The sequence below is a fragment of the Peromyscus leucopus genome, chromosome 4, assembly GCF_004664715.2.
Source record: "Peromyscus leucopus breed LL Stock chromosome 4, UCI_PerLeu_2.1, whole genome shotgun sequence".
NCBI classification, from domain to species: Eukaryota; Metazoa; Chordata; class Mammalia; order Rodentia; family Cricetidae; genus Peromyscus; species Peromyscus leucopus.
In genome coordinates this window covers 120433006-120490865 of record NC_051066.1, presented here as the reverse complement: position 1 = coordinate 120490865, position 57860 = coordinate 120433006, and the positions used below count along the sequence as shown (strand labels likewise).

Here is a 57860-nt window from a genome sequence, read left to right as displayed (position 1 = left end):
CACACAGAGATATATACTCATACAGATAAATAATAATTTTAACACATCTTTAACATGTCTGTATCTCTTTCATCAGATTGAGACTTCAACCGATGTTGTATGAGTATCAATACTGTGGACAAGCTGTGAGCCCTTAGGAAGGAATTCTGCCTTGGAGCTGTGCTTTCACAGTACTTATACCGACATTAGCATTTTCCAAGTCAGCCTTCAAATAGAACTCAACACCAGTAACTCTCCAGGGAGCAGCTACTGTGCTCTCTGGCATGGATCACTGTTGGAATACAGAGCCCTACAGTTTAAGTCAAGCCAATAAAAAAATTTTTTTAATAATTATAAAAATTTTATTTTTTATAATTTTTGTACAGTGTTCTATCTGCATGCATGCCTGCACACCAGAAGAGGGCACCAGATCTCATTATAGATGGTTGTGAGCCACCATGTGGTTGCTGGAAGAGCAGGCAGTGCTCTTAACCTCTGAGCCATCTCTCCAGCCCCAATAAATCTTATTAGATTTTCTTGGTTCACTTCCTCTAGTAAACCTAACACATTTTTCTATCTACATCTTACTGACTTTGTCAGGTAACTATGGTTGAGAGCTCACCTAGGACACCTTCTTTTATGCATTTACACAGAACTCAGTAGGCTACCTGGCTGGTGGCTAAGTTGTGGACTTAAAACCAAAGTGCAAGGATTAGACACAATAGTGGGGCACATGTGATCCTCAGCACCACAAAACATAGGCCAATAAATGAAAGCAAAGTGAAAACCATTTTCATGCCATGAAATTACCCCATAAAGACACATTTAAATAAAAACAAACAAAACATTTTATTACTTACTATTATTTTTTTCTTTAAAAAAAGCTTATTATTCAAGACTAGCCTGGTCTACAGAGTGAATTCCAGGACAGCCAGAGGTACACAAAGAAACCCTGTCTCAGAAAACAAAACAAAAAGCTCATTATTTATGTGTACATGTGTGTCTATGCATATGAGTACGGGTGTCCACAGAGTCCAGGAGAGGGCGCTAGATCCCCTGGAACTGCAGTTACAGGCAGTTGTGACCTGCCAGACATGGGCACTGGGAACCAAACTCTGGTCCTCTGAGAGACTAGGAAGCATTTAACTGCTGAGTCAGCTAAATACCTTTTTTTTTTTTTTTTTTTTTTTTTTTATGACTAATGAAAAGTAAATGTGATTACAGAACCTATAATTTTAAATTAGTAGTGTAACTTAAACTCTATGAGGTTTACTTTATAAAACAGAAAACCCTCTCCCAGGGAAATAATGGCATTTATTTAACTTTCCCAAATTCAAAGACAACCAATGATTACCTAACAAACACAGGGGAAAAAAGTGGATTATCAGTGTTGCTCTTAGTTGGAAAATCCACAACAGTATTTTTTTTTTTTTTCTAGTACATGGCCTGCTGACTGACATCAGAAACAAGGTACTAAAACCCTAACAATGGTGACCACTGCTGGGGCTTATTTGTATGGAAAAGGATCTGGCCAATGATGTGCTGAGTGTTCCAGCTTTCTAGGCAGCTAGGTTTACTCTGGGCCAAACAATCACATGTGAATGAACTCAAAGCTAAGAAGCCGCTTTCCCCTAATGATATATGAGTCCTACTGTATAAAGCACCTTGCAGGAACCTGTTACAGTGGTGATGGCTGATGTACTCTCCCTCTATACACACCTGGCAGTGCGTGACTCCTCCTCTCCCTGAGAACCCCAGGGACATGCCTGGCACATGAAGCTTCACTGCCTTCTGATCTCAATTCAAAGACTAGGCATTCTGCCAGGGACACAAAATGATTTGCAAGAGAGTCCAGGAGTCATCAAGGTGACTGCCAATCCTGTGTGCCCTCTTCTCAGGTAGGTAGCAGTAAGAGGTACGACAGCTGGTCCAGTGCTGACTTCTGGACTTTCTGGCTTCTCAGTAGCAATACATCCCAACAAATTACATCTTCAGTTTGTGTTAACATAACTCTCAGATTCACTGAATGTTCCCAAGTAATATCCTGGCCTCTAGTCTGGCTTTGGAATATTCTGATTCTTTTGTTTTTCTGCATATTCTTCTAGTCGAAGAAGCCACTTGGCCCAATACTTCGAACAGAGCTCTTCATCCATGAAGTGAAGGTGGGCAGGGGACCCGTCTTTATAGGCCACCACAATTAAGCCACACTGAACCTATAAAGAAACACAGCACAGCTTCAGTATTTCCTCTTGTTCCAGGGCAAACTATCCAGTGCTAAGCAGTAGTATCTCCACGTCAGTTTCTAATATGGGCTAGTTAAAGATTTCACCAGGAAACAGAGAACACAAAGATGGCAGATAAGACACTGAAGAACGGACTGTGCTCAGTAAGCAAGAATGGGGGTGGCGAACAGTCCAGGAAGGGAAGGAGTGCTCTACAGGTAAGTAGAGTAAACCCCCAAACACACACACAAAGCTTACCAAGCAGGAGCTCAAGGTTCTGACCTGAAAACTATAGTGGGAATCATGGTTTACAGCACCCATATACGCCACAACTTGCAGTGGATTGTCGTACGTATTTCGAATAAAAGGTTTTGGTTTTTCTGATGTCTTCCAATCGATCACACACAGCTTGCCTCTAAGGAGAATCCAGAGGAAGTCTTTGTAAGTAACAATTCAAATTGAAAACGGCGCCTTGCTGCCAAGTCTGACAACCCAAGTTCAATGCCTGGGAGAGCATGGTAGGAGAGCAAACTCCCAAGGTTGTTCTCAGATCTCCACATGCACACCATGGTGTGGGAGTGCACACGTGTATACATACACATACATACACATACACACACACACACACACACACACACACACACACACACGACAAATTAAATAAACAAATAAATAAAATGTAATTTAAAAATCCCCGCCGGGCGGTGGTGGCGCAGCTGGGTGGCGGTGGCGCATGCCTTTAATCTCAGCACTCGGGAGGCAGAGCCAGGCGGATCTCTGTGAGTTCGAGGCCAGCCTGGGCTACCAAGTGAGCTCCAGGAAAGGCCCAAAGCTACGCAGAGAAACCCTGTCTCGAAAAACAAAACAAAAATCCCCTGAAGCCAGGGGGTAATGGTGCACACCTTTAATCCTAGCACTCAGGAGGTAGAAGCAGGTGGATCTCTGTGAGTTCGAGGCCATCTTAGTCTAAATAGTGAGTTCCAGGACAAACAGAGAACCATAATGAGAACCTTGCCTCAAAAAACTATGTAATCAGAGGTTCAAATGCCACACACACAGATTCTAAACTCTTTCCCCCACATCCTGTTATTGCTCACACGCTTTATTTGGAATGGGGTATCTGTAGAAGATAGCCACCCTTGGAATCTGGAATGACTGGGGGAAATCAGTAACAGCAGCAACTTAGAAACTGTAGCCGGTTCAGAATCCTTATCATATGAGCCACTGCCTGGAAGCCAGGAAGAGTACATGTTCAGGGCCAACAGATCACTGTCCAATCTTTGGGAAAACAGGAAAAAAAGGTGGGGAGGGGTAGGAAACCAAAAGAAAACAACTCTGATTAAAAGGGAAACCAGAAAAGAGCATGCAGGAACCAATCGGGTCTTGCAGCTGGCATCTTTCTTGAGAAGGGAGAGGGGACAGGCTGGAAGATAGGCCATGCTGGGGCTATTGAAAACACGCCTTTCCCTCACCACTTTGATTTTCACACGGCACAGAGCATGCGGCTTTCCCTGCTGTATCCCTCCCAGCTCCTGCCCTATCCTCACTTCTTTTTTACTTTAAAAAGGTGGAGGCCACAATTCCTCAGGCACATCTTCCGGTGGACATCACTACACTGCCCACTGATGGATACACTCTTGTACTTACTGGTACTCAGCCACACAGTCCAGCAGCCCTACATACTTCAAGGCCTCGTGCTTGACAGCACTCTCCAGAGCTTGCACACCACTGATTTCGTTCAAAATAGGCTGGACACTTTTGATATAGCCACACTGGAGGTGCTCTTCTCTCCCTTTTAAATTCTCCTGGGGTGAAAGTATGCTTTCCAAGGCTTCATGGAACTGTTTGCCTTGTAAAAAGATATCTAAAAAGAAAGTCAAGGAAAAATAAAAACTGAACCAACCAAAACCAAACCAAAGCAAGATTAAAATATATACATATAATAAATATATATATTAAACACAAGTTATCTTTAAATGGCAACCCCTTAGACACAAAATTCATCGTCTTTGGTTTTTGTAGGCAGGGTCTTGTTTGTACTATAGGCTAGCCTTCAACGTGCGATCCTTACTTAAGCATCATGCACTGGTATATATAATTATGCGCTGCAAAATTCAGTCTCCTGTGAAACCCAAGAACACACTCTCCCTCCTCCCTCCCCTTCTCAAGACAGGTCTCACTATATAGCTCTGGCTGTCCTGGAACTCACTCTGTAGACCAGGCTAGCCTTGAACTCACAGAGAAAGTGCTGGGATTAAAGGAATGTGCCACTATGCCTGGCTTATCTTTACCCTTAAAAATTTTTTTTTGAAAGAGTTTAAAAGAAAAACCACAGGGCAGGCAAGCTGTAAACTTCTTTCTTCCCTTTTTTAATGTGTAAGAATGTTTTGCCTTAATATCTGTGTACCACATATGTGCCTGTTGCCCATGGAGGCCAGAAAAGGGCATTGGAACTCCTGGGATAGGAGTTACAGGTGGCTGTGAGCCATCACATGGGTGTTGAGAATCCAACCTGGGTCCCCTGGAAGAGCAAATCCTCTAAAACACTAAGCATCTCTCCAGTACCCAAGCTGTAAATCTTGGCAGCTGCCCAGAGGAGGGAGGAAGAGGAAGAGAGACAGCCATTCCTTTCTCAGATAGCCAGGGAGGTTTGGCAAGCAGCCATGTGGAAAGAGTGAAAAAGCCAAAAGTACCAGAAGAAAAGCATACACTCTGGTCAGTGTCCAACACCCACATCCACACCCACACCCACACCCACACCCACAAAAGGGGAAAATCTAAAATTCTGAGTCAGAATTCATGAAGGTGGCAGATCTCACAGAGCCTCATAGTAGCTCAGTGGAGACTGCATGGAGACCATGGGCTTCTGGGAAGAAAAAAATACATTATTTCATTAAGGGGATAATTATTCCTTCCATTTCTTAGCATAGTATTGGGTGACTATACCTTCCCAAGGAGTGGTCCCTTAGTCAAGCTGACTGACCAGTCCAGCTGAATAAATTCTTCTGTTTTGTGTAGGTTGTAATACTAGGTTTCCACCCAGGCCGGAGGGAGATTTCATACTCGAGCAGAAGGAAATAGCTTTCACTTAGTAGACCTTTATGGAGCCCTGATTAAGGCTACAGTTACAATGTTTGCCTAGCAGGCACAGCTAAGCCATCTCCCTAGCCTTCTTTACATTCTTTTAAGTTAAAAAAAAAGGAAACACAAACATTTAATAAACACAAGGAATGCTATGTTGTCACTTGATTGTTGGTAAAGGAGAAGGAAAAAGAGGGTGCACCGTCAGGCTGGGTAGTGGCTTGGTGCTTTCAGGCATTACTGAATTTGCATACAACTCAGCAAGAGAATGAAATGTGCTCCTCCACTAGCCTAGGCTGTCCTGTCTACCCAAAGCAAGAGGACCCTGGCACAAGACTCTTCCTAGCAGAGCAAGGAGCTAAGTTAGTTCAGGGAGTATTATTTAGATACACACAGAGGCACAAGCTTGCAGACAGACCCACAGAAAGAGGAAACAATCTCATTCAAACGCGGTCATAGTAAACCATACTATGTTTGTCAAGTTTACAGACTTTGAAAGGCTAGTTCTACAAAAGCAAAAATTAAAATTGCTTCTGGGAATTTACCGGAAAGTTAAATGGAATTCAGTTTAGGAGGTAAACTATTCTAACTCCACATATCCTTGGCCCTGGTGAAATTATCTGCATGTGAAAGGCCTACAAGAAATTTAACCCTGATGGAATTAAAATTTAAAAAGATGCAGTGTTAGCCTACACACTACTTAATGAATCAGAAGACAACCTTGTTAAAACAGGAGCGGGTAGTTAAGTGGCAGAGCACAAAGCCATGAGTTTAACCATCAGCACTATCAAACAATACAAAATTACTTCATCCATTGCCATGCAAATAGGTCATTCCCAGCTACAGACCTATCCTGGCTAGATTTTTCACATATATGTAACCATGAACATCTAGATCTGATGAGCCCATGAATTTTAGGCTCAGAAAACATTAACAAGACTCAACTTATAAAATTTAACAACATTAAAAAAAAAATAGGCTAGCCGGGCATGGTGTGTGCCTGTGATCCCCGCAGTTGGAAGGAGGGAGGAGGATCCCAAGATTAAGGTCAACTTCCTTTCTCCAACCACTGCATGAACCCACATGAGTACCCCCTTACTTGAAGTGAATTTGCTCAGTGCTTAAAGTCCGTATTAAGTTAACAGAGAAACAGAGCAGAGCCTTAGTCTACCGCTGACTAGGAAATTGCCCGACTGGAGAGTGAGTTCAGCCAGTTCCAAATAGAAGCCTTCTCCCTCATCAAGCAGGTCACCAGTGTGTTCCTTTACTCTGTCAAGGCCTATCTATTCGACCCAGCAGTTTGTCTTTCATTTTTTAAAAACATTAACTAATTAATTTAGTGGTGTGTGTGTGTGTGTGTGTGTGTGTGTGTGTGTGTGTGTGTATGTGTGTGTGTGCGCACTCCTGTGTGGAGCTCGGAGGATAACCTCCTGCTGGAAATGGTTCTCTACAGTGAGAATTCTGGGGATGCAGCTCTGGTCCTCGGGCTTGGCAGCAAGTGCCTTCTCACCTGTGGAGCCATCTTGCTAATGCTGCCTTTACATTTCTTACTAATAGTTTTAGGAGTCCTGACAACTAAGCCATTCTTAGTGTAAGGAAAACAAAAACAATTTATCATGAGGAAAATATCAACTCTAAATTCTAGTGGCACAAATAAAAAACTTGGAATGTTGTTACAAGGTTTCCATTTTGCTTGTTTAGAAAGCAGAGAAGAGTTTAGTGGTTATCATTAACCATTAAGAAGGTACTCCTGGCATATAATCCTTGCCCCTCACAGCTGAAGAATGTTATAAAGGAAAGCCTTAGTCACTTTAAACAATATTTATTTCATGTGCACTGTGTTTGGCCACTTCCTTTTTCCTGAGGCTCACCACCAAGGTCCAGCTATCAAAGTATGGGAGGTCTAGCAATCAAAAGCCCCCTTTGGCTTCCCTAATTAACGTGCCCAATTAAAATTAAACGCAGGGTTTCCCCCTGTACCTTTATAAACTGCCATTTTCTTATGTGCCACGTCTGTCTGCTCTCTATCCAGAGGCAGTCCTTTGTCCTTCCTGGACAAACATTCCTGCCCCTTCCCTTCCTCCTGTGTTTGTCTCTTATTCTCTGTCCTCTGTCCCTCTGGGGCAAATGAATCTCCTCTGTGCTGAGAACTTGGCCTTAGGAGTCCTGAGCTGATACTCTTCCTTTCAGACATGAAATGCTATTTAATGCTATTTGAAAGTAGTTCTTCAGTTAAGTTGTTTTTTAAGCCTCATATTTTTTGGACAGGAATGCTCTATATTCTAGAAACCAGTGACCACACATAACCAGAAATAAAAGAATTACTTGAAGTATATTCTGCAAATCCATCTTCTCCCAGCTCCAGAACCATCCGTTGTTTCCACCTTTCCAAAAAGAAACTCTGTTCTGGTGTCATGGTCTGCTGAAGGATTCGTGTCACGCTGGGTGTCGCGTTTCTTTGCAAAGGGATCTTCAAAGGACCTGAAGAAACACTTGTGTGTGGTTTCACATTTCTCTCTTCATTGAAGATAGGAAACCAGTTCTGTGGAACTCTTGCCTGCTGCTCTTGCCCTGGAGCCTTACGCTTACTGACAGGACCATAGAGTACATCGTCTTCCTCCAACAATGACTCCGGGGTCTGGACCGGGGCTCTGGACAAGACGGACCGTACTAAACGAGAGTACTTGTCCTGGTCTACTGCTTCATAAGAGTTCTTTTTCTTCTGGCCACACAAATAAGAGGAAGTGGAGAGACTCACAAGAGGGCTTGGTTTTACGGAAACTGCGTTTAAACTTCTAAGTAACCTGCACGTGGTCAGAAATGGCTTCATGTTTAGACTTTCCCCCGTCACTTTCTCTAGTCTGTAATGTTTAAAAGCATGCTGTATTCTTATCTAAAAAAGAAAAAGAAAGTGGTGTTAGATTTGAGATGTTTTATATATTCAAACCATCAAAGTGAAGAATCACACAAGAACAAACATCAAAAGTGCTAAAACACACTAAACTTCTGGCATTTGGAGAAAAATCGTTTCCAAGAAAGATTCACCAAAATTACAAGAACCAGCATTCGCTAAATGTCACTGTGCTGGCCGTTGGGGACAAGACACCCTAAACCTTTAATCTGAAGTAATGTGACAAGGCCTGGTGGCACTGGCCAGGAAACTTAGTACCTGTGAGGTGGAGAAAAGATGATTGTGAGTTTCAGGTTAGCTTAGCTTTGTCTCAAAAAACAAAAACAAAACACCCCCCACACACACACCCCAAAACCAAACTCACAAATCTTACTCTACACTTAAACACCGGCACCTATATACAAAACTTTTTTTTGTTGTTGTTGTTGTTTTGTTTTTCGAGACAGGGTTTCTCTGTGTAGTCCTGGAACTCACTCTGTAGCCCAGGCTGGCCTCGAACTCACAGAGATCCGCCTGCCCCTGCCTCCACGCGAGCTGGGAGTAAAGGCGTGCGCCACGGCCGCCCGCGCCAAACTCTTTATTAACCCCTCTGCATGGGCATTTCTCGTTTATTCCTCACACCCTTTAAAGTGGGGGCTACTATGACCCCGTGGTACCAGACTTGGGACGGGAACCCCTGCAGGTCACGTGGCGCAGGTAGGTCGTAATGGCGGGGGGTGGGGGTGGGAGGCGGGGAACTGTGGCCCCCCAGTGCTCAGCGAAGCGACCGTTTACATGGACGCTCGGCCTCCTGCAGGCTCCCGTCTGTACCTGAGACACCACCGCGTTCGAGAGCCCGGGGCGCGACCAACCTCCCGGGACCCGTACTTTTATGCGTCCCGCGCTTTTCCCGAGAGAGAGGCGTCCCCAGCATGCCCCGCGCCGCTCGCGCCGCACCCGGAGAGGCGCTCCCCCTCCCCGAAGCGGAGGCATGGGCGCCTCCAAGCCTCGCGCCTCCGCTCTCGCGGGATCTTGCGCACGTCACCGCCCGCCGCCATCTTGGACTCTGGCCGGGCCATAAATCCCCCTGCGGTGGCTCGCGCCCTTTCTCGAGGCGCGCCTTCCCCGGGAGAGGGCTCGGATCTCGCGTCCCCGTCCCGGCCTTGCGGTGCTGGTGTCCGCGTGGCGCGGAGCGAGGGTAGGCCCCGCGTTGCTTCTTTGCCCGGCTCCAAGATGGACGGCAGCGGGGACGGGGGAGGCCTGCTCTGGGGGAAGCACGTGGCGTGCCGCTGGCCTGCGCCCGGGGCTGCTGGGATGGTGGCGGAGTCCAGCGGCCTCCAGCCGCCGTCCGGCAGGGAGGCCGGCGGAGGCGGGGCCGCGGCCGCCCCTGAAAGGCGCCCCGGCGGCGGCCCAGCCTCTTCTTTCCTCGCACAGCCAGACAGCCCTTGCTCGAGGCCCGCGTCGCCATGGCCGCGGTTCCCGAGTTGCTGGAGCAGCAGGATGAGGACCGCAGCAAGGTGAGATCCTCCCTGCTTCGCTACCGAAAGTCGGAGGTCCCTCCGGCCTCCCGGGGCCGGCTGTTCCTTCTCCCGGGTTCGGGCGGTCCTCGCAAGCGAAATCTGCAAGATTTCAAGCACTTGCGAGACCCGGAGCTCCCCTCCACCCATTCCCTACGGCCCCATTATAAGTGCTTCCCTGTGGGGTCTCAGTGCACCCTCATTCTCTGACCAAGGAGAACCAGACGGACAGGACCCTGATTCTTCTGCTCTTGGTGTTGAGCCGACAGACCCTCTGCCAGTCATTCGAGTGCGGCTGGTGCCCGAAGACCTTAGGAGCGTGTTTAAAGGCACCTAAAACTTAACTCCTTGGTCATTGGAAAGTGAATCGGAGGTTCGCTGGCGATTCCTACCCCCTTTTAAGAAAACGGGGCCTTTTCCTTTAAGCAAGTGGGAAAATTCCATCAAGAATCTGTAGCATCTTTCTTGCAACTTAAAAAAGCTATTTGTGTCCTTGTGGGAGTTGTAATTTTTAGTAAATCCTGTGTGTTGATGTAAGCCCCGGGCTGCAAATAGCCTGAGGTCTGATGCCATAAACGGAGATTACTATATAGACAGTTAAAGATCCCACTTTTATTGGTTCTTTAAATTTGAATTTTTCATTGCGCAAATAGGTTATGGGTCAAGATTTTGTGTGCAGAATCGTCAGTATAGTTTTCCCAACAAATGAGCTTAAAAGGAATCCTAGAAAAATATTAGGAGCTCTTATGTATCTTTGAATGGACAAACTTTCATCTAGTAAGTAAATACCAGTCTGGAGCACCAGTTGGATTGATCCAACAACGGTATTGTTGGAACAAGGGTACTGTATTGAGATAGAGCTTGGTAGGTGATGTTTTATTTCTTTTACATTAGAAGAATTAATACTTTTCTTTCTCCTATCATTTATAATAGGTGCTGGGTGGGATTTTGATGGCTGTTTTTTCTCGTTTTCTGATACCTGTTTCCTTGTAGCTTGGAGCAGAATCCGCTATGTAAAATGATGTATATTAATTGCTAATAGATTTTAAAAGTGCGTTCACCATCACCCTGATCCAGCAAAACTGGAGATTAAGGGTTTAGTGAGTGCAAGCCAAGCACATACTTACAGTGGAGGAAATTACACAGCTTTTGCTTCCTTCTCGTTTGAGCTAGAGAAATACTGAGATAAATTACTGCTTTTAGCACGTGGTTTCATTTTTGTTGCCTGATCTGTACTAGGCAGTGGCAGATCTGGTCTAGATGGCAGGAGTTATCTGAAGGAAATTTGGCAAGTGTCAAGATGGAACTGGAGTCCAAGTTGGGCAAATTTTGTCAACTAATATATTTTACAATTTTATTTAAGTACTCTAATTACTTAGCTTTTTTGTTTTTGGAGACAGGGTTTCTCTGTAGCTTTGGAGCCTGTCCTGGAACTCGCTCTGTGGACCAGGGTGTCCTCGAACTCAGAAGTCCACCTGCCTCTGTCACCTGAGAGCTGGGATTAAAGGTGTGCACCACCACCACCTGGCACACCTTTCTTATCAGGCTTCCAGTTACAGAAAAGTCATTAAGTATTTGACATCATAGTAGACTCATTGTGTGTATTGGTGGGGTCCATCTAAATTAGGGTAAATCAAGTGCAGCAGCATTGTGTGGGGGGTGTTGTGATTGTCCCTGGGTATTCAATTTTGACTAGATGGCCTGTAATTCCATTTTGCTAAGGCAGAAGGCTCCCTCAAGGCCAGCCTGGACTAGATAGTGACCCATTGCCTCCGAAGAAGAAAACTCTGAAAGGGTGTGGGATCCCATGCCTTTAATTCCAGCATTTGGGAGGCAGAGGCAGGAGGATCTCTGGAGACCAGCCTGGTAGATAGTGGGGCTGTATGGAGATCCTGTCCCAAAAAAAGAAAACTCTGAAATGAGATTGAAAGTTGAGCCTATTTTAGCACTTTCTATTCTGCTGCCATTTTTAACTAGGGATTCTCCTTGTTAGAGAGAGGGCTGGGAATGTAGCAGTGGTAGCTTGTTCCTCTAACATGAGCAATGCCCTGAAGTCAATCCTTAGTGCCTATAACAATTTTGACTGGAACTTTCATTAACGTACTTAATGAAGGACATTTGCTCAGATGTACGTAGTGACAAATTTGTAAGTTTAACTGCTGCTGCTGTTTCTCTATAGATACTTCAATTAACTGTGATTGTTAGTTATAGACAGTCTTGAACTTTGATCAGTACCGTAGCAAGTCTAAATTTATCAATTTTGTGCAGTGAAGTTTCACACTGTAGTCATATGACTCAGGAAGTGTGGCTTCTCAAAGCTGCCCACGCCTTAGTTCTGGATCAGCAACTTGCACATGGTGTCTTAGTGTCCCATTTGTGTATACTTCAGCCGGTTATGGTGTTCAGGTTTTGGCTGCAGAAAGAAGTCTGCCAGCTTTTAGAGAATTTTTCTGGGTTTGACTTACTGTGATCTAGTGCTTATAAGTTGGGCTTTCTATGAAACCTAAGCACTAGTGAAATTGTGTTTTGGGAGCCTGTCTTTTCCATTGTAGATGGCTAGAGATGACAGTAGTCACCTGTCTGTTAGCATTGTCAGATGTCCTTTGGCACTGAGCAGATTTACCCTTAGTTGAGAAGCAATCCTGAGGTTAAACTGGCTTTCTAAAATGATGTGATGAGAAGAGTGAAGTTTGCCAGTTTATTGCAAGGGTTTAAATGTATGGTTGATAGGTTGTGAAGGTTTAATACTACATTAAACTTGGATTGTTAAGCATTGGAGACCTTTTCCAGATACTATGAGGAACTTTAACAAGTTCTCAAGTTCTTTGCATTTAATTTAGCATGTCAACAGTACAGCTGTGTTTACTCTATTTGTGAGTGATGTGTATGCTAGGTTTGTATTTGGGGAACCTGAGGTTCTTTTTCTACAGCCCTCACAAAACATTGTGGGCCAGAATTCCACTTCACCTAGAAATGGATTGCTGATTGGTCTTACTGTTGCTGAATGTGACTAACCATATCTGCAACCCTAGCATACTACTCGGGAAGCTTAAGCTAGAGGATCCAGGATATTGGTCTGCATAGACTGCCTAGTAGAATAGTAGCAAGCACACACACTTTAAAATTATGCTGTTTGGACATTATGTTGAGCAGTTAAGTGAGAAGGTTTTGTAGGTAGAAACCTGAATGTCCTCAATTATCAAGAGTTCAAAAATGTAGTGTGGTTACAATCCTGTAATATCTCAATTTTGTTATTTTTTGAGAGAGGGTTTCTCTGTTCCCTGGCTGTCCTGGAACTGTAGACCAAGCTGGCCTCAAACTTGAGTTTGTTTCTGTTTCTGGAGTGCTGGGATAGCTTTTTTTTTTTTTTTTTTTTTTTTTTTTTTTTTTTTGAGGAAACAGTTTCATTCTTTGTAATCTGAAGGGAACTACAGGGCAGACATCTTGTGGTAAGCTTACTTAAGTAATACCTAAATTGGGAAAATTTTCTGTATGCTCTAACTTTCCAAAAGTGACTTCATTGCCAACACGTACCCTCCTCCCCCTTTTTATTTTTTATGTTTGTGGACACAAGTCAGAGGACACTTGTGGGAGTTTGTTCTCCCCCTGTGTGGGTCCTGGGCATCTAGCTTGGATAATCAGGCTTGGCCACAAGTGCCTTCGTGCTGGCCCTGGCACCTATTTCCAGTAAGCCATTGAAGATTCTTCTTCTAAAAGAGGAAAATGGAATCTTTTGTGATTATTTGAAAATAGTCCAAATAGCTAAGATCTCTTGACGGGAATTACCTAAGGCAGCAATTTGGCATATTCTGACTAGTACTGGGCTTGCAGCCTTGTGAAATGATGATTCTGTTTATCCATTCGCTGAGTACGCTGCACTGACCTTCTTCCCAGCCTTAGTTCCTGTTCTGGGGACTTAGGGCTGAGTAGCCTCCAAATGCCCTGCTGTCTGCAGTGTTCTACTGTGGATTGCTTGTGTGTTGGTAGACTACACTGGTAAGAGTGGCTAGTGTCAGCAGGGATGGGTCTCTCTGGGTTCCATCTCACTAAGATGAGTGGTGCAAATCTGATCACTTCCTGCAGCCCTTCTAGTTCATATTTATAAGTTATTACATTAATTGCGTGAGTATGCATCTCCCACTTGTGGAGGTGAGAGGATAGTGGCCTGGCTGGCTGAACCATTTAAAGGGAGAGTTGGTATAGTGCTTGTGGATACTTCAGTTGCTTTTTGTGCGCTAGTACCACAGTATTGATAGAATACATACAGATGAATTACATAAAGTTAGTTAGCTTCAGGGTAGGAGTAAACAGTAGGACTGATAACTTGATTCACTTAATATCAACATTTGAATTTAGGACTGTTCTTCCTATGGTATGTATATTTTTCTGCATTAGAAATGGGAAATAGAAAAATAATTTAAATATAAACAAGTAGTTTTTTGTGATAAATTTCTTTTTAATGATAAAATAAAATGGAAATAATAGGAAATGACACTATATATGGCTCTCCCCACCCTCACCCCAGGATTACTTTGTGTAGCCCCAGATGTCCTGGAACTTGCTCAGACCAGGCTGGCCTCTTAACACATCCACATGCACTACTTGGCTCTGTATGACTTAACACTGTACAAAAATGGGGCTAGATTAACAAAGCATTTTGAGTGAGTGACACTGGTCTAAAGGAGAACTTGAAAGTGTTGTGACAACCTAAGCAGTTACCGTTTGTGACTTTACTTGAAACAGTTTTAAAGCTGCTTTACCAATAAGCAATACTTAGCAATACTTTAATCTATAATCCCGGCAGAGGCAGGCAGATCTTGAGTTCAAGGCCAGCCTGGTCTACATATCGAGTACCAGGCCTTCAGCAATAATTAACAGTGATTCTTTACCTCTGTGAAGTGGGTAAATATAGGAAAGTACAAAGTTTATGTGAGGGTGGGCATTGTTTTAGATTTGATTTACAAATAGCTTAAAGGGTCTCAGCAAGAGGTAACTGATTAAAAATCTGGGTTGCCCAAGGTTGGGTTTGGTTCTGAAGTATGCTTACCACATGGTTATCTTCTCTTCTGATGTAAAGGAATTTTCCCTTCTATCCCCAAGGCATTTGGCCCAAATTAGGCCCATGCTTGGCCAATACTGTGAATAACCAGTACCTTCATGCTTCAAGATTCAGGGAAAGGGACTATCTCAGCCTTGAATGGGACTTTGCTTTTAGAGTCTAGCAGTTAAGCTGGGACCCAGTACACATGTCAACAGCTCATGCCTGTGACACTAGCTCCAGGGGATCTCATACGGCCTCAGCAACAAGGGAACAGACACACACACACTAAAATTAATTTTTCTTTAGAAGATTCACGGGGTCTAGGCTGACAGTACCCCTAAGAGTCAGTAACAGTCTAAGAGACTCCCCAAAATATAGGCTATTGGTATTGCCTTTGGTTCTTCCAGGGGTGGAAAGTCCATACTATTGCTGAAGACACCATACACTTCAGACAGAGGCCCTGTGAGCTGGAAAATTGACCTGATAGGAAAGACTTCTTTGAGGACTAGCTTTCCTGGTACCAGGAGGTGCTGTGCAAGTTTCAAGGAGGGAAGCAATCAACATTCCTACCTAACTGGTGTCTATGAACTACAAACAATTATGACCAGCATGGCACTATAATCCTAAGAGTGCAGTATGTTGGTGCGTTTCTCACCAACAGCTCTAGTTAAACTTAGGATCCCCTCTAGGGATCCTAATATTGGAGACCAAGCCAGTTAGTTACCCAAGGCTAATGAAGTCATGAGTTTGGAGGAGAACCTAGCACAGACAGTTAACTAAACCAGCGTAATTCCTAACTACATTCTAAACATTTCTCCTTGTAACTACAGGTATGTGTAGCTCTCATCCCTCATTAAGTAAGGAACTAATCTTTATAATAGACCATTATAGAACAATCACAACCAATCAAAATGTAGTTATGGAGGCCAGTCCCAACTGCTGTATCTGTAAGGCTCAGGGATCATTGCAGAAGAGGAGGGGACAGGAAGATTCTAAGAGCCTAAGCAATAGGAAGTTTACTGTGGGATTGTGTCTCCTAGGAAAACACACATGTAACATAGACTGAGTGAGGTGTACCTGTGTATTTAGGAGCGTGTATGTGTTTGTAAGTAACCATTGAAAGAGGAGACCATGGATTTGAAGAATGAGGAGTATATGGGAATGTTTGAAGGAAGGAAGTGGAGGGGTGTGGTATAATTAACTGCATTATAGTTTTCAAAGATTGATGGGATGAAGTAGGTGACAAGAAGGTTGCCACCCTTCTACCCTTAGGCATGGTTTATTTAGCAAATGCTGTCTGGTTTTGGGTGTTGGTTTTGCTAGCTAAGCATAAACAGGAATGCTAATTTTTTAAATCTGCTTGGTGGTTCTGAGGATACAAGTGCTGACTTAGTTCTGAGCATTGCACAACTTTTTACTGCTGCGTGTGGATGTAAGTGGTAGGAGCTATATACCCCTTTTTGATGTCAGTGTAAGAAGATAGAACCAGATGATAGTTACTCCGTGGTGGACTCCATTGTCACTTTGCCTATAGTACTTAAGAGAAACCCTATTTACTTGATCACTTCCCCCCCGGGTCCTTCTACCATAATGCCAAAGGTAGTCCAATGAGTTTTTTAGGCTTCTGAGTTTGCTAGACTCATGAGCAAAGGTTAAGGATTTGTCAACATTTATAGTGGTTCTCAGCCTTTGGGGGTTGCATACCAGATTTTTACATTACAATTCATAACAGAAGCAAAATTACAGTTATGAAGTAGCAACAATAATTTTTTATGCTTTGGGTCATGCAGCATAAGAAACTAAGTTGACAACCACTGAAAAGCATGTTAACTCTTTAGTAACCGGGGTTTCTGACTTTTTTTTTTTTTTTTTTAAGAATAAGGAAATGAGCCTGGTGTGGTGGCGGCTCATGCCTTTAATCCCAGCATTTGGGGAGCAGAGGCAGGCAGATCTCTGAGTTCAAGGCCAGGCCAACCAGGGCCCCACATGAAACCATGTCTCAAAAAAAGGGAGAGAATAAGGAAATTATTCAGAAGTATGGACATTGTTGCTGAGTTCCAGAAAATGCATTCTATAGAGAAGTGTCCCAGAGATTGGCTGCCCTTGTATACCTACTAGTGCTGCCATTTCTAAGGCCTAAGATCCTACCTGACCATAACAGTCATGAAAGATGGAATGACAGTTTGCCTTTGAAGTTTATATGTTGATGATTTTTGGAGGCTGTGTCTACTTAATAGTAACTTACAGAAGGAAGGTTGCTTATCAGAAATGTCAGAACTAAGCAAAATTGTGATTAAAAAGTCCCTTGGCCTTCGGGCTTTCAAATGTGTCTAACCTCTTTACATACTCTGATTATAGAATAAAACTCATGTTCCGTAGGTACGCTTATTCTATATTATGTCATAAGTATGCATGTTGCTTAGCTAAAGACTGTCTACAGGGATCTCAAATGGGCATGTAAGAAACTGAACAGAGTAGTTGAGAAAACAAAAGTGTTTATGCTAAGATGTCAGGACTGTTTGGGTATGATGATATGGTAGCATTTGTATAAAGTTTTTGTTGTTGTTTCCAAGACAAGGTTTCTCTGCAGCCCTGGCTGTCCTGGAACTCAATCTGTAGAGCAGACTGGCCTTGAACTCAACAGAGATGTACCTGCCTCTGACTCCTTAGTGCTGAGATTAAAGGCATGGGCCACCACTGCTGGGTAGTTAAATGCATTTCTAAACACCTGGTTTTTGAAAATGCTTTCTAAAACTATATTTCATACAGTATATTTTGAACATATTCATATATACCAGATCCTTCTATAACCACCCTCCCATCTCTTCCTGTACCCAACTTTGAGATTTTTTTTCCTCTTCCTGCATCAAGTCCAGTTTGTGTTGCCCAGCTGATCTTGAGAGTGGGGCCTGCCAAACTCGCTTCTGCTGTGCAAAGAAGAAAAACAGCTGGATCTAGTGAATCTATTTCTTGAAAGAGTTTGCTTTGTTTCATTAGGTTTTGTGTTATGTTTATTGTTTTGTGTTATGGTGGTACTGGAGGGAGGTTCAGTTCCCAGATTGAAGTAGAGGTCTAGTTACCTTTCTACTCAGGATCCTCACACCTGAGAGTGCCATCTCCGACTATGCCAGTCTGAGCTAGTGTGGACCGTTTTACTGGGTAATGGAGGGTGGGGACAGAGTCTCATCATGTAGACCAGGCTGGCTTTGAACTCACAGAGATCTGTGTAGACCATTTAGATCTTCGGATAGTCTGGCCTGTGGGCAGCCTACCATAGATCACATCATTAAAAAGAATGCTTGCTGGCTCCCTCTACCGGTAGGAAGTCTAATAATTAAAATGTATTTCAGCTGAGATCTGTGTCTGTGGACCTGAATGTTGACCCTTCGCTTCAGATCGACATACCTGATGCACTCAGTGAGAGAGATAAGGTCAAATTTACAGTACACACCAAGGTAAGTGACAGAATAACCTTAGCAGTAACTGCTAGTACTGGGTTGAGTTTTCAGAAGAGTGCAAAGAGAGTTGATTGAAATGGTTGCTTTTAGGGGCAGTGTGGCAAACTCCTGAGAACATGAGCTTCTGTCTTGCCTGTTGAGGGCTCTGTGTTGTACTGTTGCTTCCTTTCTGCTAGGGTGGAGCCCTTAATAAGCAAATGTGTAGGCACAGATGCTTCCACAGCTTTGACTCTCCCTTTTGGTTTTCATTTGCCTATGAGGTAAATCATTGGAAAAGGAAGCCAAGGACAATTTCCAGAGCCATAGTAAACTGTAGTGAAGACATTTAACATTAATATGCTTGCTGTTTTGTTTTTATGACTGGGGGAGGGTTCATTGTGGAAATTATTAACTTCTTAGAACTTTTACTAATCTTTGCTGTTTCATACACAGCGAGCTTCAAAAGGGCTTGTGAAAAGAATTTCTTAGAGAGATAATGAGACTTGAGCTACCTAGGTTTGTGATACTGATCGTGATACTCCCATAGTGCAGCCTAGGAAATCTAAAGCCTTTTTTTTTTTTTTTTTTAAATCAGATGGTGGGTTACCACTTAATTCCTCCCTCTCTTTACAGACCACACTGCCCACATTTCAGAGCCCAGAGTTTTCTGTTACAAGGCAACATGAAGACTTCGTGTGGCTGCACGACACTCTTACTGAAACAACAGATTATGCCGGACTTATTGTGAGTTCTGTGTCTTGCAGTGGTTTGTAAAAAGTCTCATTTCTTCTGCCTATTTTTCATGTTTTGTCTATTAACTGTTGTTGGCAACGTTTAAAAATGTGCTAGTACAGGAGTGGTGAGATGAGCACAGAGAGGTCTGTGCTGGTATATTGTAGAACAAAGTCTTATCTAACTTTATTTTTGGTTTTTCTCTAGTTATGTGTAAATGTGTCTGTGTGAGTACGAGTGTGGATGCCCACAGGTCAGAAAGTGTCTTTTCCCCTAGAGCTGGGAGATCACGGTGGGTGTAAGTACATGAGTGCTGTGAATTGAACATAACCACTGAGCCATCTCTCCAGCCCTCTGTCTCCCCTCCACAGCCACACCAAGTACCAGTAGGATTTATTTCCAAGAAACCTGAGCATTAGCATACAATAAAATTCCTTAGTGGTGCTTACAGTGATGGAGACAGTTGGCAGAGCTTATGGGTAGTTTTTAAATGAATTGAAATAGGTGTCCTGTCCAACTGGGCAGAATGAAGAATCTGCCCAGTAGTGATTTCTCTCTGATTCTTTGACAGTGGATTTCATAGCCTAAGAGGAACTGGAATTCTTAAGTCCTGTCTCTGCTCTGAGGTGCTTTATACCATAGCTGGCTGAAACTTTTTTACATTGAATTAGGTTGATATTTGATATTTGCTCAGAATGTTCTGTTAATTAAAACATAATAAACTTGGTTTTGTGATATGGAGTATTAAATAAACTAGGTAGGAACTCTACCCGTGAGTTAGATCTCCAGCACCAAAATGAGAATCTTTGAGAATGGAGGAATTCCTTTTGGTGTGAGGAAGCCTCGTTCTTAATGGTTAGTTGTTAGCATTAATTGTGCCTGTTGTAAGCTGACAGTGGAACAGCGTGTGTGTGTGTGTGTGTGTGTGTGCTGTGGTGCTTTGCCAGCTGTCTAAGACTGAAAAGATAGCAATCAATGCTCTACTGTGAGAGGAGTTTTGTTTCTGATTTTTAGACAGTTTTTCTATATATCCTGGCTATCCTAGAACTATCTATGCATAGCTTTGGGCCTTTCCTGGAGCTCACTTGGTAACCCAGGCTGACCTCGAAACTCACAGAGATCCGCCTGGCTCTGCCTCCCGAGTGCTGGGATTAAAGGTGTGCGCCACCACCACCCGGCTAATTCTTTTTCAAAGGATTAGAAAGAATAAAGTTTGTATGAAATGGGAGCTGATTTAGCTAGCTTGACTGGGGTGGCCATCTGTATTGGCAGAGCTGATGAGATGACAGTACCCCATATATGGCCACTGGGGTAAGATTACCTGCCTCTGCTACAGATCCCTCCTGCTCCTACAAAGCCCGATTTTGATGGCCCTCGAGAGAAGATGCAGAAACTGGGAGAAGGGGAAGGATCTATGACAAAAGAAGAATTTGCCAAGATGAAGCAAGAACTGGAAGCGTAAGTGAATTTTCTTGCTCTCTTGTAAGAAGTGCACGGGAACCAAATGGGAAGGACTGTTCAAAATAGATCTATGGTGTTGCCTATTGCCATTTTCTAAACTACATTTTATAGATTTTGACAGGTTATATGATGTACTTCTGGAACTTTGCTAGATGGTAGCAAATACTGTTTGTTGCAGAATCTTCTGAATGACCACATAGGTGCCTTGAAAGAGGAGGCCAGGTTCACAGATAAACACCTTAAAGTTTGCACACAAACCAGCTATTTGTGAGCCAGCAAATGTGCCTGAAACGTTAGAAGTACTGTGTGCTTTTTTTCCCCTTAAATCTCTGCGTGTGTGTGTGTGTGTGTGTGTGTGTGTGTGTGTGTCCTGTCTGTGTGTGTCTGTGTGTCTGTGTGTCTGTCTTGGATTTCTTTATCTTGACTCAGAAGCACTCCCTTCCACCATTAGCCTATTTCAACAACTCTTTATTATCAGGCCTGCACTAACAGTGGTACTCATGTCCCTGCAGAATGAAATGAAAGAGGTTTCAATCTTTAAAGACAGGACTAAGATCTTGTTCTTGCTGATTACAGCAGTAATTGCATGTAAGCTTGGAGTCTCAGACTGGATGCAACAAATTCAGCTACCACTGCAGCACTTTTTACCTTCTTTAGTTCATTCTACGAATTCCAGAATGGCAGCTGCCTTATTTAATTAGCTACTGAATTGAATCATAGTGTTAGGTCAAGTCTAGTTGCATTATTTTCCTTAGTGATCATGAGCAAAAGAGCGGAGGTAAGGAGTGAGCTGTATTGAGCAGGAACTGAGCAATGCCAACTGAATTCTTTGTGCACATGTTTTTTCAGTGAGTATCTCGCTGTCTTTAAGAAGACTGTGTCTTCCCATGAAGTCTTTCTTCAGCGGCTTTCTTCTCACCCTGTTCTCAGTAAAGACCGAAACTTTCATGTTTTCCTGGAATACGATCAGGATGTAAGGCAATTTTTCCATTTCCATAGTTGAAATACTTCTAAAATAGGAGCTTCTTGAGTTTGAATTTATCAATACAGAAAAAGTGTGGAGAAACAATGTTTTCTCTTCCTGCTTATCCATTATAGAGGTCACTTTTTAAAAACCCACTGAAAGAATGGCTTCTCCCTTAGACTAATTTTCCTCCTTTTAATATTGGAAGAATTGAAGTTGATTATACCTTTATTTTGTTATTTTTTAAAGCATGTTTCTTTACTTAATATTAAACAAGCCTAGGTTATGCAGCCTCTAATCCCAGCAGATTTCTGTGAGTTGGAGACCAGTGAGTCTATACATATAGTGAGTTCTAGGAGAGCTGAGACTGCATAGTGAGACACTGTCTCAAAGCGGGGAAAAATCTTTAAATTCTTGAAGCCTGTTAGCAATAGTATCAAATAGTAGTTCTACCAACAATTGAAAAGCCTCTAGGACTCGGGGCCTCCATGGTTCAGAAATGTTAGGTTAGCCTTTGAGAATATGATAACTTAATGTGTTAGATTTTGTTTGAGAAAGGATTAAAGTACCTTGGGTGTGTTTATGCTAGTAAAACGTGTTACTTGTGTGATTACTAAGATAGTAACAGAAACATGCCATATCATAAACTGTCCTTTTGGAATTTCCTTCCTTTAGCTAAGTGTTAGGCGGAAAAATACCAAAGAGATGTTTGGTGGCTTTTTTAAAAGTGTGGTGAAGAGCGCTGATGAAGTCCTTTTTTCTGGAGTGAAGGTAAGAAGCTTAGGCTGTTTAGAAACGTCTTGGTTTCATGGGAGTATATGAGTTTTCTTTGGAGAAGGGGAGTGTTTATTAATCAGGTGTTAAACGTTTCTTAGGAAATGGTTTCTTTACTTTTTCAGATTTTTCAAGACGAGGCTTCTTGTTACCCTGGCTATCCTAGACCAGCCTGGCCTCGAACCCAGGGACTTGTCTGCTAGCCTCTGCCTCCTGGGTGCTGGGTTAAAGATGGGCCACCATGTCTGGCAGCTTAACTTTAATTTATTTCCTCAGAATACCCTTTCTCCAACGTTAACTTTTCCATTCTTGAGTCTTCTGGGGAAGGACGTCAGTTTCTCAATTGTAAAAGAAAGTAAGCTGTGAACATGGTATGACAGGGATAAGAACCTAGTATGGGGGTAGACCAGCCTGTGTAACATGGCATGACCCTGTCTGAAAATAAGGATGGCTGCTCTGGTGCTGCAGCACTTCCTAGTGTGCATGGAAGCCACTATTCAAGGACCGCAGAGTGCGTTGGTGCCAGCCATAGGTGAGAGTGAAAACATGTAGCTTAGCTGGACACAAGGAACTAGTGTTTTCTCTTTCCCTTGAGACAGGGACTCAACTTTGCAGCCTGAATGGCCTGGCTCCACCTGCCCTTTTCCTTACAACTGCTGGGATAAAAAGTGTTTGCCACCAGACCTTGTGGAAACTAGATTTAAATTTTACAGATACCAGATTTTATGTACTTAGTACAAGAGGAAGATGTGTTTACTAACGTTGCTATATGTTGAAATGACTGTTTTTAGATTGTGTCAAGATTACAATTAACATTCTCTGCTTGGCTTTTTGTTTGTGGAACCAGCAGGGCTACTTTAGAAGATAATGACAAATTCCCATTCTTGTTCATGCATGCCTTAATTTCTTCACACCTAGTGCCTTCCTGTTCTTGGTAAATAATGATCTTGACAGTTATTATCTGGTACCTGGCTTTGCCTCTCCAGGGCTTGAGAAGGGAGCATAGGACACAGGTACTGAGAGAAGGGGAAGATTGGAAATGGAGTGTCTTAGACAACATGGTGTGGGTTTTAATGCATATGCATTGTGGGTCGGTTGCTGTTCCTGGCAAGGGCTGTCAGGCACCCCCAAATTGTCAGTCTGAAATCAGCCAAATAAAAAACAAAAACATGGATACAAACCTACACAAATACAAATGATATTCAAGGCTAGGTGGCAGTGTCCCACCCAAGAGCTGCAGCACAAGAATTGGGTTGTGGAGGATATCAGTATTTATTGGCCATTCACAAAGTTGCTTTTCAAAATGATTCTCTGCTAATGCAACCTGTTGGTGTTTGATTATTTTTACCAGTCTTGGGAATTGTAAATATGTAAGTCTTGTGATAATCTAGTGTGTACTGGTTAAAATTACGATTGTTAATAACCACTTTGGTTTGGCGGCAGGTTCTTACTGTGCAGTCCAAGCTAGACTCATTTCAGTGGTGGTTGGACCTCAGCTACCAATGTGCTGGATTGCCCATATTTTCTCTAATACAAAACATACTCCTCTTCTTAACAGTTTTGCTTAAGTTCCTTTTTCCTCCTTTTTAGGAGGTGGATGACTTCTTTGAACAAGAGAAGAACTTCCTTATTAACTATTACAACAGGATCAAGGATTCCTGTGCTAAAGCCGACAAGATGACCAGATGTCACAAAAGTAAATACCTTTACCTCTCTGTTTGGCCACTTACAGCTCTGCTGTCTATGGTCTTCTCAGATAACAAGGTCTGCACTTCTTTCTTCAGGTGTTGCTGATGACTACATCCACACTGCAGCCTGCTTGCATAGCCTCGCCTTAGAAGAACCCACAGTCATCAAAAAGTAAGCAGAGTGATTCCCTAGCTTATGCAAGGGCCTTACTTAGTTCAGTCCATAGACCTCATTAAATGTTACAGTGAGGTACAATGGAAAAGAGTCCAGGGCAGGTCTAGCATTCACAAAGCCCTGGTTGGTGCCACATGCTTGTACTTCCACCACTCAGTCAGGAGGATCAGTGACACTCAGTTATAGTAATCTTGAGGCAAGTCTGAGCTATGTGAAACCCTGTCTTTGACAAAACAAAACAGAACAACAACAACAAAAAACCCTCAAGTATTAATGCTGGTTTCAGTTCTGTCCCGGAACATAGTCTGATCAAATGTTGTTTCCAGCATCCAAGTCTTAAATGCCTTTCCCTTGTTCATTGGAACTTACACTATAGACCAGGCTGGCCCTCAAACTCCAAGTTCTGCCTGCATCTCTCCCAAATGCCCATACTAAGAATGTGCACCACCACCATTCTGCTAACCTTGTGTATGATTCTTGACTGGTAGTTTTAAGTATTGATAACTTTCTGTATGTCATACAGAACTGTGACCTTCTGTATACTTTCAGGTACCTACTGAAGGTTGCAGAGCTATTTGAAAAACTGAGGGTAAGAAGTTTTGTGTTGGTCTTGGTAATATTTAGTTAAGGTCCCTAGATTTGATTTCTGCCTGACTGGTGACCTTTACTTGTTTAAACCAGAAAGTGGAAGGTCGAGTCTCATCAGATGAAGATTTAAAACTGACAGAGCTCCTCCGATACTACATGCTCAACATAGAGGCTGCAAAGGTAAGGTGGCCCATTAATCTTGCCCAACCAGAAATTTAATGCTTAAGATGTCTATTTTGTGAGTGTGTGTGCATGCATGTATGTGAAGTCCTGAGAATAAACATGTGGAGTTTTTCCTGCGGTGAGATACTTTTTACCCTCTTTTAAACAGGGCCTCTTACTGGCCTAGAACTCAAACAATAGGTTTCATGGTATTAGACCCATGCTTTTATTTCAAGTTAGGTGGGTTCCTGGTTCTGATTTTCAGAAATGGATTTTGAGGGTCAGGGTGGTCATGGCTCAGTGGCATTCTCTTTGACTTACTTAGCAGTAAATAGACATGTTTGATATGCTGTGCTCCATTTTCTGATACAACCTCAGTTATTGATTTAACAAGAAGGAAGTTTTCATCAAAGATTTTCAAAAAATGTTGGGAATTGGGCACCCTCATTTTAGAGGTGGAGTTTGTCTCCACTCCCCTTTCCCTTCTGGTGCTGCTAAGGATCAAACTTAGAGTATGCTAGGCAACACTATACCACTAAGCTACATCCTCAGTCCCTTGTGAAGGTTTAAGATTATGCTGGATGAAGGGGGTAGAGTGGTGGTCTAGCAGTTTGATATCCTGCACCCATGTCAGGTGATTTAGAACCAACTGCCTGTACCTCTAACTCTAGGGATCTGGTGCCTTCAGACTCGTGTGTGCAGATACTTACACATAGCAACAAAAATAAAGCCTTAGTGTTGGATAGAGAAATGGGCTACAGCCTTACCTTTGCCATTTTAAAGTGTTGGTGCTTTTAGTCTACTTTTTAGACTTTGTGTGCATGTCTAGACACTCATTTTCAACACATGATGTTTTTCTTTTGTTCTCTGGAGATTACATCATGGCTATTAATTTGCTTCCCAGGATCTCTTATACAGACGCACAAAAGCCCTAATTGACTATGAGAATTCAAACAAAGCTTTGGACAAGGCTCGGTTAAAAAGCAAAGATGTCAAGTTGGCTGAGACTCACCAGCAGGAATGCTGCCAGAAGTTTGAACAACTTTCTGAATCTGCAAAAGAAGGTTGAACATTTCTTCTGTATTCAATTTTTATTTGGAAACAAATATTACAAATTATGCAGAAGTAACCCCCCATCCCCACAGGGCTGGTATGCAGTTCTGGTAGACAGCCTCATGTTTTGAGGCTATGGGCTTGTCCCCAGTAACACAAGAAAGATGAGTTTTAATACTAAAGAAAACTCGGCTGTTTCTGTTAGGTTGTGGAGGTGCAAGAGAGTTGGCTCAGTAGCTAATAGCACTTGCTGCTCTTATAGAGTATCAGGGTTCAATTCTCAGCACCCACATGGTGGCTGATAGCCATCTGCATCTCCATCAGGAACTGATTACCCGCTTCCAATCCCAATCTCAGTGCGCACCAGGCATGAATATGATGAACACACATACATGCAGACAAAACTCAGAAGATAACTAAGTAAATAATTATGAAAGGACATTGTAGATGGAATAGTTTTTCTGTCCTGCTGGCCAGCTCCCCAAATAATCACACAGAGACTTAATATTAACAATAAATGTTCGGCTGATACCTTAGGCTTGTTACTAACTAGCTTTTTAACATCTAATTAGCCCATGTTTCTTATCTACGATCTGCCATGTTGCGGTACCTATTTTTAGCACAGCATGTTCATCTTGCTTCTCTGCTTCCTGGTGACTCCCCGTGACTGCACCCTTCTTCCTGCACTCTTGGTCCACAATTCTCACCTAACCTTTTGCTGCCTAGCTATTGGCCAGTCAGTTTTTATTAACCAGTGATAGTAATACATATTTACAGTGTACAGAAAGATTGTTCCGCAGCAGAGCATTGAGATTATTGGGGAATGGGGAGTGTATTAGTTATTATAGGGATGTGTTAGAATTATCACCATGGAATAAGAAGCAACAACATGGTAGGGGTTGAGGAAAGTTCATACCTCAACACTAAGAGACAGTAATAGTGGGTTTATGAAAGTAGAAATCGGTCAGTGAGGCATAAGGTAGGGTCTATCCCCTTTGTTAGCACACTCCCAGATGAGATTGGTCTAAAGATGTGTGATAGCCTGGAGCTCACCAGCACTGTCTGAGAAAGAGGCTTGAATACAAGGTATGGTCTTTCTCTGGGAGGCTCTCATGTATGTATCTTGTCTTGATGGGCATGAAACAAAACCAGTGTTAAGTACTAGACTGTATCTACCTCCTTAGATGCATACTATGGATTTGATTCATCCTTATCCCTCAAGTTTTCATAAGGTTTACCTACCTTATGGTGATCCATGCCTAGAATCCTACCAAGGATGTACAGGAAGTGGAGGAAAGGATTATCCCAAATTTGGGCAATCCTGGGCTACCAGTTCTTTAACCAAGGCATGCTTAGTGATTAAGTGCTGACCCATGTGCAGACAATGTGCTGTGTGGTGTTTAGTGTATCTTGAATGGCTGTGTAAGGAAGTGCTGGAGGTCATTTGTGAAAGGGGCTATTTGGAAGCTATGAGTGGGGAACTTGAGTGTTCTTAGAGTTTGGTAATTTTAACTCTTTATTCCCACAGAACTGATAAACTTCAAACGGAAGAGAGTGGCAGCGTTTAGAAAGAACCTAATCGAAATGTCTGAACTGGAAATAAAGCATGCCAGAGTGAGTCCCTTTGTTAACCCAACATTTTAGGGACTTGCTCATTTGCCAGCTGATGCTCCCTCTGCTGTGGAGATGGGTTGACTTGAGGTTTAGAGTATTCTTTTTTGCCTTCCTCTCACAGACCTGACAAGCCACTTTGTCAGTTCCTGCCATGATTTTTATTAGTAAGCTTTTTCTGAACCATGTGTGGTAGCACAGACCTTAAAGTCTCTTGAGTAGTAAGAGGCTGATAACAGCAAGAGAATTTCAAGTTTGAGGACAACTTGGACTATGTAGTGAAATACTGCCATTCAATCACACATACCAAAAGGGGGGCATTTTGGTATCTTAAGTTTCATTTTCTGTTTGAGACTTTTGAACTATAGCTATGGTTTGGAACTTGCTTTGTTTATAGCCTGGCAGCTGGTGTGGAGCTCACAGATTCACCTACTAAAAAGTCATTGGCCTGTCATGTACTTGGTAACTCAGCAGAGAAACACAGAATGGCATGTTTTTAATTCTGGGGTCTTACTTGAATTATGGGTTAAAGAATTTTGACACCTGTATTTAAATTACAGTCGGGTTTGGGTTGGGCTCAGTGGCAGATCAGTGCCCTAGCAATAATGAAGGGCATAGATTTGGTCTCCACTAACAGCAATCCTTACTGGACTTTTCAGGGATACTGTGGTTAGTCTGGGGCAACCTGTCCTGGAGGAAAGGGTCAGCTGGATTGGCTACTTCAGATTCAGATTTCAAGAGGGTTTATTTCCTTAACTTACACATACTTTTTTCCCCCTAGAACAATGTCTCCCTCTTGCAGAGCTGCATTGACTTATTCAAGAACAACTGACCTGTCTCCACTCTGAAGAATGCCAATGTGAAAGCCAGCGTCACTTGCACTTAAACCATTACTGCAGAAGAATAGCTTTGACTAGTCTAAAAATCATGTGAATAAATATTTTGATTTCTAAAAATCTTAACATTTAACCATGTTGGTTTAAAATTTTCATTGCATGTTACTTGGACATAACTAATCTTTTTCTTATGCATTTAATACCTCAAAGTAGGTAGAATCTCACAGATTCTCCTATAGATTGTCAGGAATTACTAATAAATGGTATGGAGATGTGTGCCTTCTGAGAAGCAATAGCCTGGCTCGTGTCTGTCTCAACATTTCCTGTGCCCCTACAGACATGTCAGGTGCCAATTACAAGAAATGGTAACTGCTTGGGCAGGTTCAGGCAATGTTCTTTAACTAGGTAGATTTTGCTCCTCTTGTCAAGGTCACTTCAGATGCTTGTACAGTAACAAGCAAGATCTCATTTGTCTTTATGCACCCTTTACAGCTCCATTTTTGTGACTGGGATATAAATGCTTGAGGGAAAAGGAGAATCTAGGGTTCTGACACTCCCTGATGGTGGGACATGTGTGTTTGGACTTGGTGTTTTTATAAAAAGTATATAATAAAATAATCATGTTGCCATATGGAGTGTTTTTGCAAAACACAAGACTAGAGTGCGTCTCGAGCATGCTATTGGGTTTTCCACAGGTGGAAAGGCTTTATTGTCTGCTCAATCTGTAATCTTTACCTGTCTTCTCTGTGGACTGAGCCCAGGGCTTCAAGCAAGCTGTGCTGCCTTACCATGAGCAATGTTTGTTTTGTTTTTGAATGCAGGATTCCACTGCCTCAGCTCAGTCTCCAGAGTTCTGCCATTATGGTGTACCAGCAAGTCTGGCTTAGTCTCAGTTTTGAGTACTGTGCAGCTTGGCTCTTTGCTGTGACTGATACCTTCAGAGCTTTGCTAAGCAGTTCTCTATTGTGGGTGGTAGTGGGTACCTAGACCACAGCTACATGAGTAGTAGCTATGCGATCATATATTTTCCTCAGACAGGACGACTAAGATGCATGTATGATAGAGTCCTAGTTCTGCTTCCTGCCTGGTATGCAGCCACTGCCAAGCTATCTGGATGTTAGATGAACTAGAGTTGCTGTAAGTCAATTGAAGCCTTGTGTACTTATTCAGTGCCCTTTTGGTTGATCCTGGCAGGAACAGATAGAATGGAAACTTTAGACCTGAGACAAGTATACCACTAAGGCTGTCATTGGGTGGGTTCTCAAGTTGCTTGGGAACTAAGTGAAGTAACAGAAAAAAGACTTACCAGCATCCTGAAGCAAGCCAAGAGTACAGGTGGGCTTTGGGCACACCTTGAGAACTGCGCTCTCATGGACATACATGTGAGGGTTTTTTTTTTTTTTTTTTTTTTTTTTAGAGTAAGGTAGTCTTCTTATCCTTTCCACCCCTGAGTGCTGAGATTATAGACTGACTAGACCTCCTCCCAAAGTGGTGACAGGAAATGATTTTGGAGGTGGGCCACTTGGAATGTTACGGAAATTCCCAGAATGCTCAAATTGTACAAACAGCAGACAAGAAGATTGTCTGGTTACTGGGCTCAAACGCCATGGTCAGGAAGTTGAGAGAAAATGAAGCAGGGTGGTGGTGGTGCACACCTTTGATCCCAGCACTGGGGAGGCAGAGACAGGCAGATCTCTTGAGTTTGCGGCTAGCCTGGTCTAGAGTGAGTTCCAGGAAAAGCACCAAAGCTACACAGAGAAACCCTGTCTCAAGAAACCAAAGGGAAAAAGTACAGTGCATCAGGCAGCTTGCACACTACCTATATCCCAGTTCTAGATTAAACTGGCAACTGTATGCTTGTGATACACGAAGCTTCACACACCAATTTAAAAGGGTGAGTTTTGCCTTGCACTCAATTGAGCTTGAGTTCTATATTAGTCTTTCCTCTCTTGCTGTGCATTGGAGATTCATTTGAGTTTCCTGTCCCACTCTTCTCTAAAGGGTCATATTCACTGGAATATTTCCAGCAGAGGAAGAGTTAAACAAGGCTTCCATGTTCAGTTTTCTGCCTATAGGCGGTAGGCAAAGCCTAGTTCAGGGCTGGGTGGTCTTGGTCTCCAAAGCTTTTCAGCTCATGTAACTAAAATGTCAATCATAACAGGAAAGGAAATGCCCAATCACCTGACCCCTCCACTAGTACAGGGTATGCTGTCTAACCAGGCCAGTGAGCCTGAGGTTCCTAGTCAAGAGCCTTCCTGGCTAAGGCCCTTATGTTCTGGAACTCATCAAGCAGCTGTGAGGTAATAGGGATTCAGAGACAGGCCATGTGACCTGTCTGGGGGAAGCACAGCTGGAGATGATAGGTCCAGGGACATTCTCACCTGCCCAGTATACCTCAATGCATATGTATTGTGTAGTGGTTGGGTTGTCCAGTGTTGACTGCAGATTTGGTTAACCTTTGCCTTGGTGAACCACAAAAGTACATGTTTGATTGGGACAGTACAGAACAATGAAAAAGACCTGTTTGGCTGCAGTCAAATATTTCCAGATTTCTTTTCTATCCATATACACACCTTGGGCAGAAATGGTCCATGATAGTCCAGCATAGTTTCTAGATGTTAAAAACTATTCTGTCAGTATGGAATAGAGGGCATTTTGGGGAGAAGGGTGGGGATCAAACCCAGAGTATTGTATAAACTAGGTCTACCACTGAGCTGTGTCCCAACCCCTCTCCCCTTGGAGTAATCCCCAGAATGTCTCCAAAGGCCTAGCAAACTTTGAATATTATTGTGTGCACCTGGGCACTTGTCACAAGTCAAAGGACAACTCTTGGGATGTCAGATGTCCTTCCTTTCTGGGAAACTGAAGGGAAGTTGCCAGGCTTGTCCCAAAAGCACTCTTAGCAGCTCATCTACTCCCCTTACTCAACCCTCCTTTTGTTAGTTTGTTAGTTTTCTGGGCAGCGGTAGCACACACCTTTAAGAAGCAGGTGGATGTCTGAGTTTGAGACCAGCCTGATCTACAAAGGAAAAGTTTGTTAGTTTATCGGATAATTTTAGTTTCGGTGAAAAAGTCTCTATGTAGTCCTGATGTTGGGTTTCCAGTTCCTGCTCTCATGCAGTAATTCATCTGGTGAATAGAACAAAGCACCTTTTTGAGGGGTTTATAGTGGGGGGTGGGGTGGTTAGAGAGTTCGGGCTTCCACCTAACATGCTGTGAAGGTAATGTGAGTGCATGGCTGCTTGTTGGGACTGTTGACCTCAACTTGTCTCAGGTCTTTCCTATAATTTAGGTGGGATCAGAAATGGCCTAGGGCTGTGTGTTTGCTAGTTGGCCTGGGTCCTTCATGTTGGCAAAACCATAGGAGGGAACAATTTGCCCTCTTGATGGATAACCCCAAAATGAAGAGTCCAAAGCAGCAAATGCCAACTGCTTCCTGGTCAGGTAGCGTGTCAGTGACCCAGGCCCAAAGCTTCTCGGCATAGTTCTTTTAAGTCCTACTTCATGTCTGCCTTGCCCTGCTTATTAGCTCAGGGAGGTCATGCAAAGTGGTTTAGTGCTTTACTGGAGAGTGGGAACACCAAGCTAGAGCCGGCTTTTACAAGTCCAGCTGGATCCAGCTACAGCCACCACAGGTCTCTAGGCTTGGATTTGATGATATCAGGATCCTGGCTGGGAAGTGGGAGACTGTCTGAAAAGTATCCCATAGAGATGGGGAAGGGGCCAATGAGAGTGTGCACAGGCTGTGTAAAAAGACCACATAGTCAGGTGAAGCAGAGTTTGGCCTGTTCCTTGAATGCTGGAGAAGAATGCAAGTTTGCGCTGAATTCCAGAAGGCCTCTGTATCTGTCCAAAGTCTGCGTGGTGTCTGGCTCCTTGCACATAGTCTGAAAATGTCAGCGGCAGCAGGAGAATTGAAACTGCCAGCCACTTGTCTCAGAGTTACGGGTGAGGGCTGAGCACACTTTGCTACTTGGAAGGGTCCTTGTTGGGGTGAGCTCAAGGGGAAGTGGGATCATACCAACTTCTCCATCACCAACAACTGGGCTGGGTTCAGTCTAAGTAACCTTCCAGACCCACTGTTGCCTACTCTAGAATCTGAGTCTGCTCTGGGGACGTGAATGCAAGCCATGAAGGGATGCTGGGGGGCAACTCCCAAGTTCAGAGCAGAGAAAATCGTTTGGGGTTATTTCCTCTTAGAACCCAGTGAGGAGCCAACCACGTGTGGGTAAGGCCTGTCTCCTGCTGAGTCCTGGCTTTCAGGTCATCCTGAGTGAGTGATGAGGTCTCCATAGCAGAGCCTCTTGCTGTGAGAGGGAATGCTGGGTTTTAGGTAAAATGCAGAACACCCTGTCAGATTTGAATTTCAGGTAATACAGAGTATTTAGTGTAATATATTGCATGTAGTATTTGACATTTTTTGTTCTGAGATGTAAATTTTTACTGGGAAATATATATTTTTTTATTTGATGAGTCTGGCAATTCTATACTAAGGAATTGTAGCTAGTGCAAATGAACAAAAGTTTAAATTTCATTTTAAATTTACTTGCATTTTAATTTAGGGGCACGTACATTGCTCGAGTATGTGTGTGCACATGCACATTGATGAGCATATGTATGTTCGCGTGTGTACCAGGGATTAGAAACCCAGGACCTCATGCTTGTGGAACATATGCCCCACCATTGAGATAGATTGCCAGTCCCAGATCCAGGCACACTTAAATCCTGTGATGTCATATTTTCCTAACTGAAGCCCCCAACATTGAGTAACACGGACAAACCATTCTGCTCAGCCCTGTCTGGCCTCCATCCAGGTCTTGTCATGATGAAACAGTGCCGGTTTCGTGCACCTGGTGCTCAGGGCTTCTTAGCAAGTGTAATTGGAAGTCCTCAACACTGTCTGCTCCACCCATACTCCATTTAGCCAGTCTCAGGGCCCCCACTCCAGTCCTTCCCACCCTTAAAGATCTAGATTTCAGTGGTTGAGGAGACCGCCTCTACCACTGTAGTTGGTTGTTTTTAATTTGGTGTTTTTGAGACAGAGTTTCACTTTGCAGCCCACGCAGGCTTTCACCTCCTCGTCTGAGTGCTGGGATTACAGATGGGCACCAGTATGGCTAGTGGGTTGGTATGCATGCTCTCGTGAGCCAAGGCCAGGCCTGGGACCACTTGGCGTGTTCAGTGTCATCATCTGCTGTGCGTTGGGATTTGTCAGCTCCATTTTACAGCTGAGGAAGATGAGGTGTGGGGAGTAGGCCAGGTGCCCAAGACCCCAGATGTATCTGGGACTCCAGTTCCAGCAGTGAAGGGACAGGCTCTGACCTGGAGGCTATGGACCCCTAGGCTTTGGAGGGACTCCCAGTAATCTCCACTCTCTCCCATGTATATAGCAACCTTTTCCTTGGCTTTCGTCCCTTAGCCAGGCCTCTTTCCAGGCTGAGTTAATGACAGGCTTCCTGGTCTGCAGCTTTATTTCTGTAATCTACTCAGTGCTAGTCTCTAATTTCATCGCCTCCTTAGCTGTCTCTTATCCCTGGGAAGCTGCTCTCTGGCCCGAGGAAGGGTCAGCTTTCCTGCTGCTGGCTGTCCAATGGAGAGGCTCATTTGTAAAGCCCAAAAGTAAGATTAGTAAGAGCAGGAGACAACTGTCTGTTCCCACGAAATGCTGTTTTAAGTACCTCTACCCCGTGTTGGACATGAAACCCAAGCCCTCACACAACGCTTGGCAAGTACTCTACCACCAAGCCATATCCCCAGCCCCTATAAGTACATTTTTAAATTACTCCTTGAACTACAGAGACATAAAAGGAATGGGCAGCAGGGTATTTCTAGAAGGGAGCAGAAGGAAATGGCCTCCCCAGCTGTGTGTAGAATTGCTGCCCCTAGGTTTTGCCCTTTCTGTCTTGCTGCCTTCACATTGGGGTTTAACATTTACTTCTTTTCCTCACGGTGTTCCCTGTGCCTGTGTGGCGCCTCCTGCAGAATAGGGTTCCAGGAAGTACTCAGTGTTCAAGCCATCCAGACTTCCTATGGCCCTGTCACTGCCTCTCTCCCTGACACCAGTGAACCATGTGGAATCTGTCCCTTCCCATATTCTAAGTATAAAGAGTGTCAGGGTGTGAAGGTCTGGTCCCGACTTGCTGAGAGGCACTTGGGCCATTGGTCCTGTCTCAGGTACGAGGACAGGTCTCTGTCTCACTGAAGGAAGGAGCTGTGAACTTCAAAGGAGATAATTTATAAGAAGCCCCAGCAGGGGCTGGAGAGATGGCTCCATCGTTAAGAGCACTGTCTGTTCTTCCAGAGGACTTGGGTTTGGAGTCCCAGCACCTACAGATCCAGGGGACCCAACACCCTTTCCTGGCCTCTGGACACCAGGCACCAAGCACACACGTGGAGCACAGACCCACGCAGGCAAAACAGTACACAAGAAGCAGCTGTGGCTGCCACCCCAGCAACGCCTAGTGATGGAGAGTTAGTATTAGGTGATTATTGAATGCGCTGGACTGCATCTTAGTGAGTACAAAGCCAGAACATGTACAGCCAAGTGTGAAAGTGGAGATGGTAGCTATCTGCCCAGTTAATTCAATGTAGTGCCCTTCAATAGAGGAAGTGGAGATTTGATTCTGGGAGCTTCTATATAGTCATGTGACATTGGGCCCATTTATGAACATGCTCGATTTAAGAACATAATTCAGAAGGATGGATAACAAAACATTTTTAGACAAGCTGACCGTCTTAACCTTTGTGTGTATGTGTGTGTGTGTGTGAGAGAGAGAGAGAGAGTGTGTGTGTGTGTGTGTGTGTATGTAAAGGCAGACGTCACAACTCTTCATAGTGTGTGTGTTCAGAAAATAAGGGGCTGGAGAAGTCTTTTGGGGTGGAGTTTGGGGCCTCTGAGGTCAAAATCTCACTTGCTAGACTTCTGCGCACCCCTAAAGGTAGGCGGTTTCAACCGCGTTGGCTATGCAAGGCTGCCTCACAATTCTAGATGACAGTGTAAGCGACGGTTTCGGAGCCGCCACACGTCTGACGTGTTATCAAGAGTGATCGCTGACGGTGAACACCGCAAACCAGGCAACCCCTGACGCTGTGACGAGAGGGTCACTAGAAGGGAGTGAGGTTAGCTTAACTCCGGTCTTCCTCGCATCCAGACCCTCTTCCTTGTGCCTCATCCTTGGTCTCACATGTCTGAGGGGAGGCAGGCTGAGGCTAAGGCCCAAGGCCTCGTCCTTTCTTTTCTGTCCTTATGGCTGCTCTACATAAAACTACATAAAAGTCAGCATGCTCAGGAGCTAGGGTCGTCGGAGGCTTCTGATTCTGGGGAGGGCTTTGTGTCTCCCCGCCTTAGGGACATGTCAGGCCTCAATGCAAAGTTTGAGAAGAAAAACCTCAGAGTGGACTCTCCTCCTGGGGAGTTGGAAATCACTGTAAGGTGCACTGTAAAATCCCTGTCTGCAGATGGGGAAGGGGAGAGACTAGGAGGTGGGGCTGAGCCCTCCAAAAGCGGAGCCAAAATAAACCTCTCCTCCGTTGAAGGTCACGGAGGAAGACAGAGACCTGACTTGCAGCTTACCTTCTGGGATTCCGTGCTTGAGGAGGTGTATTACAGTTTCTTTCATTTGCTGTCTTGTTCTCTCTGTAGCCCTGGGTGCCCTGGATCTTTCAATATAGACCGGGCTGGCTTCAAACTCACAAAGATCCACTTGCCTATACCTCCTGAGTGCTGGGATTAAAGGCGGGCACCACCAAGCCCAGCCTATTGTTTTGAATGGTAGATAATGGGCATGTACTGGGGAATCAAGTAGAGAATGTTCCATATGTGGGGAAGGCCAGGTGCCTGCAGCTGGGTAGGCAGCTGGCGTGGAACCTCTGGTGTAAATACGCTATATATGAAGAAAGGAGAGTGCAGGACCAGTTACGCACCAACAGGAGGTAGGTGGGGTTTGACTTAGCTAACGGGGTCGTGAGAGCAGCCAACAAGCCTTCGATGTTATCCGTGAACAATGAGGCAGAGTTACAACCCGGCAGATGGGACAGAGGCCGAGGTTTGACTAGGTTCCAGAGAGCTTTCTGGTTGTGAGAGTGGCCGGCTTATGAGGTGGGCAGAGGTGTGAGGCCTGAAGTAGGCCAAGGCTGGGTTAGCTGACTCAGGCATTGCCCTGTTTGAGGAGATAACCCCCCCCCGATTCTCCCACAGGCTATCTCTCCTCTATTCCCAGTCCCTGCCTTTCTGGTCCTGATTTCACCCTCTGCACACAGCTGTGGTCAGAGCACTTGGCCGGACCCAAAGCATTTTTCCTTGGAAAGATATGTCACCCATCAGGCCGTGAAGAGGCAACCTGTTCAGGGACTGTGGGCATGTGCTCCTGCTGTCAGGGATGCAGAGCAGGGAAGGCAGGCCTGACATCCCAGAGAGAATCTGTAGGCCTGCCTCCATCCTCTGTGTCGTGTGCTGGCCACTGTGCTGGGGTGGGACAGACTTGGTGGATAGTCACACTTAGGTGAGCAGGAAGCTGGGGATGATAGACCCTATGGATGGATAAGACACATTCCCTGCTCTGGAAGGAGACTTCTCCCACGTGATTGGGGTACCCATGCTTGCTCCCCAGCCCTGCCTGCTTCCCGTTGTCCTGGTTGTGTGAGGCCACATGGAAGTTGGGACATTAGTCCTGAGCCTCTCAGAGCTTGGGGAACTAAAGAAAGTTCTGTCCTCTCTCTGTACCCTGGCCTCCTCTTCTAGGCCTCAAAGCTTCCAATTCAAGGAGGTGTTTTAGAAACTGCTTCTGGAGTACATCCCAAGGTTGAGCATAGAGATTGAGTGGGGATCTTCTAACCCAGCAACCCAGAGCCTCTGATGAGAGCGCTGAGCCCAGGCATCCTCGAGAGCCAGGCTCTGTGGATAGAGGGGCACACTCGCTGCTGTAGCAGGACACGTTTAGCCCAGGGCCTTCTCACCAAAGAAGGTGGCACTCCCCAGAGATTCTGGAGCCCACAGCCTTGCCCAGCAGTAGCAGCCAAGCACCTGGAGGCCTGACTCAAAATCCTCAGGGACTCTAGACTCATCCAAAGGCACTGAAGGCCTCAGTTAAGAGAGAGGTCCCTGGGGAAGACAGCTCGGGCCTCAAGTTTCTCCTGGGCTCCCCTGGGATGTCCTTTACAGGATCCAGTCCCTTCCAGCGGCTATTTCTCCTTTTGTCAATATTTATTTCTCTTCTGGCCTCAAACAGCTTGATATTTGTGTAAAGGGCAGGGGCAGACATGGCTGCCCTTCCTTCATGTCTTGCAACTCCTTCCTGCTGGGCATTTTAGGGGGGGCAGGAGCTATCTACTCTCTGCAGGGAGGCTTCAAAGCAAGCCTGTCTTTCCACTAGGACTGGATGCCTTGGGAGAGCTTATTTTATTTTATTTTTTTTGTGCAGGGTCTCACCATGTAGTCTTGGCTGGAACCAGGTTAGTGTCAAACTCATAGAGCCTACCTGCTAGCTGTATTTTTAAAAAAATAAGTTCTTAAATAAGATTATTTTAAAATATTCATTAATTTTATTTTATGTGCGTGCCGTGTGTGTGTGTGTGTGTGTGTGTGTGTGTCTGTGTGTGTGTCTGTGTCTGTGTACCATGGGCATGCGAGACTTCTGGAGGTCACAGAAAGCATCTTAACTGCTGAGCCAGCTCTCCAGCCCCACCCCAACCCCTGCCTTTTTATTTTGAGACAGGGTCTTATTATATAAGCAATGCTTGCCTCGAACTCCCAGATCCACTTGCCTCTGTCTCCTCAGAGCCAAGATTAAAGGTGTGCACCACCATGCCTGGCCTAAAGTAAATTTGTTTATGATTTATTATCAGCAAATGTTTGATTTGCAAACCTATTTTAAAGATTTTATTTTTTAAATTTTATATGTATGTGTGTGTTGGTACCTGATTTGTGTACATGAGTGCAGTGTCCGTGGAGGCCAGAAGAGGGCGTCAGATCCTCTGGAGCTACCTGATGTGGGCGCTGCGAGCTAAACTTGGATCCTCTAAAGAAGCAGTACTGCCTCTTAACCTCTGAGCCATCTCTCTACCCCCACTTAGACCTATTTTATAAACACATATAGGATATATATACTTATATACCCAGGGTCTTATAAAAATTTCTCAGGCCAAAAAAAATTTTTTTTTCCAAGCCAAAGTGGAAAATGCTTGAGAAGCTCAGCTCTAGTCATACAGCCTAGAATAGAGGTTCTCAGAATCTGCCTCACAGCCCCAGAGACACTGCTGGCTTCGGCACAAGCTCTGGATCCAACTCTGAACAAGCTGCAAAGAGGCTTCGGCCAGGGAGGGACCTGCACTTTACAGCAGATGTGCACATCATCTCCTGGGGAGTCACAGCCTGGCGGTGGCTGATGTGGGCCTGACCCGGGAATGTGGGGTCATGGATGCTGTTGATCAGTGAGTGACAGGTCCTGGACCAAACCCCAGCGTCTTTCCTGCCCCAGCTAGTCAGTTGGGATTTTGTGAGTTTGCCTCTTCCAAAGCTCAGGGAGCGAGTTTAAAGAGAAAATGCTTGAGCCCGACCTCTTCTCTCCCACATTCAAAATATTTTGAGCTCTGTTGCCCTGGTGTCAAGCGCCATTCAACACAAACAGTGAGCCGCGGCTGGAAAACTGGGCCACTGCTGCTGGATTGTTCTCCCTCTTCGTTTCTATTAAATTTGTACTTCAGAGTAAAAAAAAAAAATAGTAGTAAAAAAAGTAACAGGAAGGCTAGAGAATTAGCTCAGTTGTAGAACCCTGGCTTGACATGCACAATACCCTAGGTTCTAACCCTGGTACACAGAAAACAAAACAAGAAATGAAAAGTTGCAAGAATTTGGTGCTAGAGGATGGTTCAGAGGTTGGGAGTGCTTACTGTCCTTGCAGGAACCTGGGGTATTTTCAGCACCTACATGGTGGTTCACAACTGCCTGTAACTCTAGCTCAGGGATCAGATGCCTTGTTCTGGCTTCCGAGGCATTGTACACACACACACACACACACACACACACACACACATCTTTTTTTTTAAAAAGAAAGAAAATAACCAGGTGTGGTGGTGCACAGCTTTAGTCCCAGCACTCGGGAGGCAGAGGCAGGTGGAATTCAAGACTAGCCTAGTCTACAAATTGAGACATCCAGGGCTGTTAACACAGAGAAACCCTGTCTTGAAAAACCAAAAGAAAATAAAAGTTACAAGATCAGTACAGTGTTTCACCACATTCCTTCTTTTGCCCCTAACCTCACAAAACCACAGGAATATGGTCAGATCTGGGAAATGACCCTTGGCACAGCACCCTTAGTCAAGCCTTGGACCAGTTTCCTCTTTACTGTCCTTTTCCTTCGCCAGGGTCCATGCAAGAGTCGACCTTTGCAATACAGTTAACTTTTATGTCTTTACTGCCCACCACCTGCAGCCTTTCCTTTGTCGTTTGGTACCTTTAGGACCCGACCCTGGAGAGAAGTGACTGGCTGCTTTGCTGAATACCCTCTGCTGGGGTCTCTCATTAGGTCGTGCATCCTGGTCACTGTGCCAGGATGTGCACTGTGACCACAAGGCATTGGGGTCACACTTCTGTAATGACAGCCTTGTTTCCTGGCCAAGGGGGTCTCTTAGGGGCTTCTTCTGTGCTGGGGTTTCTACTTCCCCTTTGCCCTGGCCGCCGTTGTCAGCAGTCTCCTGGAAGAGATAACCTGAGGCTTTGCAAATCACTTTTCTTCTCGAACCTTCCTGTTTCCAGTCACTGTGATTTGCCTAATGTCGATTTTCCCCTCCCTCCATCCTTTCCATATTGACTGATGAAATTTCCGTCCCAAAGATGAGTTGTCACTTCTCCAGCAATTTATTTAACCAAATATTAATGTATCTCAGTGTGAACTCATGGATATGTATTTTATCCTATGGGTCACAGTGTGATGCTGTCATTTATTTTCTTGTTCATATTCCTTCAGCCCCAGCCATTGGGAGCCTTCTCCTGGAGCTTCTGCATCCTTTCAAGAAACTCCATCTTTTCCTGATTCCAGGCAATGCCCCAGGGTTTGCTACAGTGTTGCTTGGTTCATTTTTAGATAATTCTCTCCAGGCTACAGATCATATCACTCACTTGACAGGGAATGTGGTACTCTGCCTCAATGCTGCTCAGCACATCCTTTTGCTGCTTGGTGGATTGGGCTGGGTCTTTGAAAGTCAGAGGCTGAATTTATGGGTCTGTTGGGAGCCATTAAACTAGTCAGGAGCCAGGGCTCCACCTCTGAGTTACGTGCCCAGTCTCCATGTTTTATTGCGTATGTCCCTCTTACTAAGTCTCTACATAAGCATCACGGATGGAAAAGCTCCCAAATACCCACTCACATAGAATGGTGCCTCCTTCTGCCTGCATACGGAACAATGCCAAGACTTCAACCAAACTCTGAGAATATAGGGAAGTCTCTTGGTTTGGGATGTCCCAGAAGTTGACCCTGTGGCAAGAATACAGGCCCAAGTACTTAATATGGGAGGGGGAGAGGTTCACGGAGAATTGGAACATGACAGAGGACAGCTGATGAGAATGTGTGATCAAATGCATTATCACTATGAGCAATGGGAGTTCAAGCTCACTGTCAAACTCTGGGAGACATGTGGATAGCTTTTCTGATCTGCCTGGCCTTGGGAGTCCAGGAGTCTATTTTTTTTTTTTTTTTAATTTTATGTGCATTGGTGTTTTGCCTGAATGTATATCAGTATAAGGTGTTGGATTCCCTGGAACTGGAGTTACAGACAGTTATGAGCTGCCATGTGGGTGCTGGGAATTGAACCTGGGTCCTCTGGAAGAGCAGCCAGTGTTCTTAACCACTGAGCCATCTCTCCAGCCCCAGGAGTCTATTTCATAGCTCCTCTTGGTCCCTGGTTGGTGATGCTCTGGAGCATGCTGACTCTTTCCTTCCTGTGAGCATGAAGGCAAAGTCGTGCACAGGCTGGGAAGGGTCTGCAGCATGCTGGGAGGCACTGATGCTTCCACTACAGACACTCACTCCCCTTCTGCAAACCAAGAAAGTAAAGTGCTGACAAGCTAGAAGACTTCTCCCACGATCTAGAAATAGGATGGAGCTTTTCTCAAACCTACGGATTTGGGTAAAAATTGGGTTAGATGACTCTTGGTCTCTGCCAAATTCTGAAATAGTCTCCTTTGCACCCTTTATTTCTCCTGGACCCTCTCTTGTGTCCAAGGTCAGATACTGAATGCCTTGCCTTACACATAGACAGTGAATGTATCCCTTGTCCATCTACCTGCATTGATGAAGGTGACCTCTTTACCCAATCCACTTGTAAATGCTAATCACATACAGAAACCCCAAGTAATTATGATCTGACAGCAGCTGTCCCGGCAGCTCACACTCAGTGAGTCTGATATGTAATGAGGATTCTCAAGAGGTCAGAACACAGCCAGGTGTTGGTGGTGCACGTCTTTAATCCCAGCACTCGGGAGGCAGAGCCAGGCGGATCTCTGTGAGTTCGAGGCCAGCCTGGGCTACCGAGTGAGTTCCAGGAGAGGCGCAAAAGCTACACAGAGAAACCCTGTCTCCAAAAACAAAACAAAACAAAACAAAACAACAACAAAAAAAAGAGGTCAGAACACTTAGGTTAATGTCGGATCTTGCTTTTTTTTTTTTAAAGATTTATTTATTTATTATGTATACAACATGTATGACTGCAGGCCAGAAGAGGGTACCAGATCTCATTACAGATGGTTGTGAGCCACCATGTGGTTGCTGGGAATTGAACTCAGGACCTCTGGAAGAGCAGTCAGTGCTCTTAACCTCTGAGCCATCTCTCCAGCCCGGATCTTGCTTTTTTAAAAATTATTATTATTTTTATTTTTGAGACAGGGGCTCTCTGTATAGCCCAGGCTGTCCTGGAACTGTAGATTAGGCTGGCCTTGAACTCAGTGCTCTACCTGCCTCTGCCTCTTGAGTGCTGGGATTAAAGTCATGTGCCATACCATGGAGGCTGCTTATATTTTCTTTTTGATCTGTTTAAAAATAGTTTTTGTTGATGTTCTACTTTTAAAAAATTAATTTTATTAGTAACTTTTTGAAAAATATTTATTTTATTTTTAATTGTGTGTGCACATGAGTGCAGTGCCCATGGAAGCCAGCGACATGAGATCTCCCTGGAGCTGGAGTTACAGATAACTGTGAGCTGCCCCAAGTGGGTGGAGGAAAACAAGCTCAGGTCCTCTGTAAGAGCAGTATGTGTGCTTAATCCTTGAGCCAGGTCCCCAGTCCCATGAAGATCTACTTTTGAAAAATACTCTTTAGTTTCTAATGCTTCCATTTGATTTTTTTTTCAATTGACATTTTTATTTTGACATAGATAAACTTCATTTACATTTAGTTCTAAGAAACAATACACAGTGGGCCTATGTATTCCTTCCTGAAGTGGTAACATTTTCTTCTTTCTTTTTAAAGAAAATGGTGCCAGGCAGTGGTGGCACACACCTTTAATTCCAGCACTCAGGAGGCAGAGGCAGGCAGAGACCAGCCTGGTCTACAGAGCAAGTTCCAGGACAGCCAGGGGCTACATAGAGAAACCCTGTCTCGAAAAGCAAAAAAAAAAAAAAAAAAAGTTCAAAGTCTCTCAACTGTGGACTCCTGTAAAATAAAATAAAATAAAATAAAAAAAAAAAACAATCACTTTCTTATTTCAAGAAGGAAGAAGCAGGGCAAAGTCACAACATGAACAAAGCAAAATGAAACTCCCAAAGCATAAACAACTCAGTGTCCCATATCTGGGACCCACTCATGATCTTGTGCACTCCTCCAAAGGGCCTGAGTCACCATCTGGCTCCATCCTCTGCAGCCCACACAGCTGGTCTCCTAAACTCCGGCCGGCTCCACTCAATAGTTACTGCGGTCCTACCACGGTGCTGGCATCTCCAAAACTCTGGGGTCTCCTGCTGCAACTGGCCTTCATCTGCACCGACAGCCTCTCCTAGGCTCTCTTCATGGTGCTAAGCCTCTATTCTCTAGAGGTGTGATCCCTTCAGTCCCAGGCCTTCAACAGCCACCGAGGCTGCACTTTCACTAATGACCTCTCCTGTCCTCTCTCAGTGTCAAGCCTCAGCTGCTCTCCATAACCCCTTCATGCCTTCAAAACCAGTACCCTTAGGAGATGCTTCCAAATGGCTAAGTTTGGCTGCCAGCACCAGGCACAGTCTTGGCCACATCTGGAACACAGCTTCTGTGTGCTGACTCTGAGGAAAAACTTCCTATAAGATTTTGTCTCAATGATGCAGCTCTCTCGCTCTCTCCCCACCTCTCTCTCTCTCTCTCTCTCTCTCTCTCTCTCTCTCTCTCTCTCTCTCTCTCTCTTGGGTTTTCGAGACTGGGTTTCACTGCATAGTCTGACTGTCCTGGAACTCAGTTTGTAGATCAGGTTGGTCTTGAACCCACAGAGATCCTCTTGCCTCTGCCTTCTAAGTGCTGGTCTCTTTTTAATCACCATTAATTTTTCTAATGTTTTTTTTAATAATTTATTTTTATTTTATGTGCATGTATGTCTATGTGAGGGTGTCCAATCCCCTGGAACAAGTTTACAGACAGCTGTGAGCTGCCATGTGGGTGCTGGGAATTGAATCCCGATCTTCTGGAAGAGCAGCCAGTGCTCTTAGCTGCTGAGCCATCGCTCCAGCCCCTGGAACCACAGATTCTTAACTCAAAATAGTCAATGGCCCCTGGTAGAGTCTTTAAGGGACTCTCGAATTTCCCTCTGAAACGTCATAATCCATCATCTGCATTGCTCTGGCATTCTTATCTCCCAAACTCTCACAGAATAGTTCACCAAACTTTGAATATTCAGTGGCTTTTGCTAGCCCAAAGTTGAAGGTCCTTCCACTGTCCTCCCCAAACGACATGGTCAGGTCTGTGACAGAAATGCCCCGCTCCTGGTACCAATGTCTGTCTTATTGGGGTTTCTATTGCTGTGATAAGTCACCATGAGCTCTTAAACACTATCTCTCTAGCCCCCAATTTTTTTTCCATTTAGTATAATTCTCTGGAGAGTGTATGAGGTTATCAAGAATTCATTCCTCTGTATTGCAGAGTAGTATTCCATGACATGGATGTACCATTGTTCCTCTAACAAGTTGCCTTTTAAAAGATATAGGCTTGTTTCTAATTTTGGCTCTTCCAATTAAGGCTTTTTGAATTAATATTACTGTATATTTTACGTCTGAACATAAATTTTTATTCTACAGAATAATTAAAAAAGTACAGTTGCAATCACTGGGTCAAATGTAAATTACATGTTTAGATTTTTTTTTTCCAATGTCTCAGTATGTTATCTAGGCTGGCTTCCAGCTTGCAATTCTCCTGTCTCTGCCTCCAAAGTACTGAGACTAGAGGAATGTACTGTAGACTCCTTAAAACTTTTCTTAAGGTATAAGTACTATCTCAAAATTTAAACTTTCTGATTTGATATTGATGGTAAGTACTAGCTAATTCTAATCTTGGGCTTCATTAGCTTCCTGTACATGATTTCAGGCTTGAGTTTAAACAGATATTTAGGAATTAAGCCAGAATATCCCAGATGTATTTAATAGATCATGGTCCTTTAACAACCTTACAATTTACAACATATAACATTTAATGTTTAAGTTTTCTATAGTGAATAATAAACATTCCTAACATCAATCTCTGAAGTCTCTAAAAAGATGATGGGACCCCACAATGATGATTCGATCTGGATTTTGATATGCCACTAAGCCAATAAACACCACCCAAGATCGACTTTGGACTACAAACTGCTCAGGTGACTAGCTGAGATGGTCCATCCTCATGCGCTGCTCCAGCCAGGACTTCAGATAAGCCCTACGCTTTTCCATTACTCAGAGACTGACAATACAGCCAGCACTCCCAGGACTTGACCATTGTTTCTTCTTTTTTCAGGGTCCCCTAGAGATGCCATCACCCCCCAGACAGCAGGAAGCAATTTTAAGAATATGACACCCACATTCCCAAGAGGTGGGATGGGTGGTTTTTGGTCTTTCACTGGGTTATGGTTGTCATCGTGTAGTGGGGCGTTGGTTACAAGTTGTTATTGGATATGGTCCAAAAGAAAGTGGGGTGGGGGAAGCTGGGCGGTGGTGGCATATGCCTTTAATCCCAGCACTCGGGAGGCAGAGCCAGGCGGATCTCTGTGAGTTCGAGGTCAGCCTGGGCTACAGAGTGAGAGCCAGGACAGGCACCAAAACTACACAGAAAAACCCTGTCTCTAAAAACCAAAAAAAGAGTTGGATGCCTAGTAGTTAAAGGTCAAACTCTCTAAATAATAGATTATTTGAATCTACTTTCAAACTAAAAAAGCAACTACTAGTCTTGAATTACATTGATATGGATTTTTGTAAATTTATACTTTTTTTTTGTTTTTTGAGACAGGGTTTCTCTGTAGCTTTGGAGCCTGTCCTGGACTAGCTCTGTAGACCAGGCTGGCCTCGAACTCACAGAGATCCACCTGCTTGCCTCTGCCTCCCAAGTGCTGGGATTAAGGGTGTGTGCCACCACCGCCCCCGCAAATTTATATAAATTTAAGGTCATTTTTGTTATACTATATGTATGTTTCTACTTCTGTTTAAGATATTTTTATATCTTGATACAAATTTAAGGTTATTTTTGTTAACTCTGTATATGTTTCTACTTCTGTTTAAGATATTTTTGTATCTTGATACAGATTTAAGGATATTTATTTATTTATTTATTTTTCTCAAGACAGGCTTTCTCTGTGTAGCTTTGCACCTTTCCTGGAACTGACTTGGTAGCCGAGGCTGGCCTCAAACTCACAGAGATCCGCCTGCCTCTGCCTCCCGAGTGCTTGGATTAAAGGGGTGCGCCACCACCGCCCGGCAGGTTATTTTTGTTATATTGTGTATATGTTTCTACTTTTTTTTTTAAAAGGGACATCAAATTTAATTTAAAGAAAAACAACCTGAAAGTAACTGCAAGAACAATGGGCAAACCAGCTCCTGAACAGAGCAAGGTGGTTACACTGGCAGGAGGCTGGAGAAAAAGGAACATGACATCTAGCTGGAGGGACCCTTGGGTCCTTTCTGACCATCAGAATGCATGTGAGCGTCTTTCTCTCTGAGTGTTCTGGACATCTCAAGAGGCAAAGTCTCCACTTCCTACACAGGACCGTCTTCTGTCTCAGCCGATTCTCAATGGAGGAGCGATTAGAACAACACCATCTCCTCGGATGAAGAGCATGGGGATGTTCCGCTTTGTTGATTTATATATCTCTTCATAGGTCTCTTCATCAATCTCTATCATCGTCACAGTTTCTTCTACGTCTCCCAGGATCATATTCAAATGCTGATCATAAGCATGTAATCTGCCTCAAAGTTCTCATTCATTTCTCATCTTCACATAAATTCGCTCATTCAAACTGATTTTTTAAATCGATTAAATACCAATAAATTTAACATTCTTCAAAAAAAAATCCAAATAATTATTTTTTAAATCAATTTAATACCAATAAATTTAAAATTCTTCAAAAAAAAATCTCAAATAATTATTTTTTAAATCGATTTAATACCAATAAATTTAAAATTCTTCAAACTGAGCCTGATGAGATCTAGGAGCTCCTCTATGGTATTGGTAGTCTGTTGCTGATCTACATTGTCCGCCATGTTTCAAACCTGTTTCTACTTCTGTTTAAGATATTTTTGTGTATTGTTACAAATTTGAGTTTATTGTCCTTATAATCTGTTTCTAATTTTGCTTAAGTTATTACCTATATAGCTTGTACCTATACAGCTTGTTAAGTATGCAATGTGAAATTTTAGTTTTGAAAAGCTATTTAGGATAATAAAGAAATACAGGCTAATAGTCATCCATAACTATCAAATTTATAGTCATGTTAGTTAGGTTTTCTAGGTATACAGAGATATATTTCAGATAGATAGGCAATATTCAAGCTTTTCAAAGACTCTAGCAGGTCGCAAGAATATATTATAGAAATTCAGCTTTGTATTAAAGCTATACTTTGACTGGCCAAGGGTCTGTCAAATGGGAAGCCATTTATCACAGAATATTTGGTGTTACATAACCTTAATATTTCAACTGTCTTCTGCTATGAAATTTTTTCCTGCCCAAATTCTCCTAGACCATATTGGCAAAGAGCTAAGCTTCTCAGACACTGATCCACTAGATAGCTAATACCCCTACTTAGGAGACTAGCAGACAGCAGATGCATAGCTTTGTTTCTTGTGCAAATGAAGCTCATACCATCCCTTGCCTTCAAGCCTAGTGGCATTCCAAAGCAACTGACTGAGGACCATAGGGCTTTTTGCATAACCAGGTACAGTAAGGACTGGAGCAGAATTCTAGAGGGAACACAAAACCATGTGGCCAGAGAGAGGAGAGGAAGACAGAGATTCTGTAGAGGGTAAGGCAGATCTCTTGTAGAGTTTATCAGGGCCAGGGTAAGGAGCCAGGAAGGAAAAATGGAGGACGAAGGAACAGAGGACAAAGATCAGGTCAAAAGCATAGGAGCTTACTAAAACTATGAGGACAGGAAAACTGGGCACAGAGAGGAGCTGAATGTGAGAACAGAGCTGAAGCTGTATGGACAGAACTTTGTCATAGAGGAATAAAGTTAACAAACAAAAGAGTGTAGTGTACGTAGATTCCTTTGCCTCAGATACCTCACGCTGTAAGTAAAGTCTTTCCCAGGACTCTGGGAGGAATTTCCTTAGGGCAGGAACCTGGGGAAATTCCGTTATCCTTAAAAGATATGGCATATAAAATGTTTAAATATCTTAGACTTTTCTTGACATGAGATGTGTCTACTCCTGGCAGCACTGATCTTCATCTAAAGAGGATGATGAGCATCAAAGAAACTCCTTATAGAGTTTACTTTCTTTGTGGCAAAACTTAGCCACTGGGCAAAAAACTGCCCTTGCCTCAATTGCTGACAGTATACTGTCCAAACTGGACCAACAGGATGCAAATAAAGCCCTGTCAATATTTGCCCAGACAAGGTAGGACGGCCCTTCAGAATTCCTTGTCCCTCAGAAATGTCTGTCTGATATACCAGGTCTGTAGGCCAGAGCTGGATGTCTCAACGTCACAGAAGAACCTAGGGTGACTGTCCAGAGAGCCTGATGTCCCTGTCATTAGGTAACATTTCACCCTTCTGGGGTCTTTGATGGAGTTAAAGACTGAATAGTTATAATTATAGTTTTCCTTAGTTATGATAAAAAGGTTAATTAGATGTAAAAATTTAGACTCATCAAGATAACATAGATAATAAAATACTTTCTCTAATTTTGCCAAATACAAATAGACTGGATATTGTAACTAATTTTTTTATGTATTTATTTCTATTTTATGTATATTGGTGTTTTTGCCATGGGTGTCCGGTCCCCTGAAACTGGAGTTACAAACAGTTGTGAGCTGCCATATGGGTGCTGGGAATTGAACCTGGGTCCTCTGGAAGAGCAGTCTGAGCCATCTCTCCAGTCCCCTTGTAACTAATTCTTACGTGATAACTGTTTCTTTTTTTGTTGTTGTTTTGTTTTTTTATTTTGCTTTTTTTGAGACAGGGTTTCTCTGTGTAGCTTTGGAGCCTTTCCTGGAACTTACTTGGTAGCCCAGGCTGGCCTTGAACTCATAGATATCTGCCTGCCTCTGCCTCTCGAGTGCTAGGATTAAAAGTGTGTGCCACCACTGCCTGGCAATAACTGTTTTTGTTGTATATAATTTTACTACATTAAAGTTAAAACCTCTTTTTATTTAGAAAAAAAGGGGGAAATGCTGTGGAATATTCCTTTATACCGTGTGAATATATGTTGCTATGATTGGTTTAATAAGCAAGCTGACTGGCCAATAGCTGAGCAGAATAAGGCTGGGCAGGAGAGTCAGACTAGGAGAACGCTGAGAGGAAGAAGGGCAGAGTTAGGGGAGTTGCCAGGCAGATGCAGGAGAAACAAGATGGGCATGCTGTACTGAGGAAGGTGCAAAGCCACATGACACAGCATAGATAAGAAATAGGGGTTCATTTAAACGTAAGAGTTAGCTAGTAGCAAGCCTGAGATGATATATTTATAATTAATATAACCCTCATTGTGTTTATTTGGCAACAGGCAGTAGGGACAGGAAAACGCTGCCTACAGTGTACATTATGCCTGGCACTTGAATGATTTTTTTATTTTAAAAAATATATGTATATAGTTTTTGTTCATTTGTTTTTTGATTTTTAATTTTTTTTTTAAATTTTCATTTATTTATTTATTTATTATTTATTTTTTGAGACAGGGTCTCTATATGTAGCTCTTGCTGTCCTGAAACTTACTATGTGAACCAGGCTGGCCTTGAACTCACAAAGATCCACCTGCCCCTTCCTCCCAAGTGCTGAGATTGAAGGCGTATATACATATAAATTCTTAAATACATGAATACAACCTGCTCAGTCTGTATAATGTTACTTCTAAGCATATATCCAGGTCTGACCACTTGGTGCTGGATAACTGATTGTGTGCTCTGGCCTGGAGAAGACTGCTTCTCCTGTTCTCAGCATCCCTTAGCTGCCAGCAGTTCTTTGTGCAAGGTTGAGGTCTCATGGGCTGTCTATTGCTGTCTTCCTTGTTCAGGTCATGCTTAGGCAGCCATGTTGAGACTTCATGGGTGGAGCTTCTGACATTTCTAGGAAACACAGTCTCACAGAAAACTCCCTGCTCCTCTGGCTCTTACAATCTTTCTTTCTTTCTTTTTTTTTTTTCTTTTTCTTTTTTTCTTTTTTTTTGTTTTTTTTCGAGACAGGGTTTCTCTGTGTAGCTTTGCGCCTTTCCTGGATCTCGCTCTGTAGACCAGGCTGGCCTCGAACTCACAAAGATCCGCCTGCCTCTGCCTCCCAAGTGCTGGAATTAAAGGTGTGCACCACCACCACCCGGCTCTCATAAAATCTTTCTGTGCCAACCCCTTCTGCAATGTTCTCTGAGCCTTAGGAGAGGGAGTGTGTTGTAGATGTATCCGCTGGGACTGAGCTCCATAACTCTGCATTTTGATTGGTTGTGGTTTTCTGTAATGGTCTCTGTCTGTTGCAAAGAGAGGTTTCCTTGATGAGGGGTGAGGACTACGTTATCTGTGGGTACAAGGACACATGTTAGAGTGTCATTAGTTAGGGATTATGCTAGTTTAGTAAAGCGTCAGCTGTAGGCTCTCCTCCAAATTCATGACTTCACTAGCCCTGGGTGGCCGACTAGGTTTCCAGTACTAGGCATGATTTTCTTCTTGTTGAGTGAGGACAGTCGAATTCTTTAGAGATTGCTACCTGTTCTCCAGGGTGGCTGTTCATTTTACAGTCATACAGACGAGCAGCGTTCACTGGTGTCTCAGTGGTTTCAATTTGCATTTCCCTGGTGGCTGATAGTGCAGAACATATTTTGATGTACCTGTTTTCTGTCTGGATATCCTCTTCAGAGAAATGTCTGTTGTTTTTTTTTTAACCTATTTTTCTAATTGAATGACTTGTTGTCATACTGCAGAGCTTTGTGAATTCTGTTCTTTAACGGCTAAGTGGTTTGAAACATTATCTCACACCCTGTCGTCCCATCCCTTTAACAAGGTCTTTCACAGAGAAAGCCTTGTTAATTTCAGTGAGGTCCAGTTTGGCCACTGTGGATTGTCACTTTCATATAAAGCTCAGGTGTGGAGCTCCAGAGCCGTTCTGCGATATCTCTGAAGGATTATGCTTCACATTTTACACGTAAGTCAGTAACGCATTTTTAATTCATTTCTTATACAGGGTCTCACCATGCAGGCCAGGCTAGCCTTGAACATCAGTCAGGTCCTCCTCCAAACCTCCCACGTGTGATTGCTATTGTGTTCTGCCACTCTGGCTCTGCAGTCCACGGTGAGTTTTGGGTCAGGTTTGACCTGTGAGTGCCGTTTTCCCCAGTGTCTTTTCACTGTGACTTCCGGAGCACTCTGAACAGGCAGCTGGCTGAATCATGAGCCTCTGCTTATCTACTGTGCTCTGCTGATCTGTCTGTCCACTGATCTATCTGTCTGTCCCTTCTCCAATACTGGTGTAGATCCTCAAACCAGTCAATTGTGTCCGTGCCTCCAACTTGGATCTTTCTTGGAATGATTTACTCTTCTTCCTTTGTCATTGCATATAAAATTTAAAATAATCTTGTTCACATCAATAAAATCCTGGCTGGAATTCTGATAGCAATGGCTTTAACCTGTCAGTTTGTGGAGAACTGACCATGTGTGGGATTATCCGATCTGTGAACATATTCTGCCTCTCCGTTTCTCTAGAAACTTTCTTTGAAACAAATTTTTGTTGCATTACTTATGTGTATGTACACACATGTGTCCTACAGCACACATGTGGAGGCCAGAGGACAATCTATAGAGCTGGTTCTTTTTGTATCATGTGGGTCCCAGATGTCAAGCTCGGGTCTTTACTTACTAGTTATAATATCCATTTTGTAAAAGGTGAAAGATTTATACGCTCTGAAGAGAAATCAGAGTATATTAACATAATGTTTAAACATGACTTATTTGTGTGTGGGAATATGCGTGCCTATGCATATGCTGAAACCAGAGAGGATATTAGGTATCTGCCTCTATTGCTTTCCACCTTTTCCTGTGAGGTAGGGTCTCTCCATGAACCTAGGGCTTGAATTGTCTCAGGCTGTAACCTGCAAGTACAGCAATTCTCCTGTCTCCAAACCCCTTAGAGCTGGGCTTGCAGGTGTGAGCAGGGCACGCAGCTTGATATGTGGGTGCTGAGGTCCAAACTGGTCCTTATGATTTCACAGCAAGCGCTCCAGCCCTCTGTGATAATTCTAAATCCATTTAATCTTGACTTTGAAGATTAATCATCACAAATGGAACATGATATTTTGTGTTTTTTGGGGGGGCTCCATCTATGATAGGTGTTCTTTTTAATTTAAATTTAAAAGCCAGGCTTGTTGGTTAGCAACTATAAAACCAGCACTACAAAGGCTGAGGCAAGAAGGTAACGAGTTTGAGGCTAATCTGAGCTACTCATGAGACTCTGTATCAAAAGAAAAACACTTTTAACAGGCTCTCATTGTATAGCCCTGGCTGGCTATGTGGATCATGCTGGCCTCAATGCACAGAGATCCACCTGCCTCTGCTGAAGAACGCCAGGATGAAAGGTGTGTACCAACACCACCGGCTACCGTTCTTTTTATTACATTTTATTTTGAGACCTGATTTCACTATGTAGGTCAGACTAGCCTTGAACCCCCAATTCCCTTGCCTCCATCTCCCAAATGTCGGCTCTGCACCGTGCCCCACTCTGTGATAGCTGATCTTGGTAGTCTCTTGATTGGATGGAGAGAAACCTAGGAAATGAATAAATCACACTCTTGGGAGTATCTGTGAGGTCACTTCCCGAGTCAACCACCCTGAAGGTAGGCAGCATGTGGAATAAAGGCTGGAAGAAGCCATGGAGCACAGGTGCATTGTGTTTCCTGGCTGCCACAGACTGAGCGTTTTCTGTCGTACTGTACTATCCTGTTGTTTAGCTTAGCCTCAGGCTCAAAGTGTCAGTCCAGCTGACCATGACTCGAACCTCTGAAATGCTGGGGGAAAAATGCCTGAGAAATCGTTACAGGGATGAAAGGCTGAATTACATGCCACACATCTCATCGAAGTTATCAGATTCATACATGTCCAGTGATACATAATATTTCCTTGGTGTTATTTGTTTATTTAAAGAGAGCTGTTTCTGGTTTTGAATGCATCTCTTTGCAAGCCTTTTCCCATGGTTGCTCTAGTTGCAGCGGATATGTAAGTTATTAAAGGCTAATTAGTTCCCTTACCCCTTCTCGGTACCATGGTTGTATTGAAATAGTTACCGTCAGGTCCTCCACCCCCAAATGACAATTTGGACTCGGCTCAGGCTGACCCAGTAAACACTCAGCATTTGTCAGAAACCTTGTAAAATGGGCTTCTGTTTGTCAGGAAAAGCCATTACTTTCTTATCTGCTCCGACAGCCCCCAACCTCCGGAGAGGGCACCTAAGCTCCCTGTCAGCAAGTCTCCAACAGATCAGAGCCCCATGCTGGTTCCCAGGCGCTTCCCCCCTAACCGACCCCCCTCCCAGATACCCTTCTCTTTACAGCCCTCTAGATGTTTCCCTGTCCCGCTTCTCTCGGCTTTTCCCTTGAGAGACAGCCTTGGCAATTTGGAATAAACTTTTTCCTTCCACCCACAGAGCGGCCATTCCAGCAGTTTCTGTACTTCGCACACTTTGCTCCATGCACCCTTCACGCACAGGAGCCAGGGTTTGTCGCTTAGATGATTTGCAAGCAGCTGTAGAGAGACCGAAGGTCAGAGGCTCGGGCTGACCTTAGGCTGGACCATGTTTATTCATTGCGAGAAGGCACTTTTGTCACCCACGTGTATGGATGCCCAAAATGTCTACAGCAGAAGATGGGATGCAACAGCTTACAGGGGCGGAAACGGCTTCTGGCGTCTGCGTGGCAAGTGTAATCTTCAAGCAGGAAACGTCCTCAAGTGTCAGACATAATTTAGGAGAGGAAATAGGGTCCATTGTGCTTCTTCAAATGCATTCTGCTTGCGGGGTTTTTTCCTCTTCCGGACGCTCCAAGGCGCCTTCTTTGATCGATTTCTTTCCTTTAGAATTTTTCCTTTAACCACTCTTCCAGCCCAGGCCTGCTGGTAACAAATTGCTGTTTCCTGTATCTGTGAGCGCCCTGACTTCAGTTCTGTAGGATAATGAGACTCTAGGTTGATAGTTCTTTTAAATGTTTGACAAAGACTCTACTTCCTTCTGGCATCCTGAGTTCCTGGTAAGAAATGTGCCATCTTCCAGAGTGTCTTTCAACCTTATTGTCACTATTATTAGTATTTTGATCCTTAGTTTTCAGAAGTTTTACTATCTTGTGTCTCATGGATTTTGTTGGGTTTATCCACTTCACAGAGTTTCTTTTTTTTAAATCTTTTTTAAAAAAGATTTCATTTTTAAGCGTGTGCGCTTGCGGTGTGTGTGTGTGTGTGTGTGTGTGTGTGTGTGTGTGTGTTGCTTGTGAGTTCTGGTGCCATCTGAGGCTTAGAGGTGTTGGATTCCCTCTGGAGCCTGAGTCACAGGCAATTGATGTAGCTGGGTGTGGATGCTAGGAGGTGAACTCTGTCTTCCGCTAGAGCAGTTACACGCTCTTAACTGCAGCACACAGAGCTGTAAGCCGTATGCTTTCAACCTTTTTTTTTTTTTTTTTTTTTTAACCATACTGAGAAAAAAATGTAGCCATATTTTTTCAGCTGCTTTTCAGTTTCAACCTCTCATACTTTCCCGGGACTCCAGTGGGGTGGATGCCAGCTCTTTGATCACAGTCCCATGGGGCCCTGGGACTTTTAGCTTGGTCCTTTTCTCTTAAAAAAAAAAAAAAAAAAAAAAAAAAGTCTATATTCTTTCTTTTTCGGACTGGGTGATTTGTATACTTTATTCCCCCAAATGTTCTTGCGAGACATTTCCTGTAGTCGTTTGGCTAGAGGGACCATGTCCCCGTCCCCTTCTCTCCTGTCTTCTTTCTTCACCTCTTCCCCTTCCTTTCTCCCTCCCTTCTTAGTGCACCTGTTCGTTTACTGACTGTAGTCTTCTCAGACACCTGGTCTGGAATACATGCGGCAGAAAGAAAAGCCCAGAGAGCTGGGCATGATAACACACGCCTTTAATCCCAGCATCTGTGAGGCAGAGGCAGAGGCAGGTGGATCTCTGAGTCTGCGGCCAGCCTGGTCTACATAGTGAGTTCTAGGCCAGTCAGGGCTATGTACTGAGACCCTTTTTCAAAAAAACTTAGAAAGCAAAAACCCAGATTCCAAGGTCCCTCATCGTGGCCTCTTTTCTGTCTCTTCCTTCCGGTCTCCTTACATTTACCTTATGTGTTACGTTCAGGGTTTTGAGCTGCCCTTGCGAGGAAGAAGAGAAACTTCTTGTCTGTGGCTTATAATAAGTTTTAGTTTTACGCAGTCACTGGACAAGCCTCAATGAAACATTTCACTATTAGGATAAGAATTTGTACTGTATCAAGCTGATAATAGAAAAAATAAATAAATAAAAATGAGAAAAAAATCACCGGTCGGTGGTGGCATATGCCTTTAATCCCAGCACTCAGGAGGCAGAGCCAGGCGGATCTCTGTGAGTTCAAGGCCAGCCTGGGCTACAAAGTGAGTTCCAGGAAAGGCGCAAAGCTATACAGAGAAACCCTGTCCCGAAAAACCAAAAAAAAAAAAAAAAAAAGAGAGAGAGAGAGAGAAAACAAAACACACACACACACACACACACACACACACACACACACACACACACACATGTCATCTGGGAAGAGGGAACCTCCTTTGAGCCTCCTGGAGCTCCTGCCTGGGCTTCATTCCATGATGGAGAAGCGCTGTCCTTCCCAAGTTGTTTTTAGTCAGTTCTTTTAGATCAGCCACAGAGAAGCCAACCAGGGCACTCACTCCTTTATTGAACTTTATAAGATAAAGGACTCTAGGTTAGTTTTATTTCCTTTGACTATTTCACTCATTCTTTTAAAAATAAATTATTATTATTATTATTATTATTATTTGTTTTTTTGAGACAGGGTTTCTCTGTGTAGCCTTGGAGCCTGTCTGGAACTTGCTCTGTAGACCAGGCTGGCCTCGAACTCACAGAGATCTGCCTGCCTCTGCCTGCCGAGTGCTGGGATTAAAGGCGTGCGCCACCACTTCCTGGCAGATTTAAATAATTTTCACTTTATGTATACGGATGTTTTGCCTGGGTTTTTGTCTGTGCACCACATACCTGCCTGGAACCTCTGGAGGTCAGAAGAGGGCACTGGATCTCCTGAGCTGGGCTTACAGACAGTTGGGAGCTGCCGTGTGGATGCTCTCTCCAGCCATCTCTCCGGCTCCATTTCATCCACTCTTGTTTGCATGGTTTCCAAGCGTTTTCTTCTGGTTTCTTTCAAGATTGTTTCCCTGCGGTTTGGATGTAATATTCCTGTGGGTTTGTTTTTTTTTTAAGACCTTTTTTTTTTTTCTCCCTACTCAGCCTTCTCTGAGCTTCCTGGATCTGTGTTTTTCAGTGGAGAAATTCTTACTTGATGCTATTTGAGATAGTTTGTTCTTTCTTTTCCTGCTGATAGCCCCAAAGTTCTCTTCTTTGTTCCGTTTGCGCCCTCATCACCCCAAGTCTTATTTCCTCTTTCTCTTTCAAGTTTTGGGGGTTTCTACTGTCTCTTGTAGCTCAGGCTGGTCTTGAACTCAGTGTGTAGCTGAAGACGACTTTGAACTCCTGGTCCTCCAACCTCCTTCTCTGGATTACAGGTGTGTACCACCATGCCTGGCTGCCTCAGAGGTTCTTTTCTCAGCCATGTCCAGTCTACTAATGTGACATCAAAACCATTCTTCATTTCTGTTACAGTTTTGTTATTTCTGTTTCATTCTATTAAAGATTTATAATATTATTATTTTAATAATTTATTTATTTTTATTTATTTGCATTGGTGTTTTGCCTCCAGGTATGTCTATGTGAGAGTGTCAGATCTTGGAGTTATAGACAGTTGTGAGCTGCCATGTGGGTGCTGGAAATTGAACCCAGGTCCTCTGGAAGAGCAGTCAGTGCTCTTAACCGCTGAGCCATCTCTCCAGCTCCCCTCTTTTTATTATTTTTAATTGTGTGTGTGTGTGTGTGTGTGTGTGTGTGTGTGTGTGTGCAAGTGCATGCACATGCGTGTGCTACGGGCATGTGAGTACAGGTTAGAGGCTTCAGGTCCCCCTGAAGCTAGAATTATAGGCAGTTTCAAGCTGTCTGATATGGGTGGGAACTGAACCTGGGACCTCTGTGAGAGCAATATGTGCTCTTAAAGCACTAAGCCATTGCTCCAGCCTCTGATACAGTGTCCAGCATACCTGGTTTATTATCTTTCTTAATATCCATGTTTGCTTAGAGCATCTAACATCTGTCTACCTTTTCCACTAAAGTCCTTATCACATTAATCATATAAGTGAATATATTAATCATGCCTGGGCCTGTGTGTGTGTGTGTATGTTCATTTTTTTGAGACAGGGTCTCTCAGTGTGGCCTAGGTTGGTCTCTAATTCTCTATTCCCTCAGCTTCCTGAGCACTGAGATCACAGATGTGCACCACCACGCCCAGCTTCACGATTTGTTTTTTAAGCCCTGGTCTGGTCATTGCAACATTCCTGCCGTATCGGATTCTGATGCTCGCTCTCCTCTCTTTGAACTCGTCAGCTTTCAGCCTTGTAGGGTCTTTTGGAAGCCAGGCATGGTGTACCAGCTAAAAGGAACTGTGGCAAAAAGGCCTCTAATAGCACAGTGCTTAAGTGTTTGGGGGTGGGGTGGGAGTGGCGTTCTGAATTCCCATGATTGGTCTCTGGCCCTTAGTGAGCCTGTGCCCCAAGCTGTGAATGCACAAGCAAGCTTCTTCAGCTTTCCCCTCTAATTCAGTGGTGCAGAATGTCTGCAGGAGGCTGGGGTTGGGCTCTTGCCTTTCCCTGGGTCAGTTCAACCTGGGTTCTGATTGGACTTCAGTAGATTAGGCTGTGGTAAAATAGTTTCTCTTGGAGGCGGACTTGGTTCAAAAGGACAGAATGCTCT

At 43.8% G+C, this 57860-nt stretch overlaps 3 protein-coding genes and 1 non-coding gene across 6 annotated transcripts; 2 read left to right on the top strand and 2 right to left on the bottom strand.

Moving 5' to 3' along the window:
• Positions 1-1369: 1369 nt before the first annotated feature.
• Mgme1 (mitochondrial genome maintenance exonuclease 1) lies at positions 1370-9165 on the bottom strand. 3 transcript variants are annotated; one of them, XM_028893247.2, is made up of 5 exons: positions 8668-8806; positions 7608-8175; positions 3849-4065; positions 2484-2616; positions 1370-2192 (listed from the first exon to the last, which is right to left on the bottom strand). In XM_028893247.2, exons 2-5 carry the CDS (start codon positions 8110-8112, stop codon positions 2031-2033), a joined length of 1017 nt encoding a protein of 338 aa, XP_028749080.1. In that variant the 5' UTR covers positions 8113-8175; positions 8668-8806; the 3' UTR covers positions 1370-2030. The 3 variants fall into 3 exon arrangements, with proteins under 3 accessions (XP_028749080.1, XP_028749079.1, XP_037061160.1); XM_028893246.2 differs by lacking the exon at positions 8668-8806 and adding an exon at positions 9004-9165 and having other exon boundaries at positions 1373-2192; XM_037205265.1 differs by lacking the exon at positions 8668-8806 and adding an exon at positions 9061-9165 and having other exon boundaries at positions 1373-2192.
• Positions 9166-9173: 8 nt separating this feature from the next.
• Snx5 (sorting nexin 5) lies at positions 9174-28840 on the top strand. Its single transcript, XM_028893248.2, has 14 exons — positions 9174-9370; positions 9607-9689; positions 18081-18185; positions 18801-18911; positions 20236-20357; positions 21210-21333; positions 22000-22095; positions 23689-23794; positions 23883-23958; positions 24511-24550; positions 24643-24729; positions 25616-25775; positions 27293-27378; positions 28157-28840. Exons 2-14 carry the CDS (start codon positions 9639-9641, stop codon positions 28205-28207), a joined length of 1215 nt encoding a protein of 404 aa, XP_028749081.1. The 5' UTR covers positions 9174-9370; positions 9607-9638; the 3' UTR covers positions 28208-28840.
• On the top strand, positions 13525-13763 carry LOC114709439. The gene has a single exon (XR_003736930.1). It is a non-coding gene; the product is annotated as a small nucleolar RNA SNORD17 (small nucleolar RNA).
• Positions 28841-46148: 17308 nt separating the features above from the next.
• LOC114709426 (U6 snRNA-associated Sm-like protein LSm3) lies at positions 46149-46884 on the bottom strand. The gene is given in 2 exon segments (XM_028893264.2): positions 46149-46644; positions 46818-46884. Coding segments are annotated over 2 exon segments (309 nt in total). The 3' UTR covers positions 46149-46402.
• Between the last annotated feature and the right edge of the window lie 10976 nt (positions 46885-57860).

Excerpts from the sequence above, each read along its gene's own strand:
- Mgme1 (XM_028893246.2), bottom strand. The coding sequence starts at position 9,165 with ATGCCTCCGCTTCGGGGAGGGGGAGCGCCTCTCCGGGTGCGGCGCGAG. Across the intron at positions 8,176-9,003 it reads CGAACGCGGTGGTGTCTCAG|ATAAGAATACAGCATGCTTT; the intron begins GTACAGACGGGA and ends TTTCTTTTTTAG. Across the intron at positions 4,066-7,607 it reads ATTTGCAGAATATACTTCAA|ATATCTTTTTACAAGGCAAA; the intron begins GTAATTCTTTTA and ends CTTTCTTTTTAG.
- Snx5 (XM_028893248.2), top strand. The coding sequence starts at position 9,639 with ATGGCCGCGGTTCCCGAGTTGCTGGAGCAGCAGGATGAGGACCGCAGC. Across the intron at positions 24,551-24,642 it reads AGCTATTTGAAAAACTGAGG|AAAGTGGAAGGTCGAGTCTC; the intron begins GTAAGAAGTTTT and ends TGTTTAAACCAG. Across the intron at positions 25,776-27,292 it reads TTCTGAATCTGCAAAAGAAG|AACTGATAAACTTCAAACGG; the intron begins GTTGAACATTTC and ends TTATTCCCACAG.